Below are 72,089 nucleotides of genomic sequence, written 5' to 3' on the forward strand. Positions count from 1 at the left end.
GGCGCTTTTTACAGAGCCAATGAACATGCAGGGATTGCCAGCCAGTCACTGTAATGCTGCAGCCTTGTTGGTTGTGGGCATTACAGTGATTGGCTGGCCGCACAGTGTCACCTCGAGTATTTAAAACGGGGCGCCGCCATCTTGGACACAGTCGCTCCGAATTAGACAGTGTAGGGACAGCGCTGCTGATTTAGGGAGAGATATAAACTGCGAAATAGTTAGTGTAGGGTCTGTAAAGGCTGCCAGAACAAACAAACAGTCCTTTTCAGGACTAATATCCATCCCAGATACCAGGCAGGCAGGCGGTATAGGAGACACAGTGGTTATACCAGCAAACGCTGCATTACAGTCCTGTGTTCTCCTGTTGCTGAAATTGCTGGACTTAGCACCAGGTGTCGGGGGCCAGGAAAAATCCTTTTTTTTCATCTAAATCCTCCTTTTTTTTTCCTCCTTCACGCTCTACAAATAACCGTCTTATTAACCTTTTGGTGTGTCCCCCCCCCCCCCAAAAAAAAAGCATGACTCTGATTTTTCAGATACAAATATAACTGTTGAAAATAGTCTGGTGTAGGCTAGAGAAACAGAAGTGTTGTTTTGCACTTCCACGGTTCAAACCTCTGTATTATCCATTTTGGGCCATTTGTATCTAAAAAAAAAGCAGTTTGAGTGTGTCGCTCACTGTTCAGCCGCAAGTATCTCTATTTAAAAAAGTGTGGTATACCCCAGTAAACAATAACTGTGGTTTTGCCATCCCACGGTAAAAAATCTCTATTATTCAGGTTTTGGTAGTTTTTTCCGTAAAGAAAAACAGTAGTGTCTCCTGACTGTTGTGACACAAAAATATATCTGTTGAAAATAGTCTTGCGTAGGCCCGACATCCCAGTGTGGTTTCGCAGTTCCACGGGTCAAATCGCTGTACTATCCAGTTTTGGGCCTTTGGTATCTAAAAAAAAAGCAGTTTGAGTGTGTCGCTCACTGTTCAGCCGCAAATATCTCTATTTTAAAAAGTGTGGTATACCCCAGTAAACAATAACTGTGGTTTTGCCATCCCACGGTAAAAAATCTCTATTATTCAGCTTTGGTAGTTTTTTCCGTAAAGAAAAACAGTAGGGTCTCCTGACTGTTGTGACACAAAAATATATCTTTTGAAAATAGTCTTGTGTAGGCCCGACATCCCAGTGTGGTTTCGCAGTTCCACGGGTCAAATCACTGTACTATCCAGTTTTGGGCCTTTGGTATCTAAAAAAAAAGCAGTTTAAGTGTGTCGCTCACTGTTCAGCCGCAAATATCTCTATTTAAAAAAGTGTGGTATACCCCAGTAAACAATAATTGTGGTTTTGCCATCCCACGGTAAAAAATCTCTATTATTCAGGTTTTGGTAGTTTTTTCCGTAAAGAAAAACAGTAGTGTCTCCTGACTGTTGTGACACAAAAATATATCTGTTGAAAATAGTCTTGCGTAGGCCCGACATCCCAGTGTGGTTTCGCAGTTCCACGGGTCAAATCGCTGTACTATCCAGTTTTGGGCCTTTGGTATCTAAAAAAAAAGCAGTTTGAGTGTGTCGCTCACTGTTCAGCCGCAAATATCTCTATTTTAAAAAGTGTGGTATACCCCAGTAAACAATAACTGTGGTTTTGCCATCCCACGGTAAAAAATCTCTATTATTCAGCTTTGGTAGTTTTTTCCGTAAAGAAAAACAGTAGGGTCTCCTGACTGTTGTGACACAAAAATATATCTTTTGAAAATAGTCTTGTGTAGGCCCGACATCCCAGTGTGGTTTCGCAGTTCCACGGGTCAAATCGCTGTACTATCCAGTTTTGGGCCTTTGGTATCTAAAAAAAAAGCAGTTTGAGTGTGTCGCTCACTGTTCAGCCGCAAATATCTCTATTTAATAAAGTGTGGTATACCCCAGTAAACAATAACTGTGGTTTTGCCATCCCATGGTAAAAAATCTCTATTATTCAGCTTTTGGTCGTTTTTTCCGTAAAGAAAAACAGTAATGTCTCCTGACTGTTGTGACACAAAAATATATCTGTTGAAAATAGTCTTGGGTAGGCCCGACATCCCAGTGTGGTTTCGCAGTTCCACGCGTCAAATCGCTGTACTATCCAGTTTTGGGCCTTTGGTATCTAAAAAAAAAAGCAGTTTGAGTGTGTCGCTCACTGTTCAGCCGCAAATATCTCTATTTAAAAAAGTGTGGCATACCCCAGTAAACAATAACTGTGGTTTTGCCATCCCATGGTAAAAAATCTCTATTATTCAGCTTTTGGTAGTTTTTTCTGTAAAGAAAAACAGTAGTGTCTCCTGACTGTTGTGACACAAAAATATATCTGTTGAAAATAGTCTTGTGTAGGCCCAACATCCCAGTTTGGTTTCGCAGTTCCACGGGTCAAATCGCTGTACTATCCAGTTTTGGGCCTTTGGTATCTAAAAAAAAAGCAGTTTGAGTGTGTCGCTCACTGTTCAGCCGCAAATATCTCTATTTAAAAAAGTGTGGTATACCCCAGTAAACAATAGCTGTGGTTTTGCCATCCCACGGTAAAAAATCTCTATTATTCAGCTTTTGGTATTTTTTTCCGTAAAGAAAAACAGTAGTGTCTCCTGACTGTTGTGACACAAAAATATATCTGTTGAAAATAGTCTTGTGTAGGCCCGACATCCCAGTGTGGTTTCGCAGTTCCACGGGTCAAATCGCTGTACTATCCAGTTTTGGGCCTTTGGTATCTAAAAAAAAAGCAGTTTGAGTGTGTCGCTCACTGTTCAGCCGCAAATATCTCTATTTAAAAAAGTGTGGTATACCCCAGTAAACAATAACTGTGGTTTTGCCATCCCACGGTAAAAAATCTCTATTATTCTGCTTTTGGTCGTTTTTTCCGTAAAGAAAAACAGTAGTGTCTCCTGACTGTTGTGACACAAAAATATATCTGTTGAAAATAGTCTTGTATAGGCCCGACATCCCAGTGTGGTTTCGCAGTTCCACGGGTCAAATCGCTGTACTATCCAGTTTTGGGGCTTTGGTATCTAAAAAAAAAAGCAGTTTGAGTGTGTCGGTCACTGTTCAGCCGCAAATATCTCTATTTAAAAAAGTGTGGTATACCCCAGTAAACAATAACTGTGGTTTTCCTCTTCCACGGTTCTAATCTACTCTTTTTTACCCTTTTTCCATTGATAGTGCAAGTGTAAGCTATTTTACTTCATTTACAATGGGCAAGGCGCGTGGCAAGGGACGTGGAAGTGGACGTTCTGGTGATGGTTCGTTCTGAGGACGGGGCCGTGGCCAAGGTGAAAATGTGCCGCAACCAACAGCCACATCTTCTCGCTCCCACTTCTTGACCGAATTACTAGGGAAGCACAGAACAACACCAGTATTGCGGACTGATCAGTGTGAACAGGTTATTAATTGGATAGCAGATAATACTTCCAGTTACCTGGGCACCACCACCTCCGGTCTGTCTTCCACACGGTCAACTCTTAGTAGCCGTGAGTCTCGACCGCATACTCCTCCTCACCCTGAAGCTCCTTCCTCCCACCATGCCGAGTGTCGTCAGACAGCAAGTGATCCCACACTTGGACACTCTGAAGAGCTGTTCACTGGTCCATTTCCATATTTGGGCCCCTCGCCTGATACGCGTGAAGTGGTGGAAGAGGAGATCCCATGTTGCGATGCCCAAATATTTGAACAGCCACGGCCACAGGAAGTCGACGTTGGCAATCTGTCACAAGAGGCGGACGATGACGAGACACAATTGCCAGGAAGTGAGGAGGAAGATCGTGGTGCGCAAGTGGAAGAGGAGGAGGTGGTGGATGATCTAGTAACTGACCCAACGTGGAAGGAGGACAGGCAGAGTGAGGCCAGCAGCACACAGGGGGAGGGAGGCAGAGGACCCCAACAGGCAGGAAGAAGCAGTGTGGTGGCCGCAGACAGAAGGCTGGCAACCGTTCCCCGTAACACCAACACGAGGGACGTTGCCAGTACAAGCGGTAGGTCTTCCAGAGTCTGGAATTTTTTTAAAGACTCTGCTGATAACCCGAAAAAGGCCATATGTTCCACCTGCCATGCCAGCATCAGCAGGGGTGACAAAACTACCAGCCTGACCACCACCAGCATGATCAGGCACATGGCAGCAAAGCACCCGACTTTGTGGGGCGAAACCCAGGGTCCACGACCAGTGTCAGCGGGTGTCACCACTGCTTCTTCCACTGTTGTGCGTGCAATAGAACCCCCTGTTGTGCGTGCAAGGCAATCTCCTGTCCATACTGCATGTAAAGATGCCCCCTCCTCTCAGTCTTTACTTGTTATGGCAGTTTCTCAAGAAACAGCATCAACGTCCACGTCCACGTCCCACCGCAGCGTTCAATTGTCCATATCCCAGACCTTTGAACGAAAGCGGAAATTCGCAGCTAGCGCCCCACAGGCCACAGTCCTAAATTCGCACATTTCACGACTGCTTGCATTGGAAATGCTGACTTTTAGGCTGGTGGAGACGGAATCCTTCCGCAATCTTATGGCGGTGGCCGTCCCTCGGTACTCGGTCCCCAGCCGACACTATTTTGCCCGGTGTGCCAACCCCGCACTACACAAGCACGTGTCCCAAAGCATCTGCCGTGCCCTCAACAATGCAGTTACTGGGAGAGTCCACCTGACAACGGACACGTGGACAAGTGCTTATGGCCAGGGACGGTACATCTCTCTGACGGCACACTGGGTAAACATAGTGGAAGCCGGGACCCAGTCGGACCATGGGACGGAACACATCCTCCCCACACCGAGGATTGCGGGCCCTATGTCAGTCAGAGTTGCCCCCACAGTGTACAGCTCCTGCGCATCCTCCTCCTCCTCCTCATGTTCAGCCTCCATCTCAGATATCACCACATCAGTTACAAGCTGGAAGCATTGCAGTACTGCCTCCGCCAAGCGGCAACAGGCTGTGCTGAAACTCATAAGCTTAGGTGATAAACCTCACACTGCTTGTGAGTTGTGGACAGCTGTGAAAGAGCAGGCAGATCTGTGGCTGAGACCGCTGAACCTACATCCCGGCATGGTCATGTGTGACAATGGCCGTAACCTGGTGGTGGCTCTGAGGCGAGGTGAGATCACACACGTACCATGCCCGGCTCATGTGCTTAACCTCGTTGTTCTGCGGTTTCTTAAATCGTACCCCGAGTTGCCAGATCTGCTCGTGAAAGTACGAAGCCTGTCAGCTCATTTTCGCAAGTCGGCTATAGCTTCCGCCGCCCTTGCTGTGTTGCAGCAGCGTTTGCAGCTTCCAGCACACCGACTGGTGTGTGATGTCCCCACACGTTGGAACTCTACCCTCCACATGTTGCAAAGGATTTGTGAGCAGAAGAGAGCAGTTGTGGAGTACCAGCTGCAACAAGGCCATCGATATTCAGGTCAGACTCCACACATAAGACCTCAGGAGTGGACCTGGATGTCTGACATATGTACCATCCTGACAAACTTTGAGGAGGCCACCAAGATGGTGAGTGGCGATGACGCCATCATTAGTGTCAGCATCCCACTTGTCTGTCTTTTGCAATGCTCTCTGCAGAGAATTAAAGAGGAGGCATTGCAGCCAGAGTATGATGAGATGGATCAAGAAGCCGTAGCGGGCGATTACACACAGCCCAGCCTCATCTCATCCCTATGTGCATTGGGGGACAATGAGGGAGAGGAGGAGGAGGAGGAGGAAGAACAGGAGCTGCTATCATGCGTTGTAGACGTAGTACCTGTACAAGTGTCATACCGTCGGTTCAGCGTGGGTGGCCTGAGGACAGGGGGGAGGAGGAAGAGGAGGAGGAGAGCATGGTCAGTCGTCATCTTGGTGAGGACACGGAAATCTTGCCCGTTACCAGTCTGGCACGCATGGCTGACTTTATGTTACGCTGCCTTAACCGTGACCCTCGCGTTGTCAAAATGTTGGGCGACAGTCATTACTGGTTGATGACACTTGTAGACCCCCGCTACAAGGAGAACTTTCACTCTCTTATTCCTGAGGTGGAGAGGTCTACAAAAATGGGGCTATACCAGAAGACCCTTGCTGCAGAACTCTTAAAAAAATTCCCATCTGAACACGCTAGCGGCAGAGGTCACAGTTCGTTGCCCAACCAAGGCGTTCAGGCGAGAGAGATGCAACTCCAATCCAGCAGAGGCAGGGGAACACTGTCAACGTTCTGGGACAGTTTTCTGACACCTGCCCAGCTTACAGGCCCTGAGGCGCGGAGTACTCTCACAAGGAGAGGAAAGTTTCAAAAGATAGTGAGTGAGTACCTTGCCGATCGTACCAGTGTCCTCCGTAATTCCTCTGTGCCTTTTAATTATTGGGTATCCAAGCTGGACACTTGGAATGAACTCGCTCTGTACGCCTTGGAGGTCCTGGCCTGCCCTGCCGCTAGCGTGTTATCGGAGCGTGTTTTTAGTGCCGCTGGGGGAATTATAACTGATAAGCGCACTCGCCTGTCAACTGACAATGCTGACAAGCTGACCCTTATCAAAATGAACAAGGGCTGGATTGGGCCAGACTTCTCATCACCACCAAATGACAGCAGAGTAGCATAAAGTCAAATCCACTGTGTTGTTTCGGGAGGTGTATTCACATGCACCGCTTCACACCCACACATGGGTATGCGCTTCCTCGTTTCGGCTGTTTAATCTTCTTCTCCTTATCCTCAGCCTCCACCACCACTATACCACCAGGGTGCCAGCATTGCAAGTTCCTCCGTCCTTATTTTTGGCAGCTTTTGCTTGGAAAGCATAAACAAATACTATGGGACACCCACTCCCCAATAATGGGACTTATGTTCGTAATATGCTGTACTGCATGGCTCTTGTAAGGGGCATTGCAAGTTGCTCCGTCCTAATTTTTGGCAGCTTTTGCTGGGAAAGCATAAGCAAATACTATGGGACACCCACTCCCCAATAATGGGACTTATGTTTGTAATATGCTGTACTGCATGGCTCTTGTAAGGGACATTGCAAGTTGCTCCGTCCTAATTTTTGGCAGCTTTTGCTGGGAAAGCATAAGCAAATACTATGGGACACCCACTCCCCAATAATGGGACTTATGTTTGTAATATGCTGTACTGCATGGCTCTTGTAAATGGCATTGCAAGTTGCTACGTAGTGTTGAGCCACCCCCGTAGTGTTCGAGTTCGGTTTGGTTCGTCGAACACCCGTGTGTTCGCCGAACTGTTCGTCGAACTGTTCGTCGAACACCTTCGAACACCGTTAAAACCAATGGCAGGCAAACAAAAACACATAGAAACACATAGAAAACACCTTCAAAGGTGTCCAAAAGCTGACAAACTGCTCAGAAGACACAACTAACACATGGAAAAGTGACAAGTACATATAGTCATGTGAAAAGAAAAGAGGTGGAGGAGTAAAAGGAGGGGGAGACACAGATATAGGCATGTCATGCCCTTCTAAAATCCAAAAAGTGAGAAGCCGAGACGGCCAGTCCGCTCCTGCCCGTGCCACCTCCGTGTCGCCGGGTTTGTGCCAGAGCCGCGGTGAACCCTGACGGCCAGCCCCCCTCTCCCAATACTGGTGCCTGTCCGCTGGTGGGTCGAGAGAGCCCCCCTGTGGTGGAGGCAGCTCTAAGCTTTTTAATTTAAATTGTCCCTCTAATTTGAATGAATACACTTTAAATCCATTTACAAGGATCTATTGGAGGGCAAGTCTCATGCCAGCAGCCGCGTAATTCCAGCTCCAGTAGCGTCCACTAAAGCTGCTGCAGTTAAAAAGCTTTTATAAGGATCGAGCTCGGCTGTCCACCGCAAGGCATCCTAGTGCCAGTCCCAGCCCCTATGCCTTGGGGTGCCTCCTGATGCTCTTCACTAAGTATCCCGTGGTCCCGAAGCATTTCCTTTGAAAAAATTAAGTGTCCAAACTACAGGTGGTGTAGCTTGCTTAACAGCCGGGATAATCCGCTGACTAGCAGACACTGCTACTAGGCACAAAGTATTTCCTGGGCTAGATGCAGTTAAAAATTTGTAAGTAGATACTCTCGTTGGATGCTGAGAAAGCATTCCATAGAGTCTCCTGGCACGCCATATATGATTCTCTTAAAAAGCTTGGGGTAGGGGTCTAGGGGACCCTTTTATAGCCAAAATCACGGCCTTGTATCACAATACGTCACCTAGGCTGAAGATAAATGGAACTGTAGCACCGAGGGCTCGGTTGCTACAGACGTATTGCACCTCACCCAGAGGTGTGATATCTCACTCTCAGATAAGGATGGAGTGTGGATCAGGACCCGACACCTGCATGCATTACACCACATTGCCGTGGGGCAGGGCGACCAATATGCCCCTGAGATGGGCACGACAGTCCCTGTCCCTGGCTGGAGTGGGGGGAGGGAACACTGAGGAAGGGGAACCCTGCAGTGCAGGAGCAGGGAGGAAGCAGTTCCTGGGTGCATTGAGAAGGGAGTATAAAAGGTGGGCACCATCTTAGTTCAGTGCAGAGAAGTCTGAGCAGAAGTGGCAGGGAGCAGGGGCTCTGCATGAGCTCTGCTCCGGAGGCGGGCCTAGTAACAGAGGCCCAGGCCTGCAAGAGGGAGAAGGAAGGAAGAGGAGCGGAGAAGGCTCCAGGAACGAGGAATGAAGGGATCCCAGGGGTGCGGACGGGCGAGTCGCCACCGCACGCCCGAATCCACCTGCGTGGAGGGGTCAGGCCAAAGGGGGAGACCGGTCCCCGAACTAGTGGAGGCAGGAAACGACCCTCAGCTAGAAACCGGAGGCTCTGACATTTTATGTGGCGCAGCCCCTTGCTCCACCCGCTAGGAAGGCACCACATAGGGTCAGGGAAACTGGCGCCAAGTTTACCAAGAGGAGGCCCGAGGCAGCCGGACAGAAGTGTTGGTAAGAAAGGCCAGACAAAGGACACACAAAGGGGGTCCTGTGAAGCGCTCCAAAGTTATCTGGGAGTTGTCTGAGCCCCTCACCTGGTGAGCACAGTACGACGTGGGCAGCCGTTACCTGCAGACGTGGTCTGGATAATAAGAACTGTGAGTAAAGGCCCTGAACTGCATCACTGACTCCGTGTCGTTACTGCTGCTGCCCTGCACCATCACCCCCATCCTCCGCATACACTGCCCTGAGGCTATACTTCTCCCGTGGGGAGTTATGCTACGCTCTGCTGCACCCACAACACCAGCCTTAGCGGTCTGCCCTGTAGCGGCGGTTCACTCTGACCGCAATCCACGGGTGGCGTAGTCGGACATTTAAACATCAAAACCACATAAATAGTTCCGCCACTGGTTTGACCGCCCTGAGCCACGGAACCGGATCGCCGCCACGAAGACTACAACCACCAGCATCCACCAAAAAGGGTCCGGCTCCGGGTGTCCCAAGGCCCAGGGGGTGCGTCAGAACATTTTCATCACCTTTCACAATCACCAATGGGACAAGGCAGGGATGTCCTCTGTCCCCTCTCTTATACATCCTAGTGACGGAGCACCTGCTCTCATCAATTCGCCATAACCCCAATATTAGGTGGATTGAGGTGGGAGGCACCGAGTACAAGTGCTCTCTATTTGCTGATGATGTCCTAGTATATATCACTCAATCACATATATCCATCCCTGCTGTTATGGCTGAAATAGATCACTTTGTTACATGGTAAAATTTTAAAATCAATGCAGCGAAGTCTGAGGCCCTCGATGTCTCCCTCCCTAAATCCATATAGGATTCCATCCAGTCCAACTTTCCCTTTGCCTGGCCCTCACAGGGTATCAAATACTTAGGAATTCCTATTCATAGAGACCTCTCCCATCTATGTTATCTTAATTTTGGGCCCTTTATTGAACAATTCCATACAGACCACGGTTGGCAAGTTGGAACTGTGAGATTCACTACGTGCACCACTGGTATTTTGTGGAAAAGCACATGTAAGATTCTGCAACAGTCTCTGCTGATACTCCTGCATGCGTGCATCCCTTTCTATGGCAGGAATAATTTCTGCAAATTTACTTTTGTACCGGGGATCTAACAGTGTGGCAACCCAGTAGTCAGGATTATTTCTAATTCTCGCAATTCGAGGGTCATGTTGCAGGTAGTGCAGCAAGAAGGCACTCATGTGTGTTGCGCATCCAGGAGCACCAAGTCCCTGTTGTGTTGGTGGCGAGGTAACAATCATGCTTCCTTCCTCTGTCCTCTCCCCCCAACCTCGCACAACAGAAATGTGATCAAGGTCTCCCTCATCTGATGAGTCTTCCATCAGTTCGTCCTCCACTTCTTCCTGGGCTCCTGCACCTTCCTCACTAGTTTGGCTGCTACCATGCGCCCTGGTAAAATCATCTCCCCCACCCTCACATGCCTGCCGCCCTGGTGCTGCCGACCGTCTGGACCTTGCAGATGTTAGCCCTTCCGCATACAACTCCTCCTCCTCTACTTCCTCCACCTCCTCTTGTGCCACCACCTGACTCCGAATTCTGTTTAACATGTGCTCCAGCATGTAAATCACCGGAATAGTCATGCTGATAATGGCATCGTCAGCACTAAACATCTTCGTCGCCATTTCAAAACTGTGCAGAAGGGTGCATAGGTCCCTGATCTGAGACCACTCCTCCAGCGTGATTTGCCCCACCTCTGAATCTCGTTGGCCCAGGCTATACGTCAGAACGTATTGCACCAGGGCTTGTCGGTGCTGCCACAGTCGCTGCAACATGTGCAGAGTTGAATTCCACCGGGTAGGCACATCGCATTTTAGCCGGTGAAGTGGCAGGCCCAACGACTTCTGTAGAGATGTAAGTCGCTGAGCTGCGGGATGCGAACGGCGGAAGTGAGCACACAGCGACCGTGCCCTCTGCAGAAGGCCATCTAGTCTGGGATAGTGGGCTAAAAATTGCTGGACAACCAGGTTCAACACGTGAGCCATACAAGGCACGTGTGTGACATTGCCCCGGCGAAGGGCCGCACCCAGGTTTGCAGCATTGTCGCACACGGCCTTCCCTGGTTTCAGGTCCAGTGGAGACAACCATTCATGAAATTGGTTCTCCAGAGCTGACCACAACTCCTCAGCTGTGTGACTCACATTTCCCAGACATTTCAATGTAAAAACCGCCTGATGACGTTGAGCCCTACTGCCAGCATAGTAAGGAGGTGTGCAGGATCCCTTCTGCGCAGTTAGAAAGCTTGTGGCATGACCAGACAGGCTTTGGGTGCAGGTGGAAGACCGAGAGGAGGTTGAGGAGGCAGAAGCAGTGGAGGAAAAATGACATAAAAAGGATTGACGCACAACTCGTGGGGATGGCAAGACTTGGACAGCAGCCCCTTGTCCTGCTGTCACCATAGTTACCCAGTGCCCAGTCAGCGACATGTAACGCCCCTGTCCATGCCTACTCGTCCAAGTGTCTGTGGTGAAATGCACCCTGTCACACACAGAGTTTCTCAAAGAAGCGGTGATGTTGTGTGCAACATGCTGGTGGAGCGCAGGCACACCTTTCTTTGAGAAGTAGTGCCGACTGGGCATCTGGTACTGGGGCACTGCGACGGACATAAGGTCTCGAAAATCCTCTGTGTCCACCAGGCGGAAAGGCAGCATTTCTGTAGCCAAGAGCTTGCAGATGGTGAAATTCAACCTCTTAGCTTTCTCATGGCTAGGAGGAAATGGTCTTTTACTTGTCCACATCTGAGGGACCGAGGGCTGGCTATTGTGCTTAGACGGGGTTGATAAGGGTGTCCCCGGCAAACTGCCGGTCTGTGAGGAAGATGCAGGCGGACATGTTAGGTTGCCTTGATCCAAAGGTGGTGCTATCGATGTCGGACAGCGCTCAAGACCAGCTGGTGTTACCACCTCCAAAGAAAATGATGACCTGCCAATCACGCTGGCTGTTGCGGGTAAAGAGGTGGCAGGTCTGCGCCCCAAAACAGGTGTGACTGCTGTCCCCCCAGTCACAGAGGATGAAGAGGCCGCGGATGCACAAGATATGGCAGACGGTGGTTGGCCCGGCCGGCTAGACCGCATTGTAGCACACTGAGCTTCCCACTGCAACTTATGCTTCATGTCCATGTGCCGGTTCATGCATGAAGTACTCAAACTATGTATTTTTTGGCCTCTACTTAGCTTTTGCTGACAAATGTTACAGATAACACGAGTTGGGTCATCTTTATCGATCTGAAAAAATGCCCAGGCTATGCAAGGCTTAGCACCCATGCGACCTGAAGAGCCACCACGACTTGTGGTGAGAGGCAGAGTTGTGTTTGAGGATGCAGTTGTTGACGTGCTTCCAGTACTACGTCTCTGTCCAGGAAGGCGCAACCTGACCTCGTCGTCACTAGCATCTTCCTCCACCTCCTCTGCTGACCTCATCTCTTGGCTGACTGTGGGTTGACAGTAAGTGGGATCTCCGACCTCATCATCATCACCCTGTGCGTTATCACACCCGTCGTCCTCAGAGCCAACCTGTTCCTGCCCTGACAAAAAACTAAAGTTGTCGCTCCAATCAGGTATTTGAGTCTTATCATCGTCTTCCTCATTGTCTCCACCAACAGGAGTTACAGTTTGGGAATGAGGGTCTACATTATGGTCAGAACCTTCTGCGTCTGGTCCTGGATCCGACTCATAAAGATTCTGGGCATCAGTGCAGATCATTTCCTCGTCTGGATTCACAGAAGCGCTGGAGTCGACCTCTGATTCCCAGGCTATAGTATGAGTAAACAGCTCTGCAGACTCAACCATCTGTTCTACCTCATACTCAGACGGGCAGCTGGAGATTTGGGAGCTGTGAGGAAGCAAGTGCGATTTGGGTGACACCTTTGAGGACTGGAGTATTTGTGATGTTGAAGTTGATGTGGAGGAGAGCCCACTTAAAGGAGCACTTGATATCCGTTGAAGCACCTGCTGTTTTTGTGCCTCATCTGGAATTTGTAGCGATTGGCGTGGCCGTAAGAAAGGGATCTTATCACATTGTCCGCTAAAAGAAGTAGACATTTTAGTTTGGCTGGAAGATGGTCTTTCTTCTGCACCTACCCCACGGACACAACCTTTTTTCCCCTTCCCAACACGCCTATTCCCCTTTCCACCAGCAGCAGGCCTTTTTCCACTCATTTTGGTGGTTAACTAATTCACAACTCTGGAGTTGTTTGCACAAAAAAACAATGGATGGTAACCGAGCAGATCTGAGTGGCCAAACTGTGGTATTAGGCCAAAACTATTGGCTGGGTTAGATGCAGAAAAAAATTATTTTTAATTTGCAACCTGATGGAGGTCAGTATAGATGGACTAATAGACCAAGTCACACACACCGCTAGAAGCCCAAATATTTTTTCAGAGCTAGATGCAGAAAATTTTTTTATTCAATTTGCAACCTGATGGAGGTCAGTATAGATGGACTAATAGACCAAGTCCCACACACTGCTAGAAGCCCAAATATTTTTTCAGAGCTAGATGCAGAAAAAAATTATTTTTAATTTGCAACCTGATGGAGGTCAGTATAGATGGACTAATAGACCAAGTCCCACACACTGCTAGAAGCCCAAATATTTTTTCAGAGCTAGATGCAGAAAAAAATTATTTTTAATTTGCAACCTGATGGAGGTCAGTATAGATGGACTAATAGAACAAGTCCCACACGCTGCTAGAAGCCCAAATATTTTTTCAGAGATAAATGAAGAAAAAAATTATTTTTAATTTGCAACCTGATGGAGGTCAGTATAGATGGACTAATAGACCAAGTCCCACACACTGCTAGAAGCCCAAATATTTTTTCAGAGCTAGATGCAGAAAAAAATTATTTTTAATTTGCAACCTGATGGAGGTCAGTATAGATGGACTAATAGACCAAGTCCCACACACCGCTAGAAGCCCAAATATTTTTTCAGAGCTAGATGCAGAAAAAAATTATATTCAATTTGCAACCTGCTGGAGGTCAGTATAGAAGGACTAATAGAACAAGTCCCACACACTGCTAGAAGCCCAAATATTTTTTCAGAGCTAAATGAAGAAAAAAATTATTTTTAATTTGCAACCTGATGGAGGTCAGTATAGATGGACTAATAGACCAAGTCCCACACACTGCTAGAAGCCCAAATATTTTTTCAAAGCTAGATGCAGAAAAAAATTATATTCAGTTTGCAACCTGATGGAGGTCAGTATAGATGGACTAATAGAATGATGCTATGCCCAAAAGATTTTACTTCACTAGGTGCAGTAAAAAAATTGGTATTCTATACACAGGTGGTATATCTTGCAACACAGATAGGCTACTCCACTGACTAACACACTCTGCAATAGGCCAAAAAGGATTAGCTTTGCTAGATTCAGCCAAATGCTGTGAAAAAAACTTGCACAGCACTGGCACAGACCTGCCTGGCAAAAACTGATAGGAACTGATGTAACCTAGTCCTGAAAAGGACTCCAATTACAATTAGTCTTTACTCCCACAATCTATCTATTTAAGAGCACAGACCTGCCTGATAAAAGTCGTAGGAAATGCTGTAACCTAGTCCTTAAAAGGACTGCAATCACAACTATTCCCTACTCCCAAGCTATCTGTATATTTGTGCGAAAATTGGCTTGAAATTAACAAGGTATAGCGCACACAGCAACAGCGGTGCCGTCTAACACGCAGCTGCAGCAGTGAGAAAATGGTGGCGACGGGGAAAATGGCTTGGTCTTATAGGGCAAGGACATGTGACATACACTGCCAATCACACATGCCCTTGCTTGTGTGAAAAAAAGCACTTCGCTCCGTGTGTGCGCTGCTGATAGGCTGACAGATTGCACCTCCCCACTGCAAATGCGGGAAAGAGAAAAAAAAATGGAGATCTTCATTATTCCTGCAGAGATCCATCCCCTGCCCCTCCCCCCGCCCCGCTGTACACTCAAACTGCGTATTAACATTAATTTTCATCATTACTGAGAAAAAATCCAGTTATGATTTTGGTGCACGAACAGTTATCGAACATAACCTCGAACAGCCGAATTTTTCTCAAATTGTTCGTGTTCGCCGACCGGCTCGAACACCACCCAAAACAGCTCGAATTTGAGATTGGCGAACAGTTCGAGTAGAACAACGCTCATCTCTATTGCTACGTCCTAATTTTTGGCAGCTTTTGCTGGGAAAGCAAAAGCAAATACTATGGGACACCCACTCCCCAATAATGGGACTTATGTTTGTAATATGCTGTACTGCATGGCTCTTGTAAGGGGCATTGCAAGTTGCTCCGTCCTAATTTTTGGCAGCTTTTGCTGGGAAAGCATAATCAAATACTATGGGACACCCACTCCCCAATAATGGGACTTATGTTTGTAATATGCTGTACTGCATGTGACGCGCCCCCTGGGCCGTGTGTACACGTGTGTGGGATACCCGGTGCCGGGTCTCTGGGGTCTGTAGTCTCCGTGGCGGTGACCCGGTCCCATGGCTCAGGCTGGTCAAACCAGTGGCAGTCTTTCTTAGGTTTTGAGGTTAATTGTCCGACTGCGCCACCCGTGGATTGCGGTCAGGGAGTACCACCGCTGCGAGGCAGACCGCTGAGGCTGGTGTTGTGTGCGCAGCATAGAATGGGATAACTCCCCTCGGGAGGAGTATAGCCTCAGGGCAGTGAGTGTGGATGATGGGGGTGATGGTGCACGAGCGCAGCAGGAATGACTCAGAGTCTTTGCAGTGCAGTTCAGGGTCTTTACTAATGATTATAAGGTAGACCCTCCCGGGAGTACTGGCTAGCATAAGAGGCCTGGTCAGTCTGTGAGCAAGCAGGAGTTCCCCTGGCCAGGTGGAGTTGTAGGCCTCCCCGTCTGTCTGCACTCTTCCTGGCTACCTTGCTGTAAGCGGGTAGAAGTAGCCCACGTCCCTGAGTGTAACGTGTAGTGCTCACCCGTATGGCTGGTGACTTGGAGCCTTCTGTTAGCCTCCGCTCCACGACGGCGGTGCTGGTCCCTTGCTTGTGACTGAGCCTCTGGGCTTCTATGGCCAGACGACCTGAAATCCCCTGCCGGCTGGTTTCTGCTGCTGGATATATAAGTCCTCACAGCTTTGGACTCCTGTGTCCGGTTCCTATTGTCTTCTGCCAGGGCGAGCTCTGCTCAGCTTCCAGCCCCTGGTCTTTAGCTCCTAGCTCCAACAGAGCTCCTTGCTGTTACTTTCCCTTGCTCTCACTCTGACTCTGACTGTTCTCTGACTCACTCAACCCCGCCCCAGATCCAGTTTATAAGGGCAGAATTCTCCCCTCCCAGGATTGGGGCAGGAGGATGTTGCATGTTTAAGGGATCCTGACCAGGAAACCTCCCACTTGCTCTCCGACGTAATATCTCTATTACTGTGGTGACCAGACCCCTGGGGTGCTACACATGGCTCTTGTAAGGGGCATTGCAGTTCCTCATAATTTTTGGAAAGCCTTCCATTCACTGCTTAGGCCAACAGTGCACGGGAGACCCAGTTGCTATAAATGGAAAAAAAGGTTTAGTTAACGCCCTTTGACCTCCATGTCATTTCCAAGGGGCATTGGAGTGGCTCGAAATTTTTGGTAGGCATTGCACTCACTGTATGCCCTAGTGTATGCCGCTCCTTTTGTTACAGAAACATATCCAACAAGACATATCTGGTTGACTGGCCTGATATTGATGTGAATGGTCCCTGTTCCTCCTGCTCTTTCTCCTTTGCCACTACCTCATCCATCATTTATCACCTGAAGCTTTGTTTTAATGGGAGTCATAGAACTTGGATAGTTTCAGGAAAACATCCAGCAATCCTCGGAGGAGGTAGGATATGCGCCAAAACGCTGACCACCTCAGGGCTAGCCGCTACTACATACATGCGCTTGCATTACAACAAAACAAAGCAGATGCTAACTTCTATCATCCTCATCATGCTCCTCACCTGGGCACTTTCAACTCCCCTGATGGAGAAGCCAGGGCCCACCGGAGGAGTCTGATAGTCCGGTGGGCTCGGCCAATGCTGCCCTAAAGCAGGCCAGGCTAAGAAAAGTGTGGGAAAGGTTACCGGGACAAATAGGGGTGGCTGGGGACCGAGTATGGACACCCGGCCACCCCCTGGAGGCTGGGGTGCAAGCGGGGACACCCGGCCATCAGGCGGCTGGGGACTGAGTATGGATACCAGGCCGCCGACACAGCCATGGCGTGGTGGCCAGATTCCGCCTCCACATGCCTAAAAGGCCCAATTTAAAGTGCAAGCAAGCAGTATGGTATTGCAGCCTGGGGGTGGGTGGGTGGCCGGCTGCATACTTGCGCTTGCATTGCAAGGAATGGGAGAGGTACAATTGAACACTGCCCTGGGACAAGGACTTGAATGGGGATAGTTGCAAGTCTGCAACGACAGGTGCAAGGTGGGAGGCATCTTCGCATGTACCATGAACAGGGGTTTGACATGCACACACTACAGCGGAATAGGCTCTCCTTCCCACTAAATGCACTGGGGAGGGCACAGGTAATGTTTTGGTATACGCGCTTAATCTTATCTATAAGGCACACCAGGACAAGTATGGGCGGCTGGGGACTGAGTATGGATACCTCGCTGCCGAAGCAGCCATGAGGTAGTGGCCAGCTTCGGCCTCCTCCAAACTAAAAGGCCCCATTTCAAGTGCAAGCTAGCAGTATGGAATTGCAGTCTGGGGGTGGGTGGGTGGCAGGCTGCACACTTATACTTGCATTAAAAGAAAACATAGCAGATGCTAACTTCTGTCATCATCATCATGCTCCTCACCTTGGCACTCTCAGCTCCACCGATGGAGAAGTCAGGGCCCACCGGAGGAGTCTGGTTCTCTGGTGGGCTCGTCCAATGCTGCCTAAAGCAGGCCGGGCTAAGAAAAGTGTGTGGGGGAATGTTCCAAGGAGAAATAGGGGCGGCTGGGGACCGTTTATGGACACCCGGCTGTCCCCAGGCGGCTGGGGACCGTGTGTGGACACCCGGCCGTGGGGCGGCTGGGGACCGAGTATGGACACCCGGCCGGGTGGCTGGGGACTGAGTATGGATTCCAGGCCGCCAACACAGCCATGACGTGGTGGCCAGATTCCGCCTCCACATGCCTAAAAGGCCCAATTTCAAGTTCAAGCAAGCAAGCAGTATCGTATTGCAGCCTGGGGGTGGGTGGGTGGCAGGCTGCATACTTGAGCTTGTATTGCAAGGAATGGGGGAGGTACAATTGAACACTGCCCTGGGACTAGAACTTGCATGGGAATAGTTGCAAGTCTGCATCTTCTGATGCGGTAAGGATCACTTATGATGGGCACACTTTTAGACAGTGACCTGGGAGTCAGAGATGCTTCCAGGGGTCTTCCCCATGCTGTTCCCTTGTCTTTTCAGCACTTTATGCATGTGTCACACAGCACATGGCCAGATAAGGTTGTAAAATGTTAAAATGACATTTCACGGTGAATGCATTTGTCATAGTTGAAAGCAATACAAAAGTGCAAAAACGCATAAAAAATGCTACTTGTGAACATAGCCAAAGGTGTGGAGGAGTATTTTTGTTTTTGGTCATTTATTTTAACTTATACACAAGTCTTTACCCTGGAAAGGATGTTCCTTAACATATTTCACAGGAAAAAAATTTCACTTTCGTTTTTGAATGTTTTATTGTGAGCCTGTAAAAGTGGCTTAATAGCTCTGAGCACGTTGTTGAGAGCAGTGACCTGGGGGTCAGAAATGCTTCCTGGGGAGATCCCCATGCTGTCCCCATGTCATTTGAGCACTGTCACTATCGTTTTGGGCACTTGTTAGGCTTTTAAAAGACTGCCGGGGGTGCCACCGCAAAAATGCTCGAGTCTCCCATAGACTAACATTGGGCTCGTTGCTCGGGTCGAGCACCCAAGTATCACGGCGAGCTCGGCCCGAGCTTCGAGCACCCGAGCATTTTAGTGCTCGCTCAACACTAATTATTACCTGACTAAGTTGTTTTACCTATTCTGCAAGACTTTCACTGAGCAGACCCATGCTGACCACACAACCACCCCGGGAAAACTCTATGCTTTATGGAATTGTTAGAGCTCCAACAAGTAGTTCAGGTGGCAGAAACAGTATGTTTGACATTATGGACAAGATATTTTATTTGCCATTGTGACCGGACTCACTTCAGCAAACAAAGATGCTTTAGCAAACAAAGATAGCCAGGTTCAGTTGTACTTAGACTATATGCTTTCTCAGTCAGATACGCTGAGGCCCTTTCCCATGGACTTCAGGGTCAGAAGATTGGATCAGTGGTAAGAACTGGCCCAGTTTGCAATCAGCACTCTGTAATGTCCATCCTTCAGTATAATGTCAAAAAGGGTGTTTCTTAAGGCTATGTGCCCACGATGCAGAAATGCTGCATATTTTTTACGCTTCCCCCTGGCAGGAAAAACGCATGCGGTTTTTTCATGCGGTTTTCCCGCCAGGTAGAAGCGTTTGTGAAGCGTTCTTCAGGTTGCGTGCCCACGTTGCGTATTACAAGCGTATATACTGTGGAATTTCCGCAGCGTAAACGCTTGTAAAACGCATGTATATCCGCACCCCATGGTCCCCAATGGCATTCCGCAATGTCAATGCCCATGCTGCGGATTTTTCTGCAGCGTATATGCTGCGGTGAAAAATCCGCAGCATGTTCATTAATTTTGCGTTTCCGCATGCGGAATCAATGTGCGGATGGTACCCAAGTCTGGAGGAGAGGAGACTCTCATCCAGACCTGGGTACCAAAGAACCTGTAAAAAAAAGAATAAAATAAAGTTTATACTTATCTTCTGATGTTTTCCCTCCGTCGCGCTGTTGTGTGAAGGACCTGCCACGTCATTGAGTCATGTGACCCATCACATGACTCAATGATGTCACTGAAGGTCCTGCACACAACAGCGTGAGCCGCTCAAGACTCCGGACGGGGCAGAGAATGCATCGGAAGGTGAGTATAAACTTTATTTTTTATTTTTTACCATTCTGATTCTTTTTTTTTAACTACTACTTGGTCACACTATATAAATCCATGCCGGTTGCATGGATTTATATAGTGTGAACAAGTTGTCAAGCACTTTTCCAAGTGATGCTTAAATCACTTGGAGAAGTGCTTGATAACCCGCATGCGGAAATGCATGCAAAGACGCTGCAAAGACGCCTCACAAACGCTTCTACCTGGCGGGAAAACCGCATGTAAAATCCGCATGCGATTTTCAAGCCAGGGAGAAGCGTAAAACATATGCTTCATTTCCGCAACGTGGGCACATAGCCTCACATGCATTTCTGCATGCGGGTTATCAAGCGCTCTTACAAGCGATTTTTAGCATCACTTGGAAAAGTGCTTGACAATTTGTTCACACTATATAAATCCATGCAACCGGCATGGATTTATAGTAGTGTGACCAAGTTAGTTAAAAAAAAGAATAAGAATGGTGAAAAAAAAAAAAAAAAAAAAGTTTACACTCATCTTCCGATGTCTTCCCGGTGTTTTTTTTGCTCCGTCCAGTGTCTTGCAATGTTCGCGGTGGTGTGAAGGACCTGCGGTGACATCATTGAGCCATGTGATGGGTCACATGACTCAGTGACGTCACAGCAGGTCCTTCACAACAACGTGAACATTGCAAGACACTGGACGGAGCAGACAAAACACCGGGAAGACATCGGAAGCTGAGTATAAACTTTATTTTTTATTTTAAATTCTTTTTTTAACAGGTACAATGGTACCCAGGTCTGGATGAGAGTCTCCTCTCCTCCAGACTTGGGTACCATCTGCACATTTAAACGCATATAATCCGTGAGCACAAATGTACTGACACGGATTATATGCGTCTCAATACAAGTCAATGGCGGCGATTACGCCCGCTTCCGCAAAATGAATGGACATGCTGCGGATTTTTGAGCGCAGCATAAACGCTGCGGAAAAATCCGAAGCATGGGCATTGAAAGAGCGGCTTATCATTGGGGACCATGGGGGGCGGATTACCAAGCGTTTTTGAAGCGTTTATGCTACAGACATTCCGCAGCATAAACGCTTGAAAAGCGCATCGTGGGCACACAGCCTAACTGTTCATTGTCTGTCTTCTACACCTTTCTGCTGCGACAGAGCCAATACTTCATGCCCATCTAGGCATCTGTAGCACCCTGAGGATTCGGCTGCTACAGGGGTATTGCACCTCAACCCAGAGGTGTGATATTCCACTCCCGGGTAAGGATGGAGTGTGGATCTGAGCTCGGTAGGCTGCATGCACTACACACATCCCATTTCCGAGGAGCAGACCGACGGTACTCCCACTTAGAAATGTGCAGGTACGACCGAGTCTGTTCCTGGCTGGAGTGGGAGGGGGGTGGTACATCCCAAGTAGTGTAGGGGCAGATAGGGGGAGCAGCCTGGGTAAAGATAGGAGCTCATTGGGTGCTGGTCACCTGAGCTCACACATAGAGGGTGTATATAAGGTGGGCACCATCAAAGAACAGGGTCAGTCTGTGAGTCTTTGCAGAGAAGTCAGAGGAGGAAGAGGAGCAGTGCAGTCCCAGAGAGAGAGAGAGGAGAAAGCCAGAAAGACCCAGAGGGGGAAACAGAGAAGGAACTCTGAGAACCCAAAGTCCATCAGCGGGTGAAGAGTTGGCATCAGGGTACCGGAACCCAAGCTGGTGGGGTCAAAAACACACCCTAGCCAGAGACCGGAGGCCGTGGGCAGCGTCTGCCACGGCCACCCACCACATCCACCCCGAAGGCACACCACGTGGAGGGTCAGGGAACCCAAGGCCAAGGGTCTCCCAACAGAAGGCCCGAGGGAGCTGGACCTGGGTGGATCACTAGTGGGGACGGCCAGAGAAAGGACAGAAGGAGAGCTCAGGGTCACGCTCCGGACTCGCTTGGGGGTTGGCTGGATCCAGGACCTGGTGGACGCAGCACGGCTCGGGTGGTCACTTGAAGCTGGAGTGACCGGAACATCAGCAGTGAGTAAATACCCTAAACTGCACAACCCGACTCTGTCTTCCTTTAACATCTATGCTGCACCACCACAACCCCCATCCTCTGCACCTGACCCCCTGAGGCTATACCCCACCCGTTGGGGGTTACACCATCAAAAGCTGCACCTACACCATCAGCCTCAGCGGACCCTGCTGCAGCGGCGGCCATAGTGACCGCAATACAACGGGTGGCGTAGTCGACAATAAAGAACTTAATAACATCTGTAGGACTGCCACATACAACTGAGTTTGACACCCTGGGCACGGACCGGGTCACAGCCACTCGGAAGACTACAACTCCCATCTGATCCGGCTCCGGATATTCCCCCTAAAGAATATGGCCCAGGGGGCGCGTCAACTTTGGCGTAGTCGGCAGGATCCCGTGCCCGCAACACCCGGGTACTGCGTGCCTGAAGAAAAGTGCAAGTTTACCTCAAAAAGAAGTCTCCTGCCGGTTCCGGAGGGTCCCCGCCATCGGACCCCATCACCAGTCGATTCCAGCCGGTTGTCCGCCATTAACAGCTTTTTCCCGCCATCTGCAGAGTTTCCCGCCACTGGGAAGCGATTCCCGCCATTTCCAAAAGTTTCCCGCCTTGGAAGAGCGGACGCCATTATGGGCGTGCCAGAGGGTGGCAAGAGGCCATCTCCCATCGTGGGCCAGGACCGAAAATGGCGCCAAAAGTGGAAACCGCCCCCACCAACAGAGACTGTGATGCTAGAGGTGTCTGTCAGCGTGAAAGAACAGCCCCTGGAGCTGACAATCACCAAGTGGCCCCGGGACCGCCCTCGAAGTGGGAGGACTGAGAAGGAGAGAACAAAGATGGGTGTCGCTTGGAGCAGTCTAGAGCGAGCGCACCCGGAGGCAAGAAGCCTGGAGAAGAATATCGGAGGAGCTTACCCGGAGATGGCGAGAAAGCAGAGCAGCACCGGCCCGCAGGCCAGGAGCCTGCTGGAGACGACAGAAGAGGGAGAGCAGAGCAGCACCGACCCGTTGGTCAGGAGCCTGCTGGAAGCAACGACCCCACTAGGCCTAGTGGAGGTCCTAGCACAGCTCCCCCGAGACCGGGAGTGTGCACAGACCGCTCTGGAGGGCCTCGCAAGGAGGATGGCCCGGGTGCAGCGAGAGACGTTGGCGGAGTGGAGCCGTGAGATGGCCCAGCAGACCGAGACCCGTCAGCGGAGCACGCCACCCAAGACGAGGAGACAGACCGCCTCTGAGGATGGCGCGGGAGGACTGAAGGCCGGAGACGGCGCCGAGAAGGGAGCCGAACGAGTGGAGGCAGGTAAAGGGGACGTCTATACCCCAAGCCGGGAAACCGCGTACCTGCCCCAGCTCCCCGTCGCAGAGCCCGAAATCTATCCTGCCGTGCCCGTCGCTGCAACGTCACCGCCGCAGACTAGGCCTCAAACGGGAGCCGCGACCCCTGTGATGTCACACGCCTCGACTCCGAGCGTGACCAAGCAGGAAGTACCACCAGCCTGGTCGCAAGGCCTAGTACCCCCGGGCGCCGCAATACCAACAGCGCCCCCTACCTCCGCGGAGCCCCCGGCCTGGTCGCAGGGCCAAGTAGCCCAGGGCGCCGCCGTCCTTACGGTGCCCTTTACCTTCCAGATACCCCAGGCCTGGCCGCAAGGCCCGGGCAACCCGGGCGCTAACACCACCGCGCCCATAAGACCAAGAGTGCCGCATCTGGGAGAGGACCTGTACGCCCAGCATACGTGCCCGGATGGGCAGCCATTTATATGGCCACTGGAGTTTCACCATCCCCGACTCCGGAGAGAGAGACCCCTGGATGAACCCCTGATCCCGGCTCCAAAGCCCGTAAAGAGGATCTCGCCCCCGCTAGCAGAAGCGCAGTTTGAGTGGGACCCCACCGGAGAAGATCTCATGGGGTTCACTCAAGAGACTCGGGCAGCTGCAGCGGAGCGTGCTGAGTGCTGCCGCCAACAGCTCGAGGACTTTGAGAGGGAGCGGAGAGAGAGGCGGGTCCGGGAACAGCAAGCTCAAGTAAGGAGCGCGGAGCAGAAGAGCCGGGCCAGGAGAGACCCCCGTGCAGCGCATAGTCCCCGCACCACCGGGACTGTGATTAAGTTTAACATGCAGCATGGGTGGGGCTTCATCCGAGACCAACGCACCCTAGGCGACGTCTTCGTGACCAGGAGAGACGTTGAGTCCCACCTACCGGAGGGACACAGAGGTCGTGACCTTTACATCGGGGACGAGGTCACCTTCACCCGGCACAAGTGTGCCAAAGGACCCTACGCCCTCCATGTGCATCGCCTGACGGAGGAAGAGCTGCGGTGTGAGGAGGAAGAACAAGAGGACCCGGACGGGTCTGAAACTAGAGTTAGAGGTAACCATAAAGAAAGAGCAGGAGGACGCCGTCGTTAAGTACAGCGAAGCAGAAGCTGTATATAGTTGCCCGTCGGGGCACCATGAACTGAAACTGAAACTGAAACTGTTACTGTTGCTAAATATAGTCCCCGTTGGGACCAGCAAGCGTGGACTGTTACCCGTTTAACCCCTAAATCCCACTGACCGAGGACTGAGAGCGGTCATTCCTCCCCAATACCTGGCCGAGGACTGAGAGCGGCCATAATCCCTGTATATAGTTGCGCGTCCTAAAGCGCCCCCTACCGGTTTTATAGGAAAACCATTTTTCAAGAAGAGACTGTCGCACTTTACCCGGTCACACGTTGCACAGTGACCGGAGGAGGAGCCAGAGGCGACGAGAATGTTTTATCTGCTAATATATGTTGTTTTATATGTTTTATATGTTTATGAAAAAAAAAAAAATTTGTATGTTTTTGGTGTTATGTCTTACAGCCCGAGGACGTGCTGTGATTTACCAGGGGGGAATGTAGCACCCTGAGGATTCGGCTGCTACAGGGGTATTGCACCTCAACCCAGAGGTGTGATATTCCACTCCCGGGTAAGGATGGAGTGTGGATCTGAGCTCGGTAGGCTGCATGCACTACACACATCCCATTTCCGAGGAGCAGACCGACGGTACTCCCACTTAGAAATGTGCAGGTACGACCGAGTCTGTTCCTGGCTGGAGTGGGAGGGGGGTGGTACATCCCAAGTAGTGTAGGGGCAGATAGGGGGAGCAGCCTGGGTAAAGATAGGAGATCATTGGGTGCTGGTCACCTGAGCTCACACATAGAGGGTGTATATAAGGTGGGCACCATCAAAGAACAGGGTCAGTCTGTGAGTCTTTGCAGAGAAGTCAGAGGAGGAAGAGGAGCAGTGCAGTCCCAGAGAGAGAGAGAGGAGAAAGCCAGAAAGACCCAGAGGGGGAAACAGAGAAGGAACTCTGAGAACCCAAAGTCCATCAGCGGGTGAAGAGTTGGCATCAGGGTACCGGAACCCAAGCTGGTGGGGGCAAAAACACACCCTAGCCAGAGACCGGAGGCCGTGGGCAGCGTCTGCCACGGCCACCCACCACATCCACCCCGAAGGCACACCACGTGGAGGGTCAGGGAACCCAAGGCCAAGGGTCTCCCAACAGAACCCCCGAGGGAGCTGGACCTGGGTGGATCACTAGTGGGGACGGCCAGAGAAAGGACAGAAGGAGAGCTCAGGGTCACGCTCCGGACTCGCTTGGGGGTTGGCTGGATCCAGGACCTGGTGGACGCAGCACGGCTCGGGTGGTCACTTGAAGCTGGAGTGACCGGAACATCAGCAGTGAGTAAATACCCTAAACTGCACAACCCGACTCTGTCTTCCTTTAACATCTATGCTGCACCACCACAACCCCCATCCTCTGCACCTGACCCCCTGAGGCTATACCCCACCCGTTGGGGGTTACACCATCAAAAGCTGCACCTACACCATCAGCCTCAGCGGACCCTGCTGCAGCGGCGGCCATAGTGACCGCAATACAACGGGTGGCGTAGTCGACAATAAAGAACTTAATAACATCTGTAGGACTGCCACATACAACTGAGTTTGACACCCTGGGCACGGACTGGGTCACAGCCACTCGGAAGACTACAACTCCCATCTGATCCGGCTCCGGATATTCCCCCTAAAGAATATGGCCCAGGGGGCGCGTCACATCTACTCCCTGTCCATTCTGTTATCTATACAGTAGAACTGATACTGGGGCTCTCATTGCTGGCCCTATTTTGTCTGACATCTGCCTGTCCCATCATAATAATCTACTGAAGTGACCGCGGGCAAGGCCACACGTTGGTATCTATGATCTGGCCCAGCAAGATCCCCACACATAGACTCTATCTTGATAACCGTATCTTTACTTGTATACATTTTTAACACAGCAGAACACAATAAATGACAACCGTAAATGTTCACAGCAATAACGTGTACTTATAAGCTGACCCTCACTGTCCCTACTCACACGTTACCAGTCCTTTACTCCAGAAGGATGTGTCCCCCGTCGCAGGCCTGTCTGTCTTTGCAGGAAGGCGTCCCAGCCGAAGAAAAAAAAACAGGAACAACAAATTTCGCTGAAAGGAAGGAATACTTCGGCCTCTCGCCAGAGGTCCCGCTTACAGTCTCTCTGATCCGGATAGCAGCTCTTGTGGATTCCCTTGTGTAGTCCACACTCCAGTAGTAACAGCTGAATCCTTCAGCAGTGCGGAAGCTGGGGAAAGCTCCGAGGAAAAGATGTCAGATAACAGCAGCCACGTTGAGAGTATCCTCTAAGGCAGGGTTCCCCAACTCCAGTCCTCAAGGCCCACCAACAGGTCATGTTTTCAGGATTTCCTTAGTATTGCACAGGTGATGGAATTATTGCCTGTGCAGGTGATGCAATTATCACCTGTGTAATACTAAGGAAATCCTGAAAACATGACCTGTTGGTGGGCCTTGAGGACTGGAGTTGGGGAACCCTGCTCTAAGGCACACACGAGGACGTGCACACCGTCCTGGTTCTTTTCACAGACTCTCTCAGACTCTCCGCGTGCTTTTTTCCTGCTTCTCTTTCTGGTCACGTGACTCTCTAGGGCGGGACACAGGAGACTCAGTCTTTTTCTCTGTCATCACACCCTGCAGGTGCAACCTCTGGCCACAATGTGGCAACACCATCCTGCGTAATCATTTCTGTCACAGGCTCTATCTCAATTATCACAGAACAGCCAGAGCCTGTGAGCTCACTACACGCCCCCCCACTCAAAGGTTGGCAGTAGAGATGAGCGTTGTTCTACTCGAACTGTTCGCCAATCTCAAATTCGAGCTGTTTTGGGCGGTGTTCGAGCCGTTCGGCGAACACGAACAATTTGAGAAAAATTCGGCTGTTCGAGGTTATGTTCGATAACTGTTCGTGCACCAAAATCATAACTGGATTTTTTCTCAGTAATGATGAAAATTAATGTTAATACGCAGTTTGAGTGTACAGCGGGGTGGGGGGAGGGGCAGGGGATGGATCTCTGCAGGAACAATGAAGATCTCCATTTTTTTTTCTCTTTCCCGCATTTGCAGTGGGGAGGTGCAATCTGTCAGCCTATCAGCAGCGCACACACGGAGCGAAGTGCTTTTTTTCACACAAGCAAGGGCATCTGTCATTGGCAGTGTATGTCACATGTCCTTGCCCAATAAGACCAAGCCATTTTCCCCGTCGCCACCATTTTCTCACTGCTGCAGCTGCGTGTTAGACGGCACCGCTGTTGCTGTGTGCGCTATACCTTGTTAATTTCAAGCCAATTTTCGCACAAATATACAGATAGCTTGGGAGTAGGGAATAGTTGTTATTGCAGTCCTTTTAAGGACTAGGTTACAGCATTTCCTACGACTTTTATCAGGGAGGTCTGTGCTCTAAAATAGATAGGTTGTGGGAGTAAAGACTAATTGTAATTGGAGTCCTTTTCAGGACTAGGTTACATCAGTTCCTATCAGTTTTTGCCAGGCAGGTCTGTGCCAGTGCTGTGCAAGTTTTTTTCACAGCATTTGGCTGAATCTAGCAAAGCTAATCCTTTTTGGCCTATTGCAGAGTGTGTTAGTCAGTGGAGTAGCCTATCTGTGTTGCAAGATATACCACCTGTGTATAGAATACCAATTTTTTTACTGCACCTAGTGAAGTAAAATCTTTTGGGCATAGCATCATTCTATTAGTCCATCTATACTGACCTCCATCAGGTTGCAAATTAAAACTAATTTTTATCTGCATCTACAGTACCTCTGAAAAAATATTTGGGCTTCTACCTGTGTGTGGGACTTGTTGTATTAGTCCATCTATACTGACCTCCATCAGGTTGCAAACTGAATATATTTTTTTCCTGCATCTACCTCTGAAAAAATATTGGGCTTCTAGCTGTGTGTGGGTCTTGTTCTATTAATCCATCTATACTGACCTCCATCAGGTTGCAAACTGAATATAATTTTTTTCTGCATCTAGCTCTGAAAAAATATTTGGCCTTCTAGTAGTGTGTCGGACTTTCTCTATTAGTCCATCTATACTGACCTCCATCAGGTTGCAAATTAAAACTAATTTTTATCTGCATCTACAGTACCTCTGAAAAAATATTTGGGCTTCTAGCTGTGTGTGGGACTTGTTGTATTAGTCCATCTATACTGACCTCCATCAGGTTGCAAACTGAATATATTTTTTTCTGCATCTACCTCTGAAAAAATATTGGGCTTCTAGCTGTGTGTGGGACTTGTTGTATTAGTCCATCTATACTGACCTCCATCAGGTTGCAAACTGAATATATTTTTTTCTGCATCTACCTCTGAAAAAATATTGGGCTTCTAGCTGTGTGTGGGTCTTGTTCTATTAATCCATCTATACTGACCTCCATCAGGTTGCAAACTGAATATAATTTTTTTCTGCATCTAGCTCTGAAAAAATATTTGGCCTTCTAGTAGTGTGTCGGACTTTCTCTATTAGTCCATCTATACTGACCTCCATCAGGTTGCAAATTAAAACTAATTTTTATCTGCATCTACAGTACCTCTGAAAAAATATTTGGGCTTCTAGCTGTGTGTGGGACTTGTTGTATTAGTCCATCTATACTGACCTCCATCAGGTTGCAAACTGAATATATTTTTTTCCTGCATCTACCTCTGAAAAAATATTGGGCTTCTAGCTGTGTGTGGGTCTTGTTCTATTAATCCATCTATACTGACCTCCATCAGGTTGCAAATTCAAAATAATTTTTTTATGCATCTAACCCAGCCAATAGTTTTGGCCTAATACCACAGTTTGGCCACTCAGATCTGCTCGGTTACCATCCATTGTTTTTTTGTGCAAACAACTCCAGAGTTGTGAATTAGTTAACCACCAAAATGAGTGGAAAAAGGCCTGCTGCTGGTGGAAAGGGGAATAGGCATGTTGGGAAGGGGAAAAAAGGTTGTGTCCGTGGGGTAGGTGTTAAAGCAACAGTAACATCTGCAGAAGAAAGACCATCTTCCAGCCAAACTAAAATGTCTACTTCTTTTAGCGGACAATGTGATAAGATCCCTTTCTTACGGCCACGCCAATCGCTACAAATTCCAGATGAGGCACAAAAACAGCAGGTGCTTCAACGGATATCAAGTGCTCCTTTAAGTGGGCTCTCCTCCACATCAACTTCAACATCACAAATACTCCAGTCCTCAAAGGTGTCACCCAAATCGCACTTGCTTCCTCACAGCTCCCAAATCTCCAGCTGCCCATCTGAGTATGAGGTAGAACAGATGGTTGAGTCTGCAGAGCTGTTTACTCATACTATAGCCTGGGAATCAGAGGTCGACTCCAGCGCTTCTGTGAATCCAGACGAGGAAATGATCTGCACTGATGCCCAGAATCTTTATGAGTCGGATCCAGGACCAGACGCAGAAGGTTCTGACCATAATGTAGACCCTCATTCCCAAACTGTAACTCCTGTTGGTGGAGACAATGAGGAAGACGATGATAAGACTCAAATACCTGATTGGAGCGACAACTTTAGTTTTTTGTCAGGGCAGGAACAGGTTGGCTCTGAGGACGACGGGTGTGATAACGCACAGGGTGATGATGATGAGGTCGGAGATCCCACTTACTCTCAACCCACAGTCAGCCAAGAGATGAGGTCAGCAGAGGAGGTGGAGGAAGATGCTAGTGACGACGAGGTCAGGTTGCGCCTTCCTGGACAGAGACGTAGTACTGGAAGCACGTCAACAACTGCATCCTCAAACACAATTCTGCCTCTCACCACAAGTCGTGGTGGCTCTTCAGGTCGCATGGGTGCTAAGCCTTGCATAGCCTGGGCATTTTTTCAGATCGATAAAGATGACCCAACTCGTGTTATCTGTAACATTTGTCAGCAAAAGCTAAGTAGAGGCCAAAAAATACATAATTTGAGTACTTCATGCATGAACCGGCACATGGACATGAAGCATAAGTTGCAGTGGGAAGCTCAGTGTGCTACAATGCGGCCTAGCCGGCCGGGCCAACCACCGTCTGCCATATCTTGTGCATCCGCAGCCTCTTCATCCTCTGTGACTGGGGGGACAGCAGTCACACCTGTTTTGGGGCGCAGACCTGCCACCTCTTTACCCGCAACAGCCAGCGTAATTGGCAGGTCATCATTTTCTTTGGAGGTGGTAACACCAGCTGGTGTTGAGCGCTGTCCGACATCGATAGCACCACCTTTGGATCAAGGCAACCTAACATGTCCGCCTGCATCTTCCTCACAGACCGGCAGTTTGCCGGGGACACCCTTATCAACCCCGTCTAAGCACAATAGCCAGCCCTCGGTCCCTCAGATGTGGACAAGTAAAAGACCATTTCCTCCTAGCCATGAGAAAGCTAAGAGGTTGAATTTCACCATCTGCAAGCTCTTGGCTACAGAAATGCTGCCTTTCCGCCTGGTGGACACAGAGGATTTTCGAGACCTTATGTCCGTCGCAGTGCCCCAGTACCAGATGCCCAGTCGGCACTACTTCTCAAAGAAAGGTGTGCCTGCGCTCCACCAGCATGTCGCACATAACATCACCGCTTCTTTGAGAAACTCTGTGTGTGACAGGGTGCATTTCACCACAGACACTTGGACGAGTAGGCATGGACAGGGGCGTTACATGTCGCTGACTGGGCACTGGGTAACTATGGTGACAGCAGGACAAGGGGCTGCTGTCCAAGTCTTGCCGTCCCCACGAGTTGTGCGTCAATCCTCTTTATGTCAAAGTTCCTCCACTGCTTCTGCCTCCTCAACCTCCTCTCGGTCTTCCACCTGCACCCAAAGCCTGTCTGGTCATGCCACAAGCTTTCTAACTGCGCAGAAGGGATCCTGCACACCTCCTTACTATGCTGGCAGTAGGGCTCAACGTCATCAGGCGGTTTTTACATTGAAATGTCTGGGAAATGTGAGTCACACAGCTGAGGAGTTGTGGTCAGCTCTGGAGAACCAATTTCATGAATGGTTGTCTCCACTGGACCTGAAACCAGGGAAGGCCGTGTGCGACAATGCTGCAAACCTGGGTGCGGCCCTTCGCCGGGGCAATGTCACACACGTGCCTTGTATGGCTCACGTGTTGAACCTGGTTGTCCAGCAATTTTTAGCCCACTATCCCAGACTAGATGGCCTTCTGCAGAGGGCACGGTCGCTGTGTGCTCACTTCCGCCGTTCGCATCCCGCAGCTCAGCGACTTACATCTCTACAGAAGTCGTTGGGCCTGCCACTTCACCGGCTAAAATGCGATGTGCCTACCCGGTGGAATTCAACTCTGCACATGTTGCAGCGACTGTGGCAGCACCGACAAGCCCTGGTGCAATACGTTCTGACGTATAGCCTGGGCCAACGAGATTCAGAGGTGGGGCAAATCACGCTGGAGGAGTGGTCTCAGATCAGGGACCTATGCACCCTTCTGCACAGTTTTGAAATGGCGACGAAGATGTTTAGTGCTGACGATGCCATTATCAGCATGACTATTCCGGTGATTTACATGCTGGAGCACATGTTAAACAGAATTCGGAGTCAGGTGGTGGCACAAGAGGAGGTGGAGGAAGTAGAGGAGGAGGAGTTGTATGCGGAAGGGCTAACATCTGCAAGGTCCAGACGGTCGGCAGCACCAGGGCGGCAGGCATGTGAGGGTGGGGGAGATGATTTTACCAGGGCGCATGGTAGCAGCCAAACTAGTGAGGAAGGTGCAGGAGCCCAGGAAGAAGTGGAGGACGAACTGATGGAAGACTCATCAGATGAGGGAGACCTTGATCACATTTCTGTTGTGCGAGGTTGGGGGGAGAGGACAGAGGAAGGAAGCATGATTGTTACCTCGCCACCAACACAACAGGGACTTGGTGCTCCTGGATGCGCAACACACATGAGTGCCTTCTTGCTGCACTACCTGCAACATGACCCTCGAATTGTGAGAATTAGAAATAATCCTGACTACTGGGTTGCCACACTGTTAGATCCCCGGTACAAAAGTAAATTTGCAGAAATTATTCCTGCCATAGAAAGGGATGCACGCATGCAGGAGTATCAGCAGAGACTGTTGCAGAATCTTACATGTGCTTTTCCACAAAATACCAGTGGTGCACGTAGTGAATCTCACAGTTCCAACTTGCCAACCGTGGGACCGTCAAGTGTTCAGCACTCAAACCGTAACAGAACCACAGTATCTGCTGGTAACATCAATTTTGCGGAATCATTTCACCACTTTTTTAGCCCATCCTTTGCAAGGCCACAGGAGACAAGAAGTCTGACACATAGTCAACGCCTAGAGACGATGGTACAGGAGTATCTCCAAGTAAACATTGAAGCCACGACTGTGTCACTGGACCCTTGCTCTTTTTGGGCTTCCAATCTGGATAAATGGCCGGAGCTAGCCACTTACGCCTTGGAGATCTTGTCATGCACCGCAGCCAGCGTTCTGTCTGAACGTGTGTTCAGCGCTGCTGGTGGTGTGCTGACAGATAAGCGCACGCGGCTCTCCACTGATAATGTAGACAGACTCACGTTCATAAAGATGAACAAATCATGGATCCGAAACGACTTTTCTACCCCTGTGTCATCCTGGGGAGAGTAAAAGCTTGATGATTGGTTAAAATCACCCTACCAACCGTTTTAAGCTTTCAAATTACTAATCATGTTTATCTGTATCTTGACTGGAAAATAATTTGGGCTTTGTAGCAGTGTGCAGCACTGATCCTATTAGGCCATCTATACTAAAGCTTCACCAGATTTAAAATTAAAAATAATTTTTAGCTGCATCTAGCCCGGAAAATAATTTTGGGGCTCCGAGATGCGCAAGGCACATAAGTGCCTTCTTGCTGCACTACCTGCAGCATGACCCTCATATTGTCAGAATTCGAAGTAATCATGACTACTGGGTTGCCACACTCTTAGATCCCCCAAACTTTTCGATCAACCTTTTCATTTTAATAAAGACCAAAAAAATGGTCATTTTTGAAATTATAAGCATTAGCAGGTTGTTAGAAACTGAAATCAAACAGTTTTCAACTCAAAACTTTATTCTAGGTGATGTTACATTTTCACATAGGACCCCTTGTTCGAAAGGAGCTTCTGAACTCTCTCGTCCATTGAATTTGTCAGGTTTTGGATGGTTTCTGCTTCAATTGTTTTGCATGAGGACAGAATACCCTCCCAGAGCTGTTGCTTAGATGTAAACTGCCTCCCGCCATCATAGACACTCCTTTTAATGATGCTCCAAAGGTTCTGAATGGGGTAGAGGTCAGGGGAGCATGGGGGTCACACCATAAGTTTGTCCCCTTTTATGCCCATATCAGCCAGAGATGCAGATGTTTTATGTGCAGCATGAGATGGTGCATTATCATGCAGAAAAATGATCTTGCTGTGAAATACACGGTTCTTCTTCTTGAACCATGGCCGGAAGTGCTGTTTGAGAAAATCCACATACATTATGGAGTTCATCTTTAGCGCCTTCAGGGATCCTAAAGGGGCCGACAATCTCTCTCCCCATGATTCCAGGCCAAAACATTACTCCACCTCCTCCTTGTTGGCGCTGTAGCCGTGTTTGCGTGGGGTGTCCATCAACCAGCCATCCTCCACTCCATCCATCTGGACCATCGAGCGCTGCACGGCACTCATCCGTGAACAAAACAGTTTTGAAATCAGTCTTCATGTAATGTTTGGCCCACTGGAGCCGTTTCTGCTTGTGTGAAGTGGATAGAGGAGGTCGACAGGATGGCGCATGCACAGCTGCAAACCTCTGAAGGACCCTGCATCTTGTTGTTCGGGGGACGTTGGAGGCACAAGCAGCTTCAAAAACTTGTCTGCTGCTATGACAAGGCTTTTTTGCCGCTGCTCTTTCAACCTGACGTAATTGCCTGTAAGAAAGAGTCCTCAATTTGCCCTTATCAGCACGCACACGTGTGTACTGTGAATCAGCTACATACTTCTTGATTGCCAAGACACTTCATCCTGATCATCGCACAATGTTGATTGTAGTCATGCCTTGACCTAAACACTCCACAATTTGTTGCTTCTCAGCAGCCGACACATCCTTTTTCTTTCCCATTTTGGCAGAAAATGTAGGCTGCTTAATAATGTGAGAGAGCCTTCTTAAGTAGTCTTGCCTTTCATTGGACACACCTGCCAAACTAATTAGCACAGGTGTCTGCAATTGCTTACAGTGATATAAAGAGCCCTGACACACATCACCATCAATGAGTTTAACTGACAAACAAACAAATTCTTCCCTTATCACTCCTAAACACTTTTTGCATAATAATTTGGAACGCAGTGTACATGTGCTTTTCCACAAAACACCAGTGGTTCACGTAGTGAATCTTACAGTTCTAACTTGCCAACCGTGGTCTGTATGGAGTTGTTCAATAAAGGGCCCAAAATTAAGATAACATAGATGGGAGAGGTCTCTATGAATAGGAATTCCTAAGTATTTGATACCCTGTGAGGGCCAGGCAAAGGGAAAGTTGGACTGGATGGAATCCTATATGGATTTGGGGAGGGAGACATCGAGGGCCTCAGACTTCGCTGCTTTGATTTTAAAATTTGACCATGTAACAAAGTGATCTATTTCAGCCATAACAGCATGGATGGATATATGTGATTGAGTGATATATACTAGGACATCATCAGCAAATAGAGAGCACTTGTACTCGGTGCCTCCCACCTCAATCCACCTAATATTGGGGTTATGGCGAATTGATGAGAGCAGGTGCTCCGTCACTAGGATGTATAAGAGAGGGGACAGAGGACATCACTGCCTTGTCCCATTGGTGATTGTAAAAGGTGATGAAAATGTTCTGACGCACCCCCTGGGCCTTGGGACACCCGGAGCCGGACCCATTTTGGTGGATGCTGGTGGTTGTAGTCTTCGTGGCGGCGACCCGGTTCCGTGGCTCAGGGCGGTCAAACCAGTGGCGGAACTATTTATGTGGTTTTGATGTTTAAATGTCCGACTATGCCACCCGTGGATTGCGGTCAGAGTGAACCGCCGCTACAGGGCAGACCGCTGAGGCTGGTGTTGTGGGTGCAGCAGAGCGTAGCATAACTCCCCACGGGAGGAGTATAGCCTCAGGGCAGTGTATGCGGAGGATGGGGGTGATGGTGCAGGGCAGCAGCAGTAACGACACGGAGTCAGTGATGCAGTCCAGGGCCTTTACTCACAGTTCTTATTATCCAGACCACGTCTGCAGGTAACGGCTGCCCACGTCGTACTGTGCTCACCAGGTGAGGGGCTCAGACAACTCCCAGATAACTTTGGAGCGCTTCACAGGACCCCCTTTGTGTGTCCTTTGATGGCCTTTCTTACCAACCCTTCTGTCCGGCTGCCTCGGGCCTCCTCTTGGTAAACTTGGCGCCAGTTTCCCTGACCCTATGTGCTGCCCTCCTAGCGGGTGTAGCGAGGGGCTGCGCCACATAAAATGTCACAGCCTCGGATTTCTAGCTGAGGGTCGTTTCCTGCCTCCACTAGTTTCGGGGACCAGTCTCCCCCTTTGGCCTGACCCCTCCATGCAGGTGGATTCGGGCGTGCGGGGGCGACTCGCCCGTCCGCACCCCTGGGATCCCTTTGTTCCTCGTTCCTGGAGCCTTCTCCGCTCCTCTTCCTTCCTTCTCCCTCTTCCAGGCCTGGGCCTCTGTTACTAGGCCCGCCTCCGGATCAGAGCTCATGCAGAGCCCCTGCTCCCTGCCACTTCTGCTCAGACTTCTCTGCACTGAACTAAGATGGTGCCCACCTTTTATACTCCCTTCTCAATGCACCCAGGAACTGCTTCCTCCCTGCTCCTGCACTACAGGGTTCCCCTTCCTCAGTGTTCCCTCCCCCCACTCCAGCCAGGGACAGGGACTGTCGTGCCCATCTCAGGGGCATATTGGTCGCCCTGCCCCACGGCAATGTGGTGTAATGCATGCAGGTGTCGGGTCCTGATCCACACTCCATCCTTACCTGAGAGTGAGATATCACACCTCTGGGTGAGGTGCAATACCTCTGTAGCAACCGAGCCCTCAGGGTGCTACAGTTCCATTTATCTTCAGCCTAGGTGACGTATTGCGATACAGGGCCGTGATTTTGGCTATAAAAGGGTCCCCTAGACCCCTACCCCAAGCTTTTTAAGAGAATCATATATGGCGTGCCAGGAGACTCTATGGAATGCTTTCTCAGCATCCAACGAGAGTATCTAATTACAAATTTTTAACTGCATCTAGCCCAGGAAATACTTTGTGCCTAGTAGCAGTGTCTGCTAGTCAGCGGATTATCCCAGCTGTTAAGCAAGCTACACGACCTGTAGTTTGGACACTTAATTTTTTCAAAGGAAATGCTTCGGGACCACGGGATACTCAGTGAAGAGCATCAGGAGGCACCCCAAGGCATAGGGGCTGGGACTGGCAGTAAGATGCCTTGCGGTGGACAGCCAAGCTCGATCCTTATAAAAGCTTTTTAACTGCAGCAGCTTTAGTGGATGCTACTGGAGCTGGAATTACGCGGCTGCTGGCATGAGACTTGCCCTCCAATAGATCCTTGTAATTGGATTTAAAGTGTATTCATTCAAATTAGAGAGACAATTTAAATTAAAAAGCTTAGAGCTGCCTCCACCACAGGGGGGCTCGCTCGACCCACCAGCGGACAGGCACCAGTATTGGGAGAGGGGGGCTGGCCGTCAGGGTTCACCGCGGCTCTGGCACAAACCCGGCGACACGGAGGTGGCACGGGCAGGAGCGGACTGAACGTGTCGGCTTCTCACTTTTTGGATTTTAGAAGGGCATGACATGCCTATATCTGTGTCTCCCCCTCCTTTTACTCCTCCACCTCTTTTCTTTTCTCATGACTATATGTACTTGTCACTTTTCCATGTGTTAGTTGTGTCTTCTGAGCAGTTTGTCAGCTTTTGGACACCTTTGAAGGTGTTTTCTATGTGTTTCTATGTGTTTTTGTTTGCCTGCCATTGGTTTTAACGGTGTTCGAAGGTGTTCGACGAACAGTTCGACGAACAGTTCGGCGAACACACGGGTGTTCGACGAACCGAACCGAACTCGAACACTACGGGGGTGGCTCAACACTAGTTGGCAGTCCCTGTCAACGTCCGGCTCCAGGGCGGCGATGGCTGTGGATGTGACAGGGGGCGGGTGGGAAGAGGGCAAACATATTGGTCTCTGTAGGACTGTCCTGGAGGTACCCCTGCAGTGGTCCTCGTTGTCCGCCTAACGGGATGGATCCCCTCTCTCCGATCAGTCACCCCACTCTCTTTCCCAGTCAACATGTCAGTAGAGGAGGTAATCGGTTCAAGTGCGTCAGTCGGATGGACAGGGGTAGGCATGCATTCAATCTCTACATCCCCGGGGTCAGTGTCTCCAACAGTATTAGTGATATCCATCTCTCTAGGTATCACAGTAGGGGAGTCAGGCTGGGAGCGACAGGGGTGCAACATATTACGGTGCAAAGTTCGGATGCTGCCGCTGTCTTCGCCCTGCTCTCGATAGACGGGGCCACCGGAGTACGGCTGTCCAATTACTCGATAGACTTCGGTCTCCCACTTGGGCCGGAGTTTCCCTTGCGGTTTCTTTATACGGACTAGGACCAGTTGACCTACATTCAGTGAGTCCTCTTGTACCGGAAGTGGGTCAGCGTGCACTTGATCCTGGATTTGTCGGCCTACTAGCCGGTAGACAGTCTCCATTCTCTGGCGGTGTGTTTGTAGCCAGGAAGGATAGGTTCCACAGGTATCTTCTTCGAAGCTAGACAGTTGCAACTCATGGATGTCTTTGCCTGGACGGCCAAAGAGTAGGGTGTATGGGGTGTATCCGGTGACGGAATGGACTTGATTATTATAGGCCCACAGCAGTTCTGGGAGGAATCGAGGCCAGTCGGGCTTTTTGTCTTCAGCCAGTGTCCGGATCAGTTGTAAGAGGGTCCGGTTAAAGCGTTCACACACGCCATTCCCTTGTGGATGGTAAGGGGTGGTCCTGGACTTCTTGATTCCATACATCCGTTGGAGCTCTTCAATGACTCGCCCTTCGAAACAAGCTCCCTGATCAGAGTGTAGCCTCTCTGGACACCCGTAGACCCGAACAAATTGCTGACAGATGGCCTGTGCAGCTGATTCAGCAGTCTGATCCTTGGTAGCAACAGCGACGGCGAATTTCGTGAAGTGGTCTACCATCACCAGACAGTACTGGTAGCCACTATTCTCCATTCCTATCAACAGATAGTCCACCATCAACAGCTCGAGGGGCCTCGACGTCTTAATAGTCTGGACGGGGGCACGCTGCTCCGCGGACTTGTGGAATTCACAGGTACGGCATCCTTGACAGATGTTTTCAACCAGCTTACAGAGCCCCGGACAAAAAATGAACTGCTGGGTCCACCGGAGGGTCTTGTCTATGCCGAAGTGGCCGTTCCTCCTGTGAGCGTCGCCCACCATCTCATGGGCCAACTGCACCGGGACGACAATCTGCAAACACTCCTCCAGCATATGGGATAAAAGGGCCCTGCGATACAGGACTCCATCTTTCACGATCAGCCGATCCCATTGGGCAAGCAGAGCCAAGGCTCCGGTCGATAGTCGGGCTTTCACTTCGGAGGGCGGTTTCTCTTGTTTATTCACATACTGTTTCAGTAAGACGTGCTCGGGATCTCGATCTTGAAGCTTGGCCCATTCTTGCTGGGACAGGGGAGATCCCACTACGGCTTCAATCCCTCCTACCGCACACTGGCGGCTATCTTCTATTTGCTTTGTGAGCCAGGCAAAGTCAGGCATCTCATCTTCCTCCAACTCTTCATCCCGGTCCCCCACTGGCGGGTATGATGTCACTCTAGACAGGCTGTCAGCATTCTGATTCTTGTTCCCTGCTCTGTATTTAATTTTGTACTGGAATCTAGAGAGCCTGGCCATCCAGCGCTGTTCCATTGCCCCTAGTTTGGCATTCTCTAGGTGGGCAAGAGGATTGTTGTCCGTCATGACCAGCACCTCCGCTCCTGTCAGATAGCCGGCAAATTTCTCCGTCATAGCCCAAGTCAGAGCCAAGAGTTCCAAGCGGAAGGAGCTGTAGTTGACGGGATTCTTTTCGGTATCACGGAGAGACCTACTGGCATAGGCTATCACGCGTTCTTTATTATCTTGAACTTGAGAGAGGACCGCCCCTAGACCTTGAAGGCTGGCGTCGGTGTGCAACTGAAACGGTAATGTGTAATCTGCATACGCCAGAACAGGGGGTGATGTTAGAGCAGCCTTAAGTGCCTGAAAGGATTTTTCTCGGTCAGGCCCCCAACTGATGCGTCGTCCTCTGGGACTGTTCGCGGTCCCTCGGAGAACCTCATGCAGTGGTTCAGCAAGCCGAGCAAAGTCCTTGACAAACCGACGGTAGTAGCCTGCCAGCCCCAGAAAAGCCCAGACTTCTTTGACGGTAGTTGGCTGCGGCCACTCTTGAACGGCTGCTATCTTCTCCGGAGAGGGCTGGACACCTTTGGCCGAGATCCGGTGACCCAAGTAGTCGATTTCCTGCTGGAACAGACGGCACTTGCTGGGCTTCAACTTCAAGCCATGTCCCCTCAAGCGCTGGAACACTTGGCCAAACTTGTGAGGATGATCCTCGAAGGTGGCGGAGTATACCACGATGTCGTCAAGGTATATCAGCGTAAACTCAAAGTTAAAGTCTCCCAGACAGCGTTCCATCAGTCTCTGAAAGGTTCCTGGTGCGTTATTCAAGCTGAACGGCATCCGGTCGAACTCATACAGGCCCATGGGAAGGATGAAGGCGGTCTTTTCCCTGTCCTTCTCACTCATTGGAACCTGCCAATATCCACTGGCCAGGTCTAGGGACGAAAAATATTTGTCCTTCTTCAGGGCGGTCAGTGACTCTTCGATCTGAGGAAGTGGATATGAGTCCCGGATAGTGCAAGCGTTCAGCCTACGGTAGTCTATGCAAAATCTCAGGGAACCATCTTTCTTTTTGACTATCACCACGGGTGCAGCCCACGGGTTCTGGCTTTCACGTACCACTCCGGTGTGTAGCATGGATTCTAATAGGCTTTTCACTTCCTGGTATTGTTGAGGTGGTATCTGCCGGTACCTCTTGCGGATGGGGGGGTATCGCCCGTGGGTATCTCATGCTGGATACTGGTGGTACACCCAAAGTCTGTGTCATGCTTTGCAAAGGAGTCTTGGTGTTCCCGCAGGAGTTCCTCCACTTGAGACACTTCTTGTTTAGTGTATTGGGACGTGTCTAACTGTACTTTTTCCCGTAGTTTTTGCCCAATGTCTTTATCGTCTACTTGAGCGTTTATGGCTGAGACGGTTACCGTCCAGTCGCCTTCTGTAGACGGGGTGAATTTTAGGGGTCCAACGGGATTCACTTCCGTGGGTAGAGCATATACCCGGACAAGTTGAGTGCCGGCTTCAAGGGCTAGGCCTACGTCTGCGGTGTTATTTAGCCTGACAGGGACTCTCCCGTTCCTCACAACGGCTAGAGTGTGAGCAACTAGTGGGTTTAGCTTACCCCCACTTTTGGTCCTCGGCTCGATCAACACTTCAACCCCCTCAAGTTGTCGGTGGGTCTTAAGGGGTAAGGAAATGGTTGTCTCTTTTTCAGCGGGCAAAGTAATCCGGGTACGGCGTGGCACCGTAATGGCGGCTAGGGGTAGTTGTTACTCTGCCATCTGTTGAAGTCCAACGGTCCGGATTACGAGCTGGAAGGCCAGACGAGTCGGTTTATGTTTGGTGACTTTCTGCCAGTATTTGGGTCCTTTTCTTGTCAACAGCATAAGATCTAGGTCTTTCAAGATGTTCATTCCAACTATTACTGGGGTCTCGGAGCCGAAACCTTCTTTGACGATGACGATCCCTCGTTTCCCTAAGTCCTGTCCGCAGGCCTTTGTGTCCATCCAAGCAACTCTGGTCACTGGAATGGGTAGATTATTAGCCGCAATAATCTTAATGGCGGTGTCTGGGTCACAAGCAGTTCTTGGTTTGAGGTAATTTTCGTAAAACTGTTCAGAGATCGTGGTCACTTGTGACCCGGTGTCCATCAGTCCCTGTACGGCAATTCCTTCCAGGACAACTTCAAGTGTCGGGCTATTCGAGGCAAGTGCACTCCGCCGTCGGCTCTGTTTTTCCACACCCCTCTCTTTGGCCTCCCCTGCTGCGCGAGCCTCAGCTGCAGGGGTGTCTAGTTTAACGGCGGCCATTGTGGTGAGGCCCAGCATGGTAGCTCTGCTTGTGGATATGGCTGGGGTTCCATTCGCTGGTCTGATCGAAATTCCCTTCGCTGGGGTGACTGAGGGTTTGTTCGCTGGTGCGACGGAGGTTTTTGCGGAGGGAAGTGTTGAGGACAACGGTTTGCCCTATGGCGAGGATCACCGCATGACCAACACTGTCCCACGGGACGACTAGGCTGTCTTCGCTGGTCTCCCTGTCGGTCTAATGTTAACTGTAATACCTGTTTCTGTAAGTCTGCTACCATCTGTTTCAGGTCTTCCGTGTCACTGTTTGGATTTTTAATGTCAGATATGGATCTGCACGCAGCACCTGGAATCCCCACATCCATGACGGGTCCCCTTGAACGTTCTATGGCTTCCTGTTTGACTTCAGCAAAAGTAAGGGTCGGCATCATCCGGATCAAGTCCTGTAACGTGCGGTTAAGATACTGGTCTCTCAGTCCTATTACAAATTGGTCTCTCAGTACCAGGTCACGAGGAGCCATACCAGCTAGTTGTTCCCCTTTTCCACAGGCTTGTTCAAGGAGTACCTGAAGGGCATTCGCATATTGGGGAATATCCTCCCATTAAGCTGCGTCCGTCTAAAGAACATGTGTCGCAGTGTTCCCTGGTATGTGGTCGGCCCATAGGTGTTCTCCAGCACCCGCACCAAATCATCCACTGTATGCTGGCCCCTGACCGTCTCCTGTCTGTCGTCCATGCCTCCCCCTCTAGCGTCAGTACCGCCATTTCTGCCAAGATCTTAGGGTCAATATTATACATTTCCCCCAGTATCCGGACTTGTTCCGCCCACTCTGGTACAGGGTAGTTTCGTCCGCCAAATTTCCTGACCTGATTCACAATAGACACCGGCGGGGCTTTCTGACTGTACACGTGGCCTGGGTGGGAATCCTGTGGGTCACAGATCCTGCCAACTACGCCAGATGAAGTGACCGCGGGCAAGGCTGCACGTTGGTATCTATGATCTGGCCCAGCAAGATCCCCACACATAGACTCTATCTTGATAACCGTATCTTTACTTGTATACATTTTTAACACAGCAGAACACAATAAATGACAACCGTAAATGTTCACAGCAATAACGTGTACTTATAAGCTGACCCTCACTGTCCCTACTCACACGTTACCAGTCCTTTACTCCAGAAGGATGTGTCCCCCGTCGCAGGCCTGTCTGTCTTTGCAGGAAGGCGTCCCAGCCGAAGAAAAAAAAACAGGAACAACAAATTTCGCTGAAAGGAAGGAATACTTCGGCCTCTCGCCAGAGGTCCCGCTTACAGTCTCTCTGATCCGGATAGCAGCTCTTGTGGATTCCCTTGTGTAGTCCACACTCCAGTAGTGGGGAGTGTAACAGCTGAATCCTTCAGCAGTGCGGAAGCTGGGGAAAGCTCCAAGGAAAAGATGTCAGATAACAGCAGCCTCTAAGGCACACACGAGGACCTGCACACCATCCTGGTTCTTTTCACAGACTCTCTCAGACTCTCTGCGCGCTTTTTTCCTGCTTCTCATTCTGGTCACGTGACTCTCTAGGGCGGCACAGGAGACTCAGTCTTTTTCTCTGTCATCACACCCTGCGCAGGTGCAACCTCTGGCCACAAGGTGGCAACACCATCCTGCGTAATCATTTCTGTCACAGGCTCTATCTCAATTATCACAGAACAGCCAGAGCCTGTGAGCTCACTACACTACCATGTTGCTTTTGCCTTTGTCACTGCATAGCCATGCCAGTCACACATCTCCTAGCTGCCCACTGTGTTTTATAGTGCTATACTGTACTCCTGCTGCAAGGGCTGCCATTTCTTGCCCTACACCTGGCAGAAAGGTTCCTTTGCTTTACTTGTCCTATCTCTTTACCATTCGGCTTCTGCCACTACACAGCCATACTGGCCAAACATCTCCTGACTAGAGATGAGCGTTGTTCTACTCGAACTGTTCGCCAATCTCAAATTCGAGCTGTTTTGGGCGGTGTTCGAGCCGTTCGGCGAACACGAACAATTTGAGAAAAATTCGGCTGTTCGAGGTTATGTTCGATAACTGTTCGTGCACCAAAATCATAACTGGATTTTTTCTCAGTAATGATGAAAATTAATGTTAATACGCAGTTTGAGTGTACAGCGGGGTGGGGGGAGGGGCAGGGGATGGATCTCTGCAGGAACAATGAAGATCTCCATTTTTTTTTTCTCTTTCCCGCATTTACAGTGGGGAGGTGCAATCTGTCAGCCTATCAGCAGCGCACACACGGAGCGAAGTGCTTTTTTTCACACAAGCAAGGGCATGTGTCATTGGCAGTGTATGTCACATGTCCTTGCCCTATAAGACCAAGCCATTTTCCCCGTCGCCACCATTTTCTCACTGCTGCAGCTGCGTGTTAGACGGCCAATTTTCGCACAAATATACAGATAGCTTGGGAGTAGGGAATAGTTGTGATTGCAGTCCTTTTAAGGACTAGGTTACAGCATTTCCTACGACTTTTATCAGGCAGGTCTGTGCTCTTAAATAGATAGATTGTGGGAGTAAAGACTAATTGTAATTGGAGTCCTTTTCAGGACTAGGTTACATCAGTTCCTATCAGTTTTTGCCAGGCAGGTCTGTGCCAGTGCTGTGCAAGTTTTTTTCACAGCATTTGGCTGAATCTAGCAAAGCTAATCCTTTTTGGCCTATTGCAGAGTGTGTTAGTCAGTGGAGTAGCCTATCTGTGTTGCAAGCTATACCACCTGTGTATAGAATACCAATTTTTTTACTGCACCTAGTGAAGTAAAATCTTTTGGGCATAGCATCATTCTATTAGTCCATCTATACTGACCTCCATCAGGTTGCAAATTGAATATAATTTTTTTCTGCATCTAGCTCTGAAAAAATATTGGGCTTCTAGCTGTGTGTGGGACTTGTTGTATTAGTCCATCTATACTGACCTCCATCAGGTTGCAAACTGAATATATTTTTTTCTGCATCTACCTCTGAAAAAATATTGGGCTTCTAGCTGTGTGTGGGACTTGTTCTATTAATCCATCTATACAGACCTCCATCAGGCTGCAAACTGAATATATTTTTTTCTGCATCTACCTCTGAAAAAATATTGGGCTTCTAGCTGTGTGTGGGACTTGTTGTATTAGTCCATCTATACTGACCTCCATCAGGTTGCAAACTGAATATATTTTTTTCTGCATCTACCTCTGAAAAAATATTGGGCTTCTAGCTGTGTGTGGGACTTGTTCTATTAATCCATCTATACAGACCTCCATCAGGTTGCAAACTGAATATATTTTTTTCTGCATCTACCTCTGAAAAAATATTGGGCTTCTAGCTGTGTGTGGGACTTGTTGTATTAGTCCATCTATACTGACCTCCATCAGGTTGCAAACTGAATATATTTTTTTCTGCATCTACCTCTGAAAAAATATTGGGCTTCTAGCTGTGTGTGGGACTTGTTCTATTAATCCATCTATACAGACCTCCATCAGGTTGCAAACTGAATATATTTTTTTCTGCATCTACCTCTGAAAAAATATGTGGCCTTCTAGCAGTGTGTGGGACTTTCTCTAATAGTCCATCTATACTGACCTCCATCAGGTTGCAAACTGAATATAATTTTTTTCTGCATCTAGCTCTGAAAAAATATTTGGCCTTCTAGCAGTGTGTGGGACTTTCTCTATTAGTCCATCTATACTGACCTCCATCAGGTTGCAAATTAAAAATAATTTTTATCTGCATCTACAGTACCTCTGAAAAAATATTTGGGCTTCTAGCTGTGTGTGGGACTTGTTCTATTAGTCCATCTATACTGACCTCCATCAGGTTGCAAATTGAATATAATTTTTATCTGCATCTAGCTCTGAAAAAATATTTGGCCTTCTAGCAGTGTGTGGGACTTTCTCTATTAGTCCATCTATACTGACCTCCATCAGGTTGCAAATTGAATATAATTTTTATCTGCATATAGCTATGAAAAAATATTTGGCCTTCTAGCAGTGTGTGGGACTTTCTCTATTAGTCCATCTATACTGACCTCCATCAGGTTGCAAATTAAAAATAATTTTTATCTGCATCTACCTCTGAAAAAATATTTGGGCTTCTAGCTGTGTGTGGGACTTGTTCTATTACTCCATCTATACTGACCTCCATCAGGTTGCAAACTGAATATATTTTTTTCTGCATCTACCTCTGAAAAAATATTGGGCTTCTAGCTGTGTGTGGGACTTGTTGTATTAGTCCATCTATACTGACCTCCATCAGGTTGCAAATTAAAAATAATTTTTATCTGCATCTAGCTCTGAAAAAATATTTGGCCTTCTAGCAGTGTGTGGGACTTTCTCTATTAGTCCATCTATACTGACCTCCATCAGGTTGCAAATTAAAAATAATTTTTATCTGCATCTACCTCTGAAAAAATATTTGGGCTTCTAGATGTGTGTGGGACTTGTTCTATTAATCCATCTATACAGACCTCCATCAGGTTGCAAACTGAATATAATTTTTTTCTGCATCTAGCTCTGAAAAAATATTTGGCCTTCTAGCAGTGTGTGGGACTTGTTCTATTAGTCCACCTATACTGACCTCCATCAGGTTGCAAATTCAAAATAATTTTTTGTCTGCATCTAGCTCTGAAAAAATATTTGGCCTTCTAGCAGTGTGTGGGACTTGTTCTATTAATCCATCTATACAGACCTCCATCAGGTTGCAAACTGAATAAAAAAAATTTCTGCATCTACCTCTGAAAAAATATTTGGGCTTCTAGCTGTGTGTGGTACTTGTTCTATTAGTCCATCTATACTGACCACCATCAGGTTGCAAATTGAATATAATTTTTTTCTGCATCTAACCCAGCCAATAGTTTTGGCCTAATACCACAGTTTGGCCACTCAGCTCTGCTCGGTTCCCATCCATTGTTTTTTTGTGCAAACAACTCCAGAGTTGTGAATTAGTTAACCACCAAAATGAGTGGAAAAAGGCCTGCTGCTGGTGGAAAGGGGAATAGGCGTGTTGGGAAGGGGAAAAAAGGTTGTGTCCGTGGGGTAAGTGCTAAAGCAACAGTAACATCTGCAGAAGAAAGACCATCTTCCAGCCAAACTAAAATGTCTACTTCTTCTAGCGGACAATGTGATAAGATCCCTTTCTTACGGCCACGCCAATCGCTACAAATTCCAGATGAGGCACAAAAACAGCAGGTGCTTCAACGGATATCAAGTGCTCCTTTAAGTGGGCTCTCCTCCACATCAACTTCAACATCACAAATACTCCAGTCCTCAAAGGTGTCACCCCAATCGCACTTGCTTCCTCACAGCTCCCAAATCTCCAGCTGCCCGTCTGAGTATGAGGTAGAACAGATGGTTGAGTCTGCAGAGATGTTTACTCATACTATAGCCTGGGAATCAGAGGTCGACTCCAGCGCTTCTGTGAATCCAGACGAGGAAATGATCTGCACTGATGCCCAGAATCTTTATGAGTCGGATCCAGGACCAGACGCAGAAGGTTCTGACCATAATGTAGATCCTCATTCCCAAACTGTAACTCCTGTTGGTGGAGACAATGAGGAAGACGATGATAAGACTCAAATACCTGATTGGAGCGACAACTTTAGTTTTTTGTCAGGGCAGGAACAGGTTGGCTCTGAGGACGACGGGTGTGATAACGCACAAGGTGATGATGATGAGGTTGGAGATCCCACTTACTGTCAACCCACAGTCAGCCAAGAGATGAGGTCAGCAGAGGAGGTGGAGGAAGATGCTAGTGACGACGAGGTCAGGTTGCGCCTTCCTGGACAGAGACGTAGTACTGGAAGCACGTCAACAACTGCATCCTCAAACACAACTCTGCCTCTCACCACAAGTCGTGGTGGCTCTTCAGGTCGCATGGGTGCTAAGCCTTGCATAGCCTGGGCATTTTTTCAGATCTATAAAGATGACCCAACTCGTGTTATCTGTAACATTTGTCAGCAAAAGCTAAGTAAAGGCCAAAAAATACATAGTTTGAGTACTTCATGCATGAACCGGCACATGGACATGAAGCATAAGTTGCAGTGGGAAGCTCAGTGTGCTACAATGCGGCCTAGCCGGCCGGGCCAACCACCGTCTGCCATATCTTGTGCATCCGCGGCCTCTTCATCCTCTGTGACTGGGGGGACAGCAGTCACACCTGTTTTGGGGCGCAGACCTGCCACCTCTTTACCCGCAACAGCCAGCGTGATTGGCAGGTCATCATTTTCTTTGGAGGTGGTAACACCAGCTGGTGTTGAGCGCTGTCCGACATCGATAGCACCACCTTTGGATCAAGGCAACCTAACATGTCCGCCTGCATCTTCCTCACAGACCGGCAGTTTGCCGGGGACACCCTTATCAACCCCGTCTAAGCACAATAGCCAGCCCTCGGTCCCTCAGATGTGGACAAGTAAAAGACCATTTCCTCCTAGCCATGAGAAAGCTAAGAGGTTAAATTTCACCATCTGCAAGCTCTTGGCTACAGAAATGCTGCCTTTCCGCCTGATGGACACAGAGGATTTTCGAGACCTTATGTCCGTCGCAGTGCCCCAGTACCAGATGCCCAGTCGGCACTACTTCTCAAAGAAAGGTGTGCCTGCGCTCCACCAGCATGTCGCACACAACATCACCGCTTCTTTGAGAAACTCTGTGTGTGACAGGGTGCATTTCACCACAGACACTTGGACGAGTAGGCATGGACAGGGGCGTTACATGTCGCTGACTGGGCACTGGGTAACTATAGTGACAGCAGGACAAGGGGCTGCTGTCCAAGTTTTGCCGTCCCCACGAGTTGTGCGTCAATCCTCTTTATGTCAAAGTTCCTCCACTGCTTCTGCCTCCTCAACCTCCTCTCAGTCTTCCACCTGCACCCAAAGCCTGTCTGGTCATGTCACAAGCTTTCTAACTGCGCAGAAGGGATCCTGCACACCTCCTTACTATGCTGGCAGTAGGGCTCAACGTCATCAGGCGGTTTTTACATTGAAATGTCTGGGAAATGTGAGTCACACAGCTGAGGAGTTGTGGTCAGCTCTGGAGAACCAATTTCATGAATGGCTGTCTCCACTGGACCTGAAACCAGGGAAGGCCGTCTGCGACAATGCTGCAAACCTGGGTGCGGCCCTTCGCCGGGGCAATGTCACACACGTGCCTTGTATGGCTCACGTGTTGAACCTGGTTGTCCAGCAATTTTTAGCCCACTATCCCAGACTAGATGGCCTTCTGCAGAGGGCACGGTCGCTGTGTGCTCACTTCCGCCGTTCGCATCCCGCAGCTCAGCGACTTACATCTCTACAGAAGTCGTTGGGCCTGCCACTTCACCGGCTAAAATGCGATGTGCCTACCCGGTGGAATTCAACTCTGCACATGTTGCAGCGACTGTGGCAGCACCGACAAGCCCTGGTGCAATACGTTCTGACGTATAGCCTGGGCCAACGAGATCCAGAGGTGGGGCAAATCACGCTGGAGGAGTGGTCTCAGATCAGGGACCTATGCACCCTTCTGCACAGTTTTGAAATATCGACGAAGATGTTTAGTGCTGACGATGCCATTATCAGCATGACTATTCAGGTGATTTACATGCTGGAGCACATGTTAAACAGAATTCGGAGTCAGGTGGTGGCACAAGAGGAGGTGGAGGAAGTAGAGGAGGAGGAGTTGTATGCGGAAGGGCTAACATCTGCAAGGTCCAGACGGTCGGCAGCACCAAGGCGGCAGGCATGTGAGGGTGGGGGAGATGGTTTTACCAGGGCGCATGGTAGCAGCCAAACTAGTGAGGAAGGTGCAGGAGCCCAGGAAGAAGTGGAGGACGAACTGATGGAAGACTCATCAGATGAGGGAGACCTTGATCACATTTCTGTTGTGCGAGGTTGGGGGGAGAGGACAGAGGAAGGAAGCATGATTGTTACCTCGCCACCAACACAACAGGGACTTGGTGCTCCTGGATGCGCAACACACATGAGTGCCTTCTTGCTGCACTACCTGCAACATGACCCTCGAATTGTGAGAATTAGAAATAATCCTGACTACTGGGTTGCCACACTGTTAGATCCCCGGTACAAAAGTAAATTTGCAGAAATTATTCCTGCCATAGAAAGGGATGCACGCATGCAGGAGTATCAGTAGAGACTGTTGCAGAATCTTACATGTGCTTTTCCACAAAATACCAGTGGTGCACGTAGTGAATCTCACAGTTCCAACTTGCCAACCGTGGGACCGTCAAGTGTTCAGCACTCAAACCGTAACAAAACCACAGTATCTGCTGGTAACATCAATTTTGCGGAATCATTTCACCACTTTTTTAGCCCATCCTTTGCAAGGCCACAGGAGACAAGAAGTCTGACACATAGTCAACGCCTAGAGACGATGGTACAGGAGTGTCTCCAAGTAAACATTGAAGCCATGACTGTGTCACTGGACCCTTGCTCTTTTTGGGCTTCCAATCTGGATAAATGGCCGGAGCTAGCCACTTACGCCTTGGAGATCTTGTCATGCCCCGCAGCCAGCGTTCTGTCTGAACGTGTGTTCAGCGCTGCTGGTGGTGTGCTGACAGATAAGCGCACGCGGCTCTCCACTGATAATGTAGACAGACTCACGTTCATAAAGATGAACAAATCATGGATCCGAAAAGACTTTTCTACCCCTGTGTCATCCTGGGGAGAGTAAAAGCTTGATGATTGGTTAAAATCACCCTACCAACCGTTTTAAGCTTTCAAATTACTAATCATGTTTATCTGTATCTTGGCTGGAAAATAATTTGGGCTTTGTAGCAGTGTGCAGCACTGATTCTATTAGGCCATCTATAATAAGCTCCACCAGATTTAAAATTACTAATCATGTTTATCTGTATCTTGACTGGAAAATAATTTGGGCTTTGTAGCAGTGTGCAGCACTGATCCTATTAGGCCATCTATAATAAGCTTCACCAGATTTAAAATTAAAAATAATTTTTAGCTGCATCTAGCCCGGAAAATAATTTTGGGGCTCCGAGATGCGCAAGACACATAAGTGCCTTCTTGCTGCACTACCTGCAGCATGACCCTCATATTGTCAGAATTCGAAGTAATCATGACTACTGGGTTGCCACACTCTTAGATCCCCCAAACTTTTCGATCAACCTTTTCATTTTAATAAAGACCAAAAAAATGGTCATTTTTGAAATTATAAGCATTAGCAGGTTGTTAGAAACTGAAATCAAACAGTTTTCAACTCAAAACTTTATTCTAGGTGATGTTACATTTTCACATAGGACCCCTTGTTCGAAAGGAGCTTCTGAACTCTCTCGTCCATTGAATTTGTCAGGTTTTGGATGGTTTCTGCTTCAATTGTTTTGCATGAGGACAGAATACCCTCCCAGAGCTGTTGCTTAGATGTGAACTGCCTCCCGCCATCATAGACACTCCTTTTAATGATGCTCCAAAGGTTCTGAATGGGGTAGAGGTCAGGGGAGCATGGGGGTCACACCATAAGTTTGTCCCCTTTTATGCCCATATCAGCCAAAGATGCAGATGTTTTCTGTGCAGCATGAGATGGTGCATTATCATGCAAAAAAATGATCTTGCTGTGAAATACACGGTTCTTCTTCTTGAACCATGGCAGGAAGTGCTGTTTGAGAAAATCCACATACATTATGGAGTTCATCTTTAGCGCCTTCAGGGATCCTAAAGGGGCCGACAATCTCTCTCCCCATGATTCCAGCCCAAAACATTACTCCACCTCCTCCTTGTTGGCGCTGTAGCCGTGTTTGCGTGGGGTGTCCATCAACCAGCCATCCTCCACTCCATCCATCTGGACCATCGAGCGCTGCACGGCACTCATCCGTGAACAAAACAGTTTTGAAATCAGTCTTCATGTAATGTTTGGCCCACTGGAGCCGTTTCTGCTTATGTGAAGTGGATAGAGGAGGTCGACAGGATGGCGTATGCACAGCTGCAAACCTCTGAAGGACCCTGTATCTTGTTGTTCGGGGGACGTTAGAGGCACCAGCAGCTTCAAAAACTTGTCTGCTGCTATGACAAGGCTTTTTTGCCGCTGCTCTTTCAACCTGACGTAATTGCCTGTAGGAAAGAGTCCTCAATTTGCCCTTATCAGCACGCATACGTGTGTACTGTGAATCAGCTACATACTTCTTGATTGCCAAGACACTTCATCCTGATCATCGCACAATGTTGATTGTAGTCATGCCTTGACCTAAACACTCCACAATTTGTTGCTTCTCAGCAGCCGACACATCCTTTTTCTTTCCCATTTTGGCAGAAAATGTAGGCTGCTTAATAATGTGAGACAGCCTTCTTAAGTAGTCTTGCCTTTCATTGGACACACCTGCCAAACTAATTAGCACAGGTGTCTGCAATTGCTTACAGTGATATAAAGAGCCCTGACACACATCACCATCAATGAGTTTAACTGACAAACAAACAAATTCTTCCCTTATCACTCCTAAACACTTTTTGCATAATAATGCTTTTCCACAAAACACCAGTGGTTCACGTAGTGAATCTTACAGTTCTAACTTGCCAACCGTGGTCTGTATGGAGTTGTTCAATAAAGGGCCCAAAATTAAGATAACATAGATGGGAGAGGTCTCTATGAATAGGAATTCCTAAGTATTTGATACCCTGTGAGGGCCAGGCAAAGGGAAAGTTGGACTGGATGGAATCCTATATGGATTTGGGGAGGGAGACATCGAGGGCCTCAGACTTCGCTGCATTGATTTTAAAATTTGACCATGTAACAAAGTGATCTATTTCAGCCATAACAGCATGGATGGATATATGTGATTGAGTGATATATACTAGGACATCATCAGCAAATAGAGAGCACTTGTACTCGGTGCCTCCCACCTCAATCCACCTAATATTGGGGTTATGGCGAATTGATGACAGCAGGTGCTCCATCACTAGGATGTATAAGAGAGGGGACAGAGAACATCCCTGCCTTGTCCCATTGGTGATTGTGAAAGGTGATGAAAATGTTCTGACGCGCCCCCTGGGCCTTGGGACACCCGGAGCTGGACCCTTTTTGGTGGATGTTGGTGGTTGTAGTCTCCGTGGCGGCGACCCGGTTCCCTGGCTCAGGGCGGTGAAACCAGTGGCGGAACTATTTATGTGGTTTTGATGTTTAAATGTCCGACTACGCCACCCGTGGATTGCGGTCAGAGTGAACCGCCGCTCCAGGGCAGACCGCTGAGGCTGGTGTTGTGGGTGCAGCAGAGCGTAGCATAACTCCCCACGTGAGGAGTATAGCCTCAGGGCAGTGTATGCGGAGGATGGGGGTGATAGTGCAGGGCAGCAGCAGTAACGACACGGAGTCAGTGATGCAGTCCAGGGCCTTTACTCACAGTTCTTATTATCCAGACCACGTCTGCAGGTAACGGCTGCCCACGTCGTACTGTGCTCACCAGGTGAGGGGCTCAGACAACTCCCAGATAACTTTGGAGCGCTTCACAGGACCCCCTTTGTGTGTCCTTTGTCTGGCCTTTCTTACCAACCCTTCTGTCCGGCTGCCTCGGGCCTCCTCTTGGTAAACTTGGCGCCAGTTTCCCTGACCCTATGTGGTGCCTTCCTAGCGGGTGTAGCGAGGGGCTGCTCCACATAAAATGTCACAGCCTCCTGTTTCTAGCTGAGGGTCGTTTCCTGCCTCCACTAGTTTCGGGGACCGGTCTCCCCCTTTGGCCTGACCCCTCCACGCAGGTGGATTCGGGCGTGCGGTGGCGACTAGCCCGTCCGCACCCCTGGGATCCCTTCATTCCTCGTTCCTGGAGCCTTCTCCACTCCTCTTCCTTCCTTCTCCCTCTTCCAGGCCTGGGCCTCTGTTACTAGGCCCGCCTCCGGAGCAGAGCTCATGCAGAGCCCCTGCTCCCTGCCACTTCTGCTCAGACTTCTCTGCACTGAACTAAGATGGTGCCCACCTTTTATACTCCCTTCTCAATGCACCCAGGAACTGCTTCCTCCCTGCTCCTGCACTACAGGGTTCCCCTTCCTCAGTGTTCCCTCCCTCCACTCCAGCCAGGGACAGGGACTGTCGTGCCCATCTCAGGGGCATATTGGTCGCCCTGCCCCACGGCAATGTGGTGTAATGCATGCAGGTGTCGGGTCCTGATCCACACTCCATCCTTACCTGAGAGTGAGATATCACACCTCTGGGTGAGGTGCAATACCTCTGTAGCAACCGAGCCATCAGGGTGCTACAGTTCCATTTATCTTCAGCCTAGGTGATGTATTGCGATACAGGGCCGTGATTTTGGCTATAAAAGGGTCCCCTAGACCCCTACCCCAAGCTGTTTAAGAGAATCATATATGGCGTGCCAGGAGACTCTATGGAATGCTTTCTCAGCATCCAACGAGAGTATCTAATTACAAATTTTTAACTGCATCTAGCCCAGGAAATACTTTGTGCCTAGTAGCAGTGTCTGCTAGTCAGCGGATTATCCCGGCTGTTAAGCAAGCTACACCACCTGTAGTTTGGACACTTAATTTTTTCAAAGGAAATGCTTCGGGACCACGGGATACTCAGTGAAGAGCATCAGGAGGCACCCCAAGGCATAGGGGCTGGGACTGGCAGTAGGATGCCTTGCGGTGGACAGCCGAGCTCGATCCTTATAAAAGCTTTTTAACTGCAGCAGCTTTAGTGGACGCTACTGGAGCTGGAATTACGCGGCTGCTGGCATGAGACTTGCCCTCCAATAGATCCTTGTAAATGGATTTAAAGTGTATTCATTCAAATTAGAGAGACAATTTAAATTAAAAAGCTTAGAGCTGCCTCCACCACAGGGGGGCTCGCTCGACCCACCAGCGGACAGGCACCAGTATTGGGAGAGGGGGGCTGGCCGTCAGGGTTCACCGCGGCTCTGGCACAAACCCGGCGACGCGGAGGTGGCACGGGCAGGAGCGGACTGAACGTGTCGGCTTCTCACTTTTTGGATTTTAGAAGGGCATGACATGCCTATATCTGTGTCTCCCCCTCCTTTTACTCCTCCACCTCTTTTCTTTTCGCATGACTATATGTACTTGTCACTTTTCCATGTGTTAGTTGTGTCTTCTGAGCAGTTTGTCAGCTTTTGGACACCTTTGAAGGTGTTTTCTATGTGTTTCTATGTGTTTTTGTTTGCCTGCCATTGGTTTTAACGGTGTTCGAAGGTGTTCGACGAACAGCTCGACGAACAGTTCGGCGAACACACGGGTGTTCGACGAACCGAACCGAACTCGAACACTACGGGGGTGGCTCAACACTACTCCTGACTGCTCACTGTGTTTTATATTGTTGTATTGTACAGTTTCTGGGAAATGTACTGTCTTGAGGGTACAAAAACATGAATCAGCTACCAAAATAAGGCACTTTTTAAAGGCTTTTTGACAATCTATTGCTTCTCCAGTTTGAAACCAGCTAGCCTGTTCATGCTTTCTAAAAATAATAATTTTTGAATGGTTTAATAAAAAGACTTTATAAGTGCTTAATCATTTTGTCAAGCGCAAACCCATTACTTAACCTAAAAAAGGATATTTTTTTTCACTCCTGATTGAAAAATCATTAAATTTTCATTTTTAAAACAGCATGCTGTTTTTTTGCACTTTAAATGTAGTGATAATTTTCAGACCTCCTATGAAAAGCTATTGCTTCTTCATTTCTTAAAGACAGGAAAAGAATACATTTCTTGATACAGGGATCTAAGGGGTAACATTTCTCCTTATGGAGAGTGACACTCCAGCTCTAGCACATCAAGGTAAGGAGGCTTATTCGCCATGCAATTCTCCTCTGGGAAATTTAATATGCAAATTGCCTCTTCAGAGAAAAAGAACACTTGTACTCTATAGTGCCCCCTATTGGAAGCAGCAATCCTACAAGTCACAATCAACCCTTTAACGAGTCGTGCAATATGACTTAGGATAAAAACCAAATCAGAATCTCAATTTGCAGACACGGTGTTTCAGGCTGTTGGCCCTCGTCAGTGCAAAGTATGAGAACTGATTTGGCTAGGTGAGAGGCTCTGGACTGAGGTCTGTGTGGTAGAAACGAATGCAGAACCCTGCTTATGGTGAAAGATGGCAGATCTTGTGTGGTCAGGGTGACCGAGCTGACCAGGAAGTATGTGGGTAATACCAGCTGGAGGGGACGGGTTATACCACGTTGATCAAGATGACGAGGTCCCTGAAAATGAGGGAAGTCTGCTTGTTACATCTGTACCAGTGTATGCGCACTGAGGAGGGTCCAGAGTAGCTAAAAACAGGGTTAGGAGACTTTTAGGTGTAGTCTTGTTGTTTTTCAGGTGTACTGAGATGAGGCGCAGATGCCGAGGTCGGTGTTCTACAGGCTGGCGGTACGGGACCCGCGGTAGGTGGTCTTACCTTTGGTGGATGCGGTACTTGCTTCCTGAAGATCGGTGAGGAAGTGGTGCTGCGCGCTGTGAAGCAGAGTCCCAGCCAGTGACTTGTAAAGATCTATTATAAACATGTTCATGAGAATTTGTTCTTTTATCATGGAACGATTAGTTTAAGTTAGCCTATAAGGTATTTTTTGTTGGCAATGCATGTGTTTAAAGGGGATACAGCAGTACGAAAAAAGGAGAGATAAGTAAACTCAAAAGTGATTTCTTACTCCTTTTTTAGGTAATTTTACCTTAAGGCTCAAGCAGATGAGCAAATAAATCAGACGTGTGCTGTCCGATTTTTGGTCAGATAGCATATGCACAATGATTGATATAATTCAAAGGGGCTGTTCAGATGAACAATTTTCCTCTTAGTCTGACGGTCCATGGGGAAAAAAATTGCAGAATGCACTAGTTTCCTGTGTGTATTGAATGAGACTCGCCCATGCAAGTTAATGGTGCGTAAAAAAAAAATTGCAACACATTTTGTACATGCCTGTGGAATACAATTTTTCACACCAGACTTGAAATGGCACAGGAAACCTGCAAGTGTCCCATGAAGTAGATAGGGGGAAAAAGTTTTTTTGCACTTCTGCAGTCAGGCCAAAGCCACTGGATGTGGAGTTTTTGATTATATTTGTCAAGGAGAAGCATGTCCTGTGAGATGAACATGACACCTCCTACAGTAACAAGCAAAAAAAAGAAGCAGCTTAAGCACAAATTTGTCAACAAGCAAATGGCGCAGAATGCTTGTTGGCACTGCAGAATACAGCTAGGTCCTTTCCATATTACAGCACTAAAAATCCAGCTATTTAAAACTGTGTTTTGTCCGTTACATGGATCACATATAATTGCGCTGAAAATACTGTCATTTCTGGCCTCCATTAAAAATCGGGACCTCTACTTAGAATATGCCAGCAACAATTCAGACCATAAATCAACAATATGTAATTTAGTGAATGGTGCCTACCTATGGCAATAAATCTTTTAATGTTTTTTTTTTTTTGGTACGTGTGTCAATCAAAATAGCTGTTGTGTTTGTTAGTGTCTCTATGGTTAAAATTGCTGTTTTTTTTACATGTGTTTTAATGATGTGCCAACTTGAGGTTGCTCCGACTTTTTTTTTAATTGATTTTTTTATTAGTTTTTTTTGTGAAAAATTTGCATTTTTCAAAACTATGAATCAATATTATAAGCATATTGTGTATACGAGTCCCATATACATTTGGGATATTATCTGTCAGGATGATATTCAAAGGATGATATGATGACAATATGACAAATGAAGCTGATGTTTCTAAACAGTACACAAACCCTGGGAGTTTAGAGGAAGAAAAAGTTTGCACAGGAATGTGCAATAGATGGCCCAACTACCATACCTGATGTTGAAGTCAACACCCTGTCGCCACCACTAGCAACCCAGAAAATATAGAGAAAGGGAGTACAGACATTGATATCAATATATACAATGAGTGAAATAAGTATTGAACACTTCACCATTTTCAAAGTAAATATATTTCTAAAGGCGCAGGGGAGATGCACGGGACAAAATCTTGTATGCGATTGTGGGAAGAGGAGATAAAGTGGGAGTAGAAAAGGAGATCTGAAGTTGAATGCAGGTAAGTACTGGGAGACTAGGCCACAGATGTATGGAGGAGACAGGTTTTGGATGGCTTTGAATGCCAAATTTAGGGTTTTGAACTGGAGTCTCTGGGCAACGGAGAGCCAGTGTAAGGAATGACAGAGGAGAGAAGCCAGGGAATAGAGGGGTGACAGATGGATTAGTCAGCCAGCAGAGTTTAGGATAGATTGGAGGGGTGTGAGAGTGTTAGAAGGGAGGCCACAGAGCAGGAAGTTGCAGTAGTCAAGGCCAGAGATGATGAGGGTGTGCAGTAGTGTTTTTGCAGATTCATGGTTGAGGAATGTGCTGATTCGGGAGATATTTTTGAGTCGAAGTTGTCAGGAAGTGGAAAGGGCTTGGATCACAGGTTTGAAGGAGAGATCCGAGTCAAACTTGCGGTGCTGGGGAGAGTGGGAAACCATTAACTTTGATGGATAGTTCAGCTGGGGTGGTTGTGTGATGCTCACAGCCCTACCTGGGAGATGGGGAACTCGGAGCCGGGTCAGATGTTGGGGGGAGCAGTCGTGGCTTGGACCTGCTCCGTGCCCAGGGCCGTCACATAAAAGTAATGGGCTTACAGGGTTGAGTGGTTCTTATCGACTACGCCACCTGTGGCACCTGGTGAAGGCTACCAGCGCTGCTGCAGTCCTCTGAGGCGTGATGTTGTGGCAGCATTAGTTGACACTACTCCCCACAGGCGGAGCAGGGCCACAGGGCAGAGACGAGGATGGAGGGAGTTGTAGTGTAGGAGGTCTGGTGCTACGTGGTGCAGTGCAGAAATAAAGAGTCCAGAGGCCATAGGGGTTGACTTCCAGGGTTTTTTACTCACAGTGGAGAGTACAGCTGCAAGGCTTCTCCCTGCTCCTCACGGAGTTCTGCGGTCACCAGGGTCGGGGGTCCGACAACCTCCGAGTAATTCAAATGCTTAATCAGGACCCCGCACCAGAGTGTTCCTAGACTTCAGACTGAGATTTCAACGCAAGATTGTACTGATGGTGGATAAAGAACCTCGACTAACATCCAAACAAGTTCAAGCTGCCCTGCAGTCCGAGGGTACAACAGTGTCAACCCGTACTATCCGTCGGCGTCTGAATGAAAAGGGACTGTATGGTAGGATACCCAGGAAGACCCCACTTCTTATCCCGAGACATAAAAAAGCCAGGCTGGAGTTTGCCAAAATTTACCTAAGAAAGCCTAAAAGGTTTTGGAAGAATGTTCTCTTGTCAGATGAGACAAAAGTAGAGCTTTTTGGGAAAAAGCATCAACATAGAGTGTACAGGAAAAAAAAAAGAGGCATTCAAAGAAAAGAACACGGTCCCTACAGTCAAACATGGCAGAGGTTCCCTGATGTTTTGGGGTTGCTTTCCTGCCTCTGGCACTGGACTGCTTGACCGTGTTCATGGCATTATGAAGTCTGAAGACCACCAACAAATTTTGCAGCATAATGTAGGGCCCAGTGTGAGAAAGCTAGGTCTCCCTCAGAGGTCATGGGTCTTCCAGCAGGACAATGACCCAAAACACACTTCCAAAAGCACTATAAAATGGTTTGAGAGAAAGCACTGGAGACTTCTAAGGTGGCCAGTAATGAGTCCATACCTGAATCCCATAGAACACCTGTGGAGAGATCTCAAAATGGCAGTTTGGAGAAGGCACCCTTCAATATCAGGGACCTGAAGCAGTTTGCCAAAGAAGAATGGTCTACAATTCCAGCAGAGCATTGTAAGAAACTCATAGATGGTTACCGGAAGCGGTTGTTCGCAGTTATTTTGGCTAAAGGTTGTGCAACCAAGTATTAGGCTGAGGGTGCCAATACTTTTGTCTGGCCCATTTTTGGAGTTTTGTGTGAAATGATCAGTGATTTGATTTTTGCTTCATTCTCTTTTGTGTTTTTTCCTAGCAAGCAAATTAAATGAAGATAATAATACCAACGAATTTGTGACTGCAATCATTTTCAGGAAGAAACTGAGTATTATCTGACAGAATTGCAGGGGTGCCAATACTTTTGGCCACCACTGTATTTAAAACTGTGGTTTGTCCGTGACACGAATCACATATAAGTTCGCTCCAAATTCAGTCATTTGTAGTGAGCGTGGAAGATATTGTCCTCCATTTAAAATAGGCAAGACACGTGGCAAGGGACGGGGAACTGGACATGATGGTGATGGTGCATGCAGAGGCCGTGGGCAAGCTGAAATTGTGCCACAACAAACACCCACATCTTCTCGCTCGACCTTCTTGTCCCAATTAATAGGGGACCATAGAACACCATTATTGAACACAGAGCAGTGTGAAAAGGTTATTTGTTGGATAGCAGATAATGCTTCCAGTCACTTAGCCACCACCACCACCACCTTGTCTTCCACATGGTCAAGTCTCAGTAGCTGTGAATCTGGACCGCGTATTCCTCATCCTGAACCTCCTTCTTCTCACCATGCCGAGTGCCCAGAGACAACTGATCCCACACTTGGACACTCTGAAGAACTGTTCACTTTTCCATTTATAGATTCGGGCCTCTCGCCCGGTCCACTTGAAGCAGGGCAAGAGGAGATCGCATGTAGCGATGCCCAAATATTTGAGCAGCCACGGTCACACAAAAGCGACGATGGGAAAGTGTCACAAGAGGTGGACGATGGTGGAACACAATTGCCAAAAGTCAGGAGGAGGACCAGAGTGCGGAAGTGTAAGTCGAGGTGGTGGATGATAATGTAACTGACCCAACCTGGCAGGATGACATGCAGAGCGAGGAGAGCAGCACACAGGGGGAGAGAGGCAGAGCACCCCAACAGGCAGGAAAAAGCAGTGTGGTGGCCGCAGACAGAAGGCAGGCAACCGTTAGCTGTAACACCAACATGAAGGAAGTTGCCAGTACAACTGTTAGGTCTTGCCGAGTCTGGTTGTTTTTTAAAGACTCTGCCGATAACCCCAAAAGGCCATTTGCATCACCTGCCAGGCCAGCATCAGCAGGGGTGGCAAAATGACCAGCCTGACCACCACCAGCATGATCAGGCACATGGCAGCAAAGCACTCAACTTTGTGGGCCGAACCCCAGAGTCCAGGAACAGTGTCTGTGGGTGGCACTACTGCGTCTTCCGCTGTTGTGCATGCAAGCCAATCCCCTATCCATGGTGCATGCTAAGATGCCTCCTGCCCTGCACCTGTTATTGCACACTCTCAAGTAGCAGCATCAGGAAGCACGTCCACGTCCTTGTCCCAGCTCAGTGTTCATTTGTCCATATCCCAGTCTTTGGAACGAAAGCGCAAATACGCAGCCAATGTCCCACAGGCCACACTATTAAATTCCCACGTTTCGTAACTACTTGTGCTCAAAATGTTGCCTTTTAGGCTCATTAAGATGAAAGCATTCCGCAACCTGATGGCGGCAGCCGTTACTCGGTACTCGGTCTCCAGCCGCCAATATTTCTCCCGGTGTGCCGCCCCCGCATTACACAAGCATGGAGACATGGACAAGTGCTTGTGGGCAGGGATGGTACATCTTGCTGATGGCACACTGGGTTAACATAGTGGAAGCCGGGACCCAGTCGGACCTTGGGACCAAACACATCCTCCCGATGCCAGTGATCACAGGCCCTAGTTCAATCAGGGTTTCCCCCACAGTCAACAGATCCTGCATCTCATCCTCCTCAGCCTCCTCCTCTTCCTCTTCAGCCTCCATCTCTGAAATTACCTCATCAGTCACAAGCTGGAAGTACTGCAGCACTGCCTTGGCCAAGAGGCAACAGGCTGTGTTGAAGCTAATATGCTTAGGTGACAAACCACACAATGCTGAAAAGTTGTGGACAGCTCTGAAAGAGCAGGCAGATCTGTGGCTCACTTCGCTGAACCTACAGCCAGGCATAGTCATGTGTGACAATGGTCGGAACCAGGTGGCGGCTCTTAGGCGAGGCGAGCTTACACACATACCATGCCTGGCCCATGTGCTTAACCCCCGTAGCTCAGCGATTTCTCAAATCCTACCCGAAGCTTCCGGATCTGATTGTTAAAATAACCCGCCTGTGTGCCCATTTTAGATAGTCACCTACAGCTTCCGCCGCCCTTGCCGTATTTCAGCAGAGTTTGCAGCTTCTGGCTCACAGACCGGTGTGTGATGTCCCCACGCGTTGGAACTCTACACTGCAGATGTTGGGAAGGATTTGTGAGCAGAAGAGGGCAGTTGTTGAGTACCAGCTAGAGATGAGCGTTGTTCTACTCGAACTGTTCGCCAATCTCAAATTCGAGCTGTTTTGGGCGGTGTTCGAGCCGGTCGGCGAACACGAACAATTTGAGAAAAATTCGGCTGTTCGAGGTTATGTTCGATAACTGTTCGTGCACCAAAATCATAACTGGATTTTTTCTCAGTAATGATGAAAATTAATGTTAATACGCAGTTTGAGTGTACAGCGGGGCGGGGGGAGGGGCAGGGGATGGATCTCTGCAGGAACAATGAAGATCTCCATTTTTTTTTCTCTTTCCCGCATTTGCAGTGGGGAGGTGCAATCTGTCAGCCTATCAGCAGCGCACACACGGAGCGAAGTGCTTTTTTTCACACAAGCAAGGGCATGTGTGATTGGCAGTGTATGTCACATGTCCTTGCCCTATAAGACCAAGCCATTTTCCCGGTCGCCACCATTTTCTCACTGCTGCAGCTGCGTGTTAGACGGCACCGCTGTTGCTGTGTGCGCTATACCTTGTTAATTTCAAGCCAATTTTCGCACAAATCTACAGATAGCTTGGGAGTAGGGAATAGTTGTGATTGCAGTCCTTTTAAGGACTAGGTTACAGCATTTCCTACGACTTTTATCAAGCAGGTCTGTGCTCTTAAATAGATAGATTGTGGGAGTAAAGACTAATTGTAATTGGAGTCCTTTTCAGGACTAGGTTACATCAGTTCCTATCAGTTTTTGCCAGGCAGGTCTGTGCCAGTGCTGTGCAAGTTTTTTTCACAGTATTTGGCTGAATCTAGCAAAGCTAATCCTTTTTGGCCTATTGCAGAGTGTGTTAGTCAGTGGAGTAGCCTATCTGTGTTGCAAGATATACCACCTGTGTATAGAATACCAATTTTTTTACTGCACCTAGTGAAGTAAAATCTTTTGGGCATAGCATCATTCTATTAGTCCATCTATACTGACCTCCATCAGGTTGCAAACTGAATATAATTTTTTTCTGCATCTAGCTCTGAAAAAATATTTGGGCTTCTAGCAGTGTGTGGGACTTGGTCTATTAGTCCATCTATACTGACCTCCATCAGGTTGCAAATTAAAAATAATTTTTTTCTTCATTTAGCTCTGAAAAAATATTTGGGCTTCTAGCAGTGTGTGGGACTTGTTCTATTAGTCCTTCTATACTGACCTCCAGCAGGTTGCAAATTGAATATAATTTTTTTCTGCATCTAGCTCTGAAAAAATATTTGGGCTTCTAGCGGTGTGTGGGACTTGGTCTATTAGTCCATCTATACTGACCTCCATCAGGTTGCAAATTAAAAATAATTTTTTTCTGCATCTAGCTCTGAAAAAATATTTGGGCTTCTAGCAGTGTGTGGGACTTGGTCTATTAGTCCATCTATACTGACCTCCATCAGGTTGCAAATTAAAAATAATTTTTTTCTTCATTTATCTCTGAAAAAATATTTGGGCTTCTAGCAGCGTGTGGGACTTGTTCTATTAGTCCTTCTATATTGACCTCCATCAGGTTGCAAATTAAAAATAATTTTTTTCTGCATCTAGCTCTGAAAAAATATTTGGGCTTCTAGCAGTGTGTGGGACTTGGTCTATTAGTCCATCTATACTGACCTCCATCAGGTTGCAAATTAAAAATAATTTTTTTCTGCATCTAGCTCTGAAAAAATATTTGGGCTTCTAGCAGTGTGTGGGACTTGATCTATTAGTCCATCTATACTGACCTCCATCAGGTTGCAACTTGAATAAAAAAAATTTCTGCATCTAGCTCTGAAAAAATATTTGGGCTTCTAGCGGTGTGTGGGACTTGGTCTATTAGTCCATCTATACTGACCTCCATCAGGTTGCAAATTAAAAATAATTTTTTTCTGCATCTAGCTCTGAAAAAATATTTGGGCTTCTAGCAGTGTGTGGGACTTGGTCTATTAGTCCATCTATACTGACCTCCATCAGGTTGCAAATTAAAAATAATTTTTTTCTTCATTTAGCTCTGAAAAAATATTTGGGCTTCTAGCAGTGTGTGGGACTTGTTCTATTAGTCCTTCTATACTGACCTCCAGCAGGTTGCAAATTGAATATAATTTTTTTCTGCATCTAGCTCTGAAAAAATATTTGGGCTTCTAGCGGTGTGTGGGACTTGGTCTATTAGTCCATCTATACTGACCTCCATCAGGTTGCAAATTAAAAATAATTTTTTTCTGCATCTAGCTCTGAAAAAATATTTGGGCTTCTAGCAGTGTGTGGGACTTGGTCTATTAGTCCATCTATACTGACCTCCATCAGGTTGCAAATTAAAAATAATTTTTTTCTGCATCTAGCTCTGAAAAAATATTTGGGCTTCTAGCAGTGTGTGGGACTTGGTCTATTAGTCCATCTATACTGACCTCCATCAGGTTGCAAATTAAAAATAATTTTTTTCTGCATCTAGCTCTGAAAAAATATTTGGGCTTCTAGCAGTGTGTGGGACTTGGTCTATTAGTCCATCTATTCTGACCTCCATCAGGTTGCAAATTAAAAATAATTTTTTTCTGCATCTAGCTCTGAAAAAATATTTGGGCTTCTAGCAGTGTGTGGGACTTGGTCTATTAGTCCATCTATACTGACCTCCATCAGGTTGCAAATTGAGTAAAAAAATTTTCTGCATCTAGCTCTGAAAAAATATTTGGTCTTCTAGCGGTGTGTGGGACTTGGTCTATTAGTCCATCTATACTGACCTCCATCAGGTTGCAAATTAAAAATAATTTTTTTCTGCATCTAGCTCTGAAAAAATATTTGGGCTTCTAGCAGTGTGTGGGACTTGGTCTATTAGTCCATCTATACTGACCTCCATCAGGTTGCAAATTAAAAATAATTTTTTTCTTCATTTATCTCTGAAAAAATATTTGGGCTTCTAGCAGCGTGTGGGACTTGTTCTATTAGTCCATCTATACTGACCTCCATCAGGTTGCAAATTAAAAATAATTTTTTTCTGCATCTAGCTCTGAAAAAATATTTGGGCTTCTAGCAGTGTGTGGGACTTGGTCTATTAGTCCATCTATACTGACCTCCATCAGGTTGCAAATTAAAAATAATTTTTTTCTGCATCTAGCTCTGAAAAAATATTTGGGCTTCTAGCAGTGTGTGGGACTTGATCTATTAGTCCATCTATACTGACCTCCATCAGGTTGCAACTTGAATAAAAAAAATTTCTGCATCTAGCTCTGAAAAAATATTTGGGCTTCTAGCGGTGTGTGGGACTTGGTCTATTAGTCCATCTATACTGACCTCCATCAGGTTGCAAATTAAAAATAATTTTTTTCTGCATCTAGCTCTGAAAAAATATTTGGGCTTCTAGCAGTGTGTGGGACTTGGTCTATTAGTCCATCTATACTGACCTCCATCAGGTTGCAAATTAAAAATAATTTTTTTCTTCATTTAGCTCTGAAAAAATATTTGGGCTTCTAGCAGTGTGTGGGACTTGTTCTATTAGTCCTTCTATACTGACCTCCAGCAGGTTGCAAATTGAATATAATTTTTTTCTGCATCTAGCTCTGAAAAAATATTTGGGCTTCTAGCGGTGTGTGGGACTTGGTCTATTAGTCCATCTATACTGACCTCCATCAGGTTGCAAATTAAAAATAATTTTTTTCTGCATCTAGCTCTGAAAAAATATTTGGGCTTCTAGCAGTGTGTGGGACTTGGTCTATTAGTCCATCTATACTGACCTCCATCAGGTTGCAAATTAAAAATAATTTTTTTCTGCATCTAGCTCTGAAAAAATATTTGGGCTTCTAGCAGTGTGTGGGACTTGGTCTATTAGTCCATCTATACTGACCTCCATCAGGTTGCAAATTAAAAATAATTTTTTTCTGCATCTAGCTCTGAAAAAATATTTGGGCTTCTAGCAGTGTGTGGGACTTGGTCTATTAGTCCATCTATACTGACCTCCATCAGGTTGCAAATTAAAAATAATTTTTTTCTGCATCTAGCTCTGAAAAAATATTTGGGCTTCTAGCAGTGTGTGGGACTTGGTCTATTAGTCCATCTATACTGACCTCCATCAGGTTGCAAATTGAGTAAAAAAATTTTCTGCATCTAGCTCTGAAAAAATATTTGGGCTTCTAGCGGTGTGTGGGACTTGGTCTATTAGTCCATCTATACTGACCTCCATCAGGTTGCAAATTAAAAATAATTTTTTTCTGCATCTAGCTCTGAAAAAATATTTGGGCTTCTAGCAGTGTGTGGGACTTGGTCTATTAGTCCATCTATACTGACCTCCATCAGGTTGCAAATTAAAATTAATTTTTTTCTTCATTTATCTCTGAAAAAATATTTGGGCTTCTAGCAGCGTGTGGGACTTGTTCTATTAGTCCATCTATACTGACCTCCATCAGGTTGCAAATTAAAAATAATTTTTTTCTGCATCTAGCTCTGAAAAAATATTTGGGCTTCTAGCAGTGTGTGGGACTTGGTCTATTAGTCCATCTATACTGACCTCCATCAGGTTGCAAATTAAAAATAATTTTTTTCTGCATCTAGCTCTGAAAAAATATTTGGGCTTCTAGCAGTGTGTGGGACTTGGTCTATTAGTCCATCTATACTGACCTCCATCAGGTTGCAAATTAAAAATAATTTTTTTCTGCATCTAGCTCTGAAAAAATATTTGGGCTTCTAGCAGTGTGTGGGACTTGGTCTATTAGTCCATCTATACTGACCTCCATCAGGTTGCAAATTAAAAATAATTTTTTTCTGCATCTAGCTCTGAAAAAATATTTGGGCTTCTAGCAGTGTGTGGGACTTGGTCTATTAGTCCATCTATACTGACCTCCATCAGGTTGCAAATTGAGTAAAAAAATTTTCTGCATCTAGCTCTGAAAAAATATTTGGGCTTCTAGCGGTGTGTGGGACTTGGTCTATTAGTCCATCTATACTGACCTCCATCAGGTTGCAAATTAAAAATAATTTTTTTCTGCATCTAGCTCTGAAAAAATATTTGGGCTTCTAGCAGTGTGTGGGACTTGGTCTATTAGTCCATCTATACTGACCTCCATCAGGTTGCAAATTAAAATTAATTTTTTTCTTCATTTATCTCTGAAAAAATATTTGGGCTTCTAGCAGCGTGTGGGACTTGTTCTATTAGTCCATCTATACTGACCTCCATCAGGTTGCAAATTAAAAATAATTTTTTTCTGCATCTAGCTCTGAAAAAATATTTGGGCTTCTAGCAGTGTGTGGGACTTGGTCTATTAGTCCATCTATACTGACCTCCATCAGGTTGCAAATTAAAAATAATTTTTTTCTTCATTTAGCTCTGAAAAAATATTTGGGCTTCTAGCAGTGTGTGGGACTTGTTCTATTAGTCCTTCTATACTGACCTCCAGCAGGTTGCAAATTGAATATAATTTTTTTCTGCATCTAGATCTGAAAAAATATTTGGGCTTCTAGCGGTGTGTGGGACTTGGTCTATTAGTCCATCTATACTGACCTCCATCAGGTTGCAAATTAAAAATAATTTTTTTCTGCATCTAGCTCTGAAAAAATATTTGGGCTTCTAGCAGTGTGTGGGACTTGGTCTATTAGTCCATCTATACTGACCTCCATCAGGTTGCAAATTGAATAAAAAAATTTCTGCATCTAGCTCTGAAAAAATATTTGGGCTTCTAGCGGTGTGTGGGACTTGGTCTATTAGTCCATCTATACTGACCTCCATCAGGTTGCAAATTAAAAATAATTTTTTTCTGCATCTAACCCAGCCAATAGTTTTGGCCTAATACCACAGTTTGGCCACTCAGCTCTGCTCGGTTACCATCCATTGTTTTTTTGTGCAAACAACTCCAGAGTTGTGAATTAGTTAACCACCAAAATGAGTGGAAAAAGGCCTGCTGCTGGTGGAAAGGGGAATAGGCGTGTTGGGAAGGGGAAAAAAGGTTGTGTCCGTGGGGTAGGTGCCGAAGAAAGACCATCTTCCAGCCAAACTAAAATGTCTACTTCTTTTAGCGGACAATGTGATAAGATCCCTTTCTTACGGCCACGCCAATCGCTACAAATTCCAGATGAGATACAAAAACAGCAGGTGCTTCAACGGATATCAAGTGCTCCTTTAAGTGGGCTCTCCTCCACATCAACTTCAACATCACAAATACTCCAGTCCTCAAAGGTGTCACCCAAATCGCACTTGCTTACTCACAGCTCCCAAATCTCCAGCTGCCCGTCTGAGTATGAGGTAGAACAGATGGTTGAGTCTGCAGAGCTGTTTACTCATACTATAGCCTGGGAATCAGAGGTCGACTCCAGCGCTTCTGTGAATCCAGACGAGGAAATGATCTGCACTGATGCCCAGAATCTTTATGAGTCAGATCCAGGACCAGACGCAGAAGGTTCTGACCATAATGTAGACCCTCATTCCCAAACTGTAACTCCTGTTGGTGGAGACAATGAGGAAGACGATGATAAGACTCAAATACCTGATTGGAGCGACAACTTTAGTTTTTTGTCAGGGCAGGAACAGGTTGGCTCTGAGGACGACGGGTGTGATAACGCACAGCGTGATGATGATGAGGTCGGAGATCCCACTTACTGTCAACCCACAGTCAGCCAAGAGATGAGGTCAGCAGAGGAGGTGGAGGAAGATGCTAGTGACGACGAGGTCAGGTTGCGCCTTCCTGGACAGAGACGTAGTACTGGAAGCACATCAACAACTGCATCCTCAAACACAACTCTGCCTCTCACCACAAGTCGTGGTGGCTCTTCAGGTCGCATGGGTGCTAAGCCTTGCATAGCCTGGGCATTTTTTCAGATCGATAAAGATGACCCAACTCGTGTTATCTGTAACATTTGTCAGCAAAAGCTAAGTAGAGGCCAAAAAATACATAGTTTGAGTACTTCATGCATGAACCGGCACATGGACATGAAGCATAAGTTGCAGTGGGAAGCTCAGTGTGCTACAATGCGGCCTAGCCGGCCGGGCCAACCACCGTCTGCCATATCTTGTGCATCCGCGGCCTCTTCATCCTCTGTGACTGGGGGGACAGCAGTCACACCTGTTTTGGGGCGCAGACCTGCCACCTCTTTACCCGCAACAGCCAGCGTGATTGGCAGGTCATCATTTTCTTTGGAGGTGGTAACACCAGCTGGTCTTGAGCGCTGTCCGACATCGATAGCACCACCTTTGGATCAAGGCAACCTAACATGTCCGCCTGCATCTTCCTCACAGACCGGCAGTTTGCCGGGGACACCCTTATCAACCCTGTCTAAGCACAATAGCCAGCCCTCGGTCCCTCAGATGTGGACAAGTAAAAGACCATTTCCTCCTAGCCATGAGAAAGCTAAGAGGTTGAATTTCACCATCTGCAAGCTCTTGGCTACAGAAATGCTGCCTTTCCGCCTGGTGGACACAGAGGATTTTCGAGACCTTATGTCCGTCGCAGTGCCCCAGTACCAGATGCCCAGTCGGCACTACTTCTCAAAGAAAGGTGTGCCTGCGCTCCACCAGCATGTCGCACACAACATCACCGCTTCTTTGAGAAACTCTGTGTGTGACAGGGTGCATTTCACCACAGACACTTGGACGAGTAGGCATGGACAGGGGCGTTACATGTCGCTGACTGGGCACTGGGTAACTATGGTGACAGCAGGACAAGGGGCTGCTGTCCAAGTCTTGCCGTCCCCACGAGTTGTGCGTCAATCCTCTTTATGTCAAAGTTCCTCCACTGCTTCTGCCTCCTCAACCTCCTCTCGGTCTTCCACCTGCACCCAAAGCCTGTCTGGTCATGCCACAAGCTTTCTAACTGCGCAGAAGGGATCCTGCACACCTCCTTACTATGCTGGCAGTAGGGCTCAACGTCATCAGGCGGTTTTTACATTGAAATGTCTGGGAAATGTGAGTCACACAGCTGAGGAGTTGTGGTCAGCTCTGGAGAACCAATTTCATGAATGGTTGTCTCCACTGGACCTGAAACCAGGGAAGGCCGTGTGCGACAATGCTGCAAACCTGGGTGCGGCCCTTCGCCGGGGCAATGTCACACACGTGCCTTGTATGGCTCACGTGTTGAACCTGGTTGTCCAGCAATTTTTAGCCCACTATCCCAGACTAGATGGCCTTCTGCAGAGGGCACGGTCGCTGTGTGATCACTTCCGCCGTTCGCATCCCGCAGCTCAGCGACTTACATCTCTACAGAAGTTGTTGGGCCTGCCACTTCAAAGGCTAAAATGCGATGTGCCTACCCGGTGGAATTCAACTCTGCACATGTTGCAGCGACTGTGGCAGCACCGACAAGCCCTGGTGCAATACGTTCTGACGTATAGCCTGGGCCAACGAGATTCAGAGGTGGGGCAAATCACGCTGGAGGAGTGGTCTCAGATCAGGGACCTATGCACCCTTCTGCACAGTTTTGAAATGGCGACGAAGATGTTTAGTGCTGACGATGCCATTATCAGCATGACTATTCCGGTGATTTACATGCTGGAGCACATGTTAAACAGAATTCGGAGTCAGGTGAAGGCACAAGAGGAGGTGGAGGAAGTAGAGGAGGAGGAGTTGTATGCGGAAGGGCTAACATCTGCAAGGTCCAGACGGTCGGCAGCACCAAGGCGGCAGGCATGTGAGGGTGGGGGAGATGATTTTACCAGGGCGCATGGTAGCAGCCAAACTAGTGAGGAAGGTGCAGGAGCCCAGGAAGAAGTGGAGGACGAACTGATGGAAGACTCATCAGATGAGGGAGACCTTGATCACATTTCTGTTGTGCGAGGTTGGGGGGAGAGGACAGAGGAAGGAAGCATGATTGTTACCTCGCCACCAACACAACAGGGACTTGGTGCTCCTGGATGCGCAACACACGAGTGCCTTCTTGCTGCACTACCTGCAACATGACCCTCGAATTGTGAGAATTAGAAATAATCCTGACTACTGGGTTGCCACACTGTTAGATCCCCGGTACAAAAGTAAATTTGCAGAAATTATTCCTGCCATAGAAAGGGATGCACGCATGCAGGAGTATCAGCAGAGACTGTTGCAGAATCTTACATGTGCTTTTCCACAAAATACCAGTGGTGCACGTAGTGAATCTCACAGTTCCAACTTGCCAACCGTGGGACCGTCAAGTGTTCAGCACTCAAACCGTAACAGAACCACAGTATCTGCTGGTAACATCAATTTTGCGGAATCATTTCACCACTTTTTTAGCCCATCCTTTGCAAGGCCACAGGAGACAAGAAGTCTGACACATAGTCAACGCCTAGAGACGATGGTACAGGAGTATCTCCAAGTAAACATTGAAGCCACGACTGTGTCACTGGACCCTTGCTCTTTTTGGGCTTCCAATCTGGATAAATGGCCGGAGCTAGCCACTTACGCCTTGGAGATCTTGTCATGCCCCGCAGCCAGCGTTCTGTCTGAACGTGTGTTCAGCGCTGCTGGTGGTGTGCTGACAGATAAGCGCACGCGGCTCTCCACTGATAATGTAGACAGACTCACGTTCATAAAGATGAACAAATCATGGATCCGAAACGACTTTTCTACCCCTGTGTCATCCTGGGGAGAGTAAAAGCTTGATGATTGGTTAAAATCACCCTATCAACCGTTTTAAGCTTTCAAATTACTAATCATGTTTATCTGTATCTTGACTGGAAAATAATTTGGGCTTTGTAGCAGTGTGCAGCACTGATCCTATTAGGCCATCTATAATAAGCTTCACCAGATTTAAAATTAAAAATAATTTTTAGCTGCATCTAGCCCGGAAAATAATTTTGGGGCTCCGAGATGCGCAAGACACATAAGTGCCTTCTTGCTGCACTACCTGCAGCATGACCCTCATATTGTCAGAATTCGAAGTAATCATGACTACTGGGTTGCCACACTCTTAGATCCCCCAAACTTTTCGATCAACCTTTTCATTTTAATAAAGACCAAAAAAATGGTCATTTTTGAAATTATAAGCATTAGCAGGTTGTTAGAAACTGAAATCAAACAGTTTTCAACTCAAAACTTTATTCTAGGTGATGTTACATTTTCACATAGGACCCCTTGTTCGAAAGGAGCTTCTGAACTCTCTCGTCCATTGAATTTGTCAGGTTTTGGATGGTTTCTGCTTCAATTGTTTTGCATGAGGACAGAATACCCTCCCAGAGCTGTTGCTTAGATGTGAACTGCCTCCCGCCATCATAGACACTCCTTTTAATGATGCTCCAAAGGTTCTGAATGGGGTAGAGGTCAGGGGAGCATGGGGGTCACACCATAAGTTTGTCCCCTTTTATGCCCATATCAGCCAGAGATGCAGATGTTTTATGTGCAGCATGAGATGGTGCATTATCATGCAGAAAAATGATCTTGCTGTGAAATACACGGTTCTTCTTCTTGAACCATGGCAGGAAGTGCTGTTTGAGAAAATCCACATACATTATGGAGTTCATCTTTAGCGCCTTCAGGGATCCTAAAGGGGCCGACAATCTCTCTCCCCATGATTCCAGCCCAAAACATTACTCCACCTCCTCCTTGTTGGCGCTGTAGCCGTGTTTGCGTGGGGTGTCCATCAACCAGCCATCCTCC

Source organism: Phyllobates terribilis, unplaced genomic scaffold (assembly GCF_046119375.1).
Source record: "Phyllobates terribilis strain yellow unplaced genomic scaffold, ASM4611937v1 Scaffold_9__5_contigs__length_417890890, whole genome shotgun sequence".
Lineage (NCBI taxonomy): Eukaryota > Metazoa > Chordata > Amphibia > Anura > Dendrobatidae > Phyllobates > Phyllobates terribilis.